Source organism: Eschscholzia californica, unplaced genomic scaffold (genome assembly GCF_041429995.1).
Source record: "Eschscholzia californica isolate CP2 unplaced genomic scaffold, dmEscCali1.0.p SCAF_4, whole genome shotgun sequence".
In the NCBI taxonomy this organism is placed as follows: Eukaryota; Viridiplantae; Streptophyta; class Magnoliopsida; order Ranunculales; family Papaveraceae; genus Eschscholzia; species Eschscholzia californica.
In genome coordinates this window covers 32,068,494-32,140,582 of record NW_028238461.1, presented here as the reverse complement: position 1 = coordinate 32,140,582, position 72,089 = coordinate 32,068,494, and the positions used below count along the sequence as shown (strand labels likewise).

At 37.5% G+C, this 72,089-nt stretch overlaps 2 protein-coding genes and 4 pseudogenes across 8 annotated transcripts; 3 read left to right on the top strand and 3 right to left on the bottom strand.

The window, feature by feature from the left end:
• Positions 1 to 11,308: 11,308 nt before the first annotated feature.
• Positions 11,309 to 16,790, bottom strand: LOC147544159 (putative E3 ubiquitin-protein ligase BAH1-like 1; annotated as a pseudogene).
• A 7,172-nt stretch (positions 16,791 to 23,962) lies between these two features.
• LOC147544158 (IAP-like protein 1) lies at positions 23,963 to 37,108 on the top strand. 3 transcript variants are annotated; one of them, XM_086633858.1, is made up of 8 exons: positions 23,963 to 24,296; positions 27,835 to 28,084; positions 28,795 to 28,918; positions 30,143 to 30,489; positions 30,612 to 32,382; positions 32,760 to 33,013; positions 34,737 to 34,820; positions 36,813 to 37,108. In XM_086633858.1, the coding sequence occupies exons 1-7, from the start codon at positions 24,202 to 24,204 to the stop codon at positions 34,806 to 34,808; spliced, it is 2,913 nt and encodes a 970-aa protein (XP_086489984.1). In that variant the 5' UTR covers positions 23,963 to 24,201; the 3' UTR covers positions 34,809 to 34,820; positions 36,813 to 37,108. The 3 variants fall into 3 exon arrangements, 2 of the variants coding, with proteins under 2 accessions (XP_086489984.1, XP_086489986.1); XM_086633860.1 differs by having other exon boundaries at positions 24,031 to 24,296; positions 34,737 to 34,815; XR_015223286.1 differs by having other exon boundaries at positions 24,042 to 24,296; positions 34,737 to 35,638; positions 35,877 to 37,108.
• Positions 37,109 to 41,143: 4,035 nt separating this feature from the next.
• Positions 41,144 to 43,845, top strand: LOC147544157 (glycerol-3-phosphate 2-O-acyltransferase 6-like; annotated as a pseudogene).
• Positions 43,846 to 44,333: 488 nt separating this feature from the next.
• Positions 44,334 to 45,262, top strand: LOC147544156 (glycerol-3-phosphate acyltransferase 1 pseudogene; annotated as a pseudogene). Its single transcript, XR_015223544.1, has one exon. The product of XR_015223544.1 is annotated as a glycerol-3-phosphate acyltransferase 1 pseudogene (transcript).
• Positions 45,247 to 52,921, bottom strand: LOC147544155 (S-adenosyl-L-methionine-dependent methyltransferases superfamily protein). Of its 4 annotated transcripts, none has more exons than XR_015223493.1 (10): positions 52,628 to 52,898; positions 52,344 to 52,491; positions 51,350 to 51,456; positions 50,451 to 50,653; positions 50,102 to 50,350; positions 49,571 to 49,702; positions 48,278 to 48,345; positions 48,076 to 48,137; positions 45,588 to 46,261; positions 45,247 to 45,514 (listed from the first exon to the last, which is right to left on the bottom strand). XR_015223493.1 is itself a non-coding variant. In XM_086635124.1 (10 exons), exons 1-9 carry the CDS (start codon positions 52,750 to 52,752, stop codon positions 46,128 to 46,130), a joined length of 1,212 nt encoding a protein of 403 aa, XP_086491250.1. In that variant the 5' UTR covers positions 52,753 to 52,920; the 3' UTR covers positions 45,247 to 45,549; positions 46,124 to 46,127. The 4 variants fall into 4 exon arrangements, 3 of the variants coding, with proteins under 3 accessions (XP_086491250.1, XP_086491253.1, XP_086491251.1); XM_086635124.1 differs by having other exon boundaries at positions 45,247 to 45,549; positions 46,124 to 46,261; positions 51,350 to 51,440; positions 52,628 to 52,920; XM_086635127.1 differs by having other exon boundaries at positions 45,247 to 45,549; positions 46,124 to 46,261; positions 52,628 to 52,877.
• Positions 52,922 to 65,152: 12,231 nt separating this feature from the next.
• LOC147544154 (uncharacterized) lies at positions 65,153 to 65,942 on the bottom strand (annotated as a pseudogene).
• Between the last annotated feature and the right edge of the window lie 6,147 nt (positions 65,943 to 72,089).

Genomic DNA, 72,089 nt, shown 5'->3' with positions numbered 1-72,089 from the left:
GGAACATGTTTTCTCGGTCCGGCCGGTGCTAAACACTTGTCCGAGCCAAGTTTTGGGTCAAACCGAGACTGGTCCGCGGGTGTTTGACCAAGTTTGACTTAAGTCTTTAGAGTTTGACACGGGCTTTTTGGGCCTTGACTTGATTGGGAGGTTTTGACTTTTCTTCTTCCAACTTCAACCATATTTTTTTTTTCCGAAAGCGACCCGGGCCAACCAAAAGCTTAAAACGGAGTTTTTCCAAAAACGATTTCAAAATCTTTTAGGATAAAACCAAAATGAACCATTAGTCAGAATTTTGAGAAAATTAGACTTAAGGCACGTTAGACATAGAGATGTCGGTAGTATCTCCCGAATAGCTATCTAGAACATAGCAAACCTAGATTCGACCTAAGGAAGCGAATCTCATACATACTTGGGTGTTTTATGAGTGTCATATTATTATGTATGTATGAATGTGAATGCGGGTTCTAGTATGGCCATAGAATTGTTCTATCTTGTTTTTAAGCACGGATGGGTGCCCGATGTAATTAATTTAATTTCAAGTTTTATACGATCTGCGAATTGTTGAGTCTTGTAATTAGAGTTAAGGGTCCAATAGAGTCCATTGAAGAACCAAAGGATGAGATCGTGGTTCGAGTGGGAGAATTCAATGGAGGTTCGAGGATGGAGATCCAGGCGAACGGAGGCAAAACAAGCAAGAACCTAAGAAGATTAGATCTTTTAGGTTAGGGGCCATACTAGGATCATGTCTGCTTGATTTATTTTCTCGCGCGCATTTACTTATTTACGTTTTATGTGGTGTATGATTATGTTAGAGTTCACAGTAATGCATGTAAACAAAAACGTAAAAGTCCCCAAAAAGAATTTTGAGTAATGCCTACCCAGATTAAGACACCTGTTGAGCCCTTGTTCATCGATGGTGGGTCATGCCAAAGCAGGGTGCCATCTTTTACCTCGGGACAATACGGGTAGACCTATGAAGAGGTCTACATGTCTAAATGGTTATTCTCAGCGAGTCAGCAAAAGAGTTTTGGATTTCGAGGCAAAAGGATGAATTGAACACATAAGTGTTATTCATCAACCAAGAGTCATAGGAGTATGATTAGTAAGGAGTTACTCACCCAGGAGGGTGGAGCTAAGGGCAGTGCCAAAGTACGCTTAACTTCACAGGAATGGGATCTTGGAATCATATTATTCAAAAGGGGACGGTTTTCATTGAATAATATGGCAAAAACTGTTTTTGCAATGATAATAAGTTTTAGGATTTTGTTTTATTTTTCTTTTAAAAATAGAGGATATATGACTATTAGAAAATAGTTTTCCAACCTTCGTTCATTCCTTCAGAAGGAATTAAACGAAAATTATTTTCATGATTGGAAAGGAATCCGAGAAACGTTCTCGAATTCGAAATAAAGAAAACGTCCGAGAATATCTCATTCCTAATGTTCATTATTTCTTCAGACGATTGAGGATATGATTATCCGAAGTCTTTTGTGAACATCCATAGAATTCTTCTCTCACGTAGGGATTAATGATATGGATGCATGCACAACCATTCGACAACTAAAGGAAGAGTTCCACTAGAAGTCGTGAATGGAGAGGATGGTGCCTCTAAGAAAGTCGTCTTGAAAAGAACATTGAGGAAAAGTGAATCTAAGAAACATTCTTAAGATTCAGAAACCAAAAGAATATAAGAAGAGTTCTTATGGTTCAAAAGGTTAAAGGGTTGACATAAAAGTTTGGCTAGGCCATTTAAGGATACTACCCTGAGTACCTGGAAGACAAAAGGAATTACGAATTCCGATTCTTATATCATTGTTAATTAAGTTAATCTAGCAAGTTTTGTAGATTCCCTTCGTGGAAATAACATACTTGACTAAAAGAAGAAAGGATCCAAGAGGGAGCAGAAGCAAAGAGTTGCTAAGGATGCTGAAAGGGATCAAAGTCTTCTTTTAGACACTAATCTAGGTAGAACTTAATAAGCGTTATTATGTTCTTCTAGAAACATCAGATGTTTTAAAATAGTGCTAAATTAACGAAAGGTTCTTAGAAAACCAAGAGCATTAACAATGATACGATAGGCTATAATCAACGGATCCAAAGAGGTCAACTCATGTTTTGTCATTGGTCAAATTGACATTTGACACATGAAGAAGATCCAGTGGTGTGGACTTCTAGGTCTAATGATATTGAATCATACGACACATGTGAATTTTGTTCAACGTGGCCATTTGACAAAGTCACCTTTTAGAAAGGGAGAAATGGCTAGTAAACTAATAATTTTTGTACATACAGATGTACGTAAAACTATTGGTACACTAACTAGAGTCAACCTGAATCCACTTGACGACAATATAAGTCATTCGATTGAATCGAGATGATAAATATTTGAATCAAAATTCGATGACCATTAAAGAAGTTGAGGAAAAGTTTCTCCACTTCCTCCACAAACACATCATACGGATGATGAGTCTAGTGGGAGTAATCGAACATGTGAGACATGAGTCGATCAATGATGGGTTTAAGCCAATCTTCCGAACACTTTCTAGGATATATTCTCAAACACGGTCGTTCATCCTAACTAACCAAATTCCGCCAAAACTGAAAAGACACCATAATAGTATGGGTTTGGAATGGTTCCAAAGTGGTCTTTTCTTAAAGGTCTAATGATATGAAATTAACGTAAATGGTTTTCGAGAACCAAGTTTATATATCAGACATAATATTTCTTTACGGGATAAAGAAATATTAGGGGATTCTTTCACAAGCAATCAGAGAACAAGGTGGTTGTTGCTCGTGATGGTGTCTTCCTTGAAATAAGAATTATTTCAAGAAGACAAGTGGGAAAAATATTAGATATCGAAGAAATTCGATCTGAGCAACAAAACTGACAGTGATGTACAAGTGTCAAAAATTGCGGTTCCTATCTATTCAGATCCAATAGATATAGAAAGAGAGGTAGAGATGGTAGATCTCGAAGATCCTCCCCGCACAAAGCGAATTAGATTCGCAGGAGAACTTTCAAAGAGTTGAGAGTGTCTCAAAGTTGCTCATACCCCTTATAGACCTTGAAAGCTCATAAATCTGTCTCAGAGGATGGAGATCCGGCTGAAGAAGAAAAGAGCTAGCTACACAAAAGTTGTGACGGAATCACTCCGAAACATGGCTTGGAGCCATATGATCAGAATGGAATCTATGTCTGAAATCAAGTTTGGAACTTGGTCTATTTTGCTTAAAGGAAGGGTTCCTGTTAAGTCCAAATAGATTTTTCAAAGTGAAAAACAGACAAGGATGGAAACATTGGTGTTTCCAGAGCATGACTAAAGGTCACAAAATTCATGGTATGGACCAGGAAAGACCAACCCTCGTGTCACAATGCTCAAGACCATAATGATTTATTACTAGCAAAGGAATGTTTACATGACACATTCAGGAGGAAGTTAACTCTTCTAAAGCTAGTGAAAATGCAAGCTTCAAAATCCATCGAGGGATTAAAGCGGGCAAATAGAAATTGGAATCTTTGATTCAGCAAAGTATACAAGAGTTGTTTTCTTTGGGAATGAAGAGAAATCTTGAATTTAGGAAGTTCAAGAAGGTTAGTGGGAGTGACCAAGTTTTCTTTGGTCCAGTATGTAGGCGACATACTAAAGATTGAGAACAACATTCTGATGTTGAAAACAGTTTAGAATTGACTCAATAAAAGGACCACATAAAGGTGAAATGCTTTTTGGGCACCAAAGATCTATGGAGATGGATCGAGAAGGTGATAAGACTTGTTCAAGAAAAGGTCTTGAAAAGTCCAATGTGAAACGGAGTATTTCTACCCAAGTCTCATGGCACACAGCTTAGCAAGATTTAGAATCTGAAGGATTCTGATGAGCAAGCACGCATGAGAAAGATGGTTATGCAAAAGGCATAAGATCGGTCATGTGGGACATGATTAGCATTCGCCTCGACGTCGCAAAGTACTTGGAGTATTTATGGTCGTCACCAATCAAATCCAGATGAGCTGATCTGGATCACACAATGTAATTGAGGAGAACTTGTGAGATCTCGGTATGAAAATAAAAGGTTGAAAAGTCATATGTTGCAAACTTCCAGAATAAGATGACAATCTTGACTTGGAAGAACAGTAATCTGGAAGGGTTCAAGGCAGAGACTGTTGCAAACTTTACAAATAAAAGAAAATAGTTAAAACTTGGGAAGTTTTAATTCAGTATGGCGATACTGGAGATTATCATCGGATGATAACAAGCAAAATCCATATAGATTTGATCTATTAACTAAACTGTCACCTTTGACTAAGTATGGAAGTAATACTAAGGTCATAGGCATTAAGCTTTAAAGCTTAGACTAGTAAACTTGAGGGTGTAAGGAGTTACACGGGAAGGCTCAAGATTTACAAACTCTTATTATCAGAAATAAGTTAATTATTTCGTCGTTAAATCATGGTTTAGTGTTTAATGACAGTCCAAAATAATGAGGAATTCCAGGTAGGTTTATCAGATACGTGATCTGGCAAATGGAACCCTACTAAGTGAACATGGAATAGATTCATTATTGAGTCCCTAGTCTAGGTCATTGCATGGACAACAATGACTCAAGAAGACTAGCATGGGAATTGACTGATAGCGCAGTTCCATGGGCTATAGGAATATGGTATTCAAGTCAATTACATGGGTGTATGATTGGGGAATATACACTGGATAACCCAAAGATGAGAGTTCTTCAAGGAGTTGAAAAATGTCACGAACTCTCATAGGCAAGATTGGAGAGATTCCTTAAACATGAGTACTCCACTCATCTTATGTAAGGAATGTCGAACTTTGGTACCGTCAAACGCCGCGCCGTAAAAGGAGGTTATAAAGGCGGGATACTGGGGGAAACAGGATAGACATGAAGTTAAGTGAGAGTACAAGACTGGATGATGTCCTCCTATTAAGTTAGGATAAAGTATCTCCGGGCCACTTGAGGAGAAGCAACTGGAAAATGTGTGGCCACACTCAAATGGATTAAGGGTTAATCATTTGTATTGACAGTTGTTCTCCAGATCAAGAAAGTCTGAAGGATATGACGTATCAGATGAGATACTAAGAGACATGGGAATCGAGCATTGCACTTGTTCTAAGTACAAGTGGGAGACTGAAGGATATATCCGTTCGGTCTGAAGGAGATGTCCTTCCGAAGGAGTGTCCTTCGACCAAGGTGGCAATGCGATCAATTTGTCAGTTAGGATAACGATGACCACACGTAAAGATCATCCAGTCCGGTCCAATTAGGGGTCGTAATGCTTTGCTAGAAGCCAACTACGATCGTCGGATCAAGGAGTTGATTCGCGGCTAACATAGACCGGATCCTACAACGGGTTACACATAAGAGTGGTAGCTTGATCGGAGAGACTTGACTAGATGGGAACAGGCTAAAGATGGATGGGATCCAACTGGAAAGGCCGAAAGGGTTCGAATGAAGATTCAGATCAAGATAGAAAGAACCGGGCCTTAAAAGGGGTGCCCCGGGGAAGGCTCATAAGGCCGGCCATGTGATGGCCGACCAAAGTAAGTGGGTCGGCCATAGAAAGCCCATGGTGGGCTGTTCTGGCCGGCCACACTAAAGGGACTTGTCAAAATACCCCAAAAGGGTATTTTGGTAATTATTTTTTCTGTGACCCGAAAATAGAAAGACCTAATCTGAATGGGATTCTAATTAGGGTTTGTCTATATATTGGGTCAGTTGAGAACAGAAAAGGTGTGGATTTTTCTCTAGTTGAAAATTATACAGCTCTCTCTCTCTCTCTCTCAATATACAGCTAGTGGGGAGAGAGGAATATAGAGAAAAAGCTCCCGTTCTATCAATCTAGTCAAGAAGAAGAGTTCTTCTCAACCTTCTAGTAAGTCCTAGCAGTCTGAAAGGAAGGGAGATCAAGTCTATTCACTCGGTGTCTCAAGTAGAGGAGCTACACTTGGAGCTCTCGATCTTTACATGCGATTGGAATGGTTCGAGGGAAAAACGCGTTAAGGTATTTATCCCTCTTTTAGTTCATTGATTAGTTTATGCATATGATCCTGGGAAATCTAGCGTTAACATATGATGTTTGAGATTCCGCTTAGAACACTAGATAGTGTATAGGATACACAAAACCCTACATACCTCCCTAGTGACTTGACACGGGTTGACTCGTTGGGTTCTTGGTGTTTCCTTGACTTATTGACCTAGTCAATTAATGACCAATTTTTGGATCATCACGTATCTCCTGAAGTACATTGTATTTTGGTAACCCTCTCTTTAGGACTATCCGGGTGAACTCCACGTCCTAGTGAGGGATTTAAACTATTTTGTCTCTAAGTCTCTGCCAAAAGTTCTACAATGATTCCTCCTTACTGCTCTTGAAGGCGGTACAAAAGAGAGAGGCAAGGTCTTCGAATGATTTTATAGAGCTGGATGAGAATGTGGCATACTAAGACCTAGAGGTGCCTTTTAAGATGGTAGGGAAAACTTGGCATGTAACTGATTTGTCTCTGGTGGCCAAACTCATAAGGATGACATAGTTTAGCAAGAAAATGTTTGGATTCCAGAACCGCCTTAAGTCTCCAAAGCGGGACACTTGAAGTCCTTGGGTCGTTCGGGCTCGAGTATGTCCAAGTTTAGGGGAAGTGGGGTGATCTTTCTAGCAATGGTGTTTCCTTTCCAGCTACTTTTTGTTTAATTCGGCATGATGGTATACGACCGAGGCACTCAAAGAAGACTTTCCCTTCTCCGCGTCGATTCCAGTGGGGTTGGGGGACTTTCTCTCTTTTCCTATTCGACATATGAGGCGGCTTCTTCATGCTTATTTTGACTTCTTCATGCTTCTTTTGAAGCCTTTCCGCCTATTTCACTATGGCAACTTGTTTTTTTTTTTTGGGATTTCTGCTTCTGCCATAGCCTGTTTATAGCTTCCAGATTTTTACCGTTCCGGGTAAAGGGGATTGAGGCCCCTACTTGGGTAGCAAACAAATTTCTAGACATGGGCTGCAGTGGTTCTCTCTTCTTGTCTACCTCTTTTGATCACCTCAGTTGTTTTATTTCTTCCCCGACTTTCAAGAGAGTGGAGTGCATAAGCACCGTGTTTACAGTTTCACGTTTGTTTTTCTTTCTTCAAGAATGCGGCCTCTGCTGCAAGTTCTTCTTCCGTAGACGTGGTGAATTTGAGGTGGTTCCAAACAGAAGGGATAAATTCCTTAAGGAATCGAAGTTTATGGTTCGAGACATCGAGTGTTGAGGATTTCCCAAGACTCACCCAACCAAACACTATTCTCACCTAATAACTCATAACCTAAGCTTTCTCTCGTTATCACATGGTTTACCCTCAAGATATTTTGAACGGGCGGAGAACAGAAATAGGATATAGACGACAAAGACAATCCCACAGAGGAAGAAGAGAAGCCATAAAAAAAGCTCGAGTAATGGAGATTTATTTATACTAGAATCAAGTCAACGCATTCCAAATGTTCAAAGCATTTAAAGCGAACTGTGGAAAAATGTTGTGCACTTCTTTCGTACTAAAAATGGACAATGATGTTAATTATGAAATTGAGAGAAGTACACTTATTTTCCCGCAAGTGCACGGTGTTTAGTTGTAGTACATTCAATGGCAAATCCGGGTATGTCGAACCCAAGGGAGCTATGGTCAAAATGATGAGAAAGTGAAAGAACTTTGTTAGTACAATTACAACTATATATGTATATATATATATATATATATTTATGTTAGGATACTTACTACTATAATATATAAAGGGATAAAGTTTATACTATAAAGCAATCAAATACAACATGGGTAATAAGCATACTCCACTTGCAATATTATTTAGGCGGTATAACCGACCATTTATAATAGATATAGATAAAGAGAGACAAGATTACACTAAAGAAAAATTAGTACGATGTGGGTAATTGCTATACTCCACTCGTAGGTGTTAGTAAATTAGTAGTCAGTAAGTTAGTAGTTAGCAAGTTAGTAGTTAGTAAGTTAGTAGTTAATCAGTTAGTAGTTAGTAAGTTAGTAGTCCTTCTTCAAATGGTCCAAGTCAATCTTCCTTCTTTGTCAATATTGTTTTGTAATCCAGGGAGAAAGTCTTTCATAGGCCTTAAAGGAGTGTGCAAAGAAGGGGTGTTGAAGTACTAAAGATCACAAGCTAACTTGAGTCCAAAGGAAATTTTTGAGATGTCTTTTTTTTGTTTTAGGAACTTACTCTAAATTAACAACTTCTAAAGGGAGATTTACCTTTCAATAATTTATATGATGTGGGTCTTGAGGGTATGGGGATCCTTCACCATTGCATGGAATAATTTTGTATCTCTTAGTATTTCAAATTTCATTTTCACAAACAAGTTAAAACGGTCTAGTTTTCTTGTTTTGAACAAACCTTAGTTAAATAAAATCTCTTGTTTCAAAAGAAATAATACGTTAGCGATTTTCGTACCACACGGCTCATAAGATACATCAAAATAAGGTTGCTCCACCGCACACTTTGACGGTTAAAAAGAGTGTCAATCAACTTTTATTTTAATTACTTTGACGGGTGGAAATTCACTAAAAGAGATGTTATTTGTATTGAGTTCAAAAGAGGGTTTGTGAAGCAAAAGATTTTGATGAAATGTGTTTCCAAAATGTTGTATGGAAAGTTGATATGATGCACCATAAAACAACTTTTCTTACATAAAATTTTTAAAACCAAAACATGGAAAAACAAAACAATTATAACAAAATCTTCACTTACTTGAAAATGTGATTCCAAAAGTATGAAAATTATTCCTTCATGGTATTATCACCCCACAACCTCATGTATGAAACTTAGCTTTCCATTAAATTGTAGAACACTTCATTAATTTGATTCATCTTGTAACAAACTAGAAAGTAGAGAAAGAAAAATAAATTTGGAAAGAACTACAATATATGATATTTTCTTCCAAACTTGTGTGTCTTCCAAATGAGATGGAGGAGGCTATTTATAGCCATTTTCTTACAACAAGTAGTAAATCACATTTACTTTTTACCCATCTTAATAGTGTTTAAAAATAATTGCTACTTGACTTATTTCCTTTATATAAGGATACATGTTTTTTACTAATAAAATTATTTTTACTATTAATTTCTACCAAGTTGATTAATTTTCACCATATCTTGTTTTTCCCACCAAATTAGTTGTAAAGTTACTACAACTATATTGTTTAAGTCAAACCACCACCATTTGTGATCATCTTCATTTGTTTATGATGAGTGTTTGGTGATATATTGCCTTCATCAAGTAGATTTTTGGTAGATTTAACACCTTAATGTGTCTTCCATTATTATCTGCAAAATATTAACTACAACAAAGCATTAAACAACTAACATGGACTAACAATAAGTATTTTTAGTTGTATTTTGTACACTTTTCAGTGTACAACAAAAAACTCTAATCTTTAACGTGAGGATCGTGCAGTTAAAATTCTAGATCGAAAATCGCTGGCCTATAAGCTTAAATGTAACCTTTTACGAAGGGAGAACGTTAGAGTATGGGTTTGACAAATTAATTTGGAGGTTACAATTATCCAGAGCCTCAGAGCTCGGTTCCTACTGGTTCAAAATATTCGAAGTATGGAAAGTAAAATCAACAAAGGGAAAACATTCATATGAACAAGCCGACCGCCAATATAGAAACACAAGAAATAAGGGTTAGCAACAAAAAAACAACCAAGGACCCCAAGTATCGCCAACACTAGTACCCTACTCATCATAAACCTCCTCATCCGCAACAACCACCTTCAGCTGCATTAAAATCATAATTAACCGTCTCTTTTCCATCATCCGAGCTTGAGTCTTTACTCATAAATTTCTTGGTGAGACGGAAGATCATTAACATAATGTCTCCCAGACTCGGGAGTTACCTTATTAGAAGGCATCGTGGTCTCCTGGGCCTAGACCTGGGCTAGCTCGTTCACCAATTTCCTCGATCACTTCAGAGACTTTGATGAAGCTTTAAAGGCTCTAATGAGGTAGCATGTACATATTTATTCTCACTCTGAGGCTTTGAAGATTTTCCTTTCTCTCATTTAATTTATTTCCGCTATTCTTCTTGACAAAATTTTATCTAATCAATTTTGGAAGCATTTCAAGAGGGACTGCATGAGATGACATGGTTGAGCATAATTTGATCAAGCATACACTTGAAAGGAGAGATGATGTGGTGCCTCTAGTCAATCTCTTTATGAAGTAAGAAGTCCAAACATGACGTGCTTATTTGATGGTGCCTTTAGAGATATGCTCCTTTAAAGATATGTGATTATAAGAGATTCACGCCTTACCCATGCAAAGAATATGATGTGTTGGTGTACATAAACCATGTTTTGTATACTTTTAGTGTACAATTACAACCTCTAAGTTTAACCCTCTAAGTTGGTTACTAGAGAAATTTGATGGGCATATGTGCATTTAAAGATATGCGAGTATAAGTAACTAAAAAAGTCAAAATAATATTGAAAATGAGTTGAAAAGCACAAAACATTTGAAAATTATTATTCAGGTCAAAAAGTATACAAAGACTAAATTACTCTTTTTTGTCTTTTTGTGTAACTAAATTCCTTTATTTTTCTTTAAACTTTAAATCGATATAACTTTTGTTTGAGATGTCGGATTTCAATAAAATTTATATATATATTTAGAAATGATTTATCATTAGCTTTCTAACAAGATCCACTTTCAATATTTTTTTTTCAAAAAAAAAAAAACCAGAAAAAAACGGTGTTTTTCCCCTTACGTTTTTCTGCAAACAACTGTTTGCAACAATCTGTTCTGCAAACAAACATTTGCAAACAAGTTCTGCAAACATGTGTTTGCATTTGCGATATCACAAACATGTGTTTGCATTTACGATAGTGCAAACTGAGTTTGCATTTGCGATTTTCCAAACTGTGTTTGCATGTGCGACAATGCAAACTGAGTTTGCATTTGCGACATTACAAACTCAGTTTGCACACGTTTACATCTTCACAAATTGCTTAAAGCCAACTTTTGGTTTCCAGCCAAGAACTTTCCTTTCTTTACTATCATTGATCCCTCCCTAATACGAAAATTTTCATTGTATTCATTAAATAAATAGTTTACATTTACAATAAATAGATACTCAAGAATAAAACATATTCATCCATTCTTTCATTAATAAATCATCACATTCATTCATCATAAGAGTTCAACACTCGATATTAACAAAGAGTATGTGTCTACGAAATCTTGAAGTAACACAGAGGAACACCACCTGAAACTAAAAAGCATATAGATTGTGAAGTATCAGAAACTAAAAAGCGAGCCACTTGGGAGGCATTCATTTGGATTAAGGCCGATAGCCGCTGTGTACAGGCAACTGGAAGACCCTTTAATAGCAGGGAACTGCAAAGTAAAATATACAGCTTAATAAGCGTTCTTAATTCTTCATCAGTAGTTGTTCATTTAGTCAAATGCTTAAATTGATCCTTAATGAGACCACAATTTGGACAGAGGCTTCATTAATACAATCAGAATCATTGGGTTTGATTCTTACAAATATCATTTGAGACAACAACAAAAAAAAGCCTTGCCTTTGCATTCCACCGAATATCCAGTCGTGAGAGCATCCCATTAAAGAATGTTCCTTTCAGGCATTTCGTCAAACACCTGATGAGCTATGTTGGTATGACTACGCTTCCCATACATAACATCAATTCCAAAAGCCATCTTCACCACAGTTACATGATCTCTAGTTATTTAGTAAGCCTGTCTTGTTTATTAAAACAAATCCTTCAATGTAATCAAATGTGTTTTCAGAAGAAATCAAATGCTTCTGGTCTTTGGTGAATACTGAGAAATCCGAATACAATATTATAATCCGAATACAATACTCGAATAACATCACCCATGCAGCAGAACAAACATATAATTTGCAAAAGATATGGCCACAGCTCAAAGCGTAAGGATTGAAAACTATCTCCTGATAATAGAAAACTAAAAGTGTGTGAGCAAATAAAGAAATGTACTACTAATCGTCTCCTGAGTAAACAAGATAGGAATAAAAAAGCATCTTACCAAGCAAATAGCACAAGTCAGACTATATTCAAGTTTTACTGTATCTGAAACCTTTAACGTCATTATAGGCTGATCGGATTCGAAATCACAAGAGAACTGATGGGCAAACTCCTCTGATAATCCATCATAACCATTGAAATTTATATAGAAAGCTCCAATCAATTAGCCATGGTGATTGGAGGAGTCCTATGTGTTCAGTTCTCATCTTAGATCTAAAGTTCTGGCCATTTTGAGAGCTATGAACCTGTAGAAAACGCAAGGAAACATCCTTCAGTCATGATGCAAGAAATTAACTTAAAATTCTCGAACAGAGTGGAGCTTATCGTCACCCAATTCTTACCTTATCATATTTCTTGAGTATTTTCCTTATGGCAGTCGCATTCATAGTGACATATTCAATCAACATTCGACCTTGTTGAATCATCATATCCTGTTCGTTTATGAAACAATTACCAAGGCGCAATACATATTTCTGCATACCAATGGAAACATGAAGATGCAGGAGACGTCTTACTCTCGACCTGAAACATCCAGCTATGTCCGATGCCACTTTCATCAGCTTAGAAGAAAATATTTTATCACACACTACATAACAAGCAGACTAACTTAATCGCTCAGTAATACAAGAAGACAAAGATGATCCGGGATCACGTGAAAGTTCATAAGAAAACAAAGAGGTGAAAGAATTGGTGATAAATCCCAACCACATTCTCGTTCTCTTGTATGGGTCACCCCAAAGACTAGTAATACAAGATCTTATGAAGGACCGTGAAACTCTGAAAGATGGGTTCATACGAGGCAAAGCATTGATTGAGAGTAAGAAACAAAATTGCTAAAAGTTACCTTCAAATAGAAGATGACCGTCGGTCTTCCAAATTCAGTAACATTAAAGACAACAATATTAACACACGATTTACTTAAGAAACATTAGCTTTAGGTTTAGAATGTTTTTTATAAGGTTGGTCTTGGTAATTCTTGGTTAGACGGTGGGAATGGGTAATTTCTTACACCTTTAACATAAAAAATCATAGATTTATAATGTAGCTTATCTTCTTTCGTCATGTACAAAAGAGTTAATCTTAAAAGCCCATATACAACTATCAAGGTCACTCGAGCTAGCTGCAAACTTCTCACAATCAAGGAATTAAATTTCATGATATATTTTGGACGAAATGATCGAAATATATCCATTTCCATGTCTTACCGAATTTTTTTCCTAAAACGAAATTTCATCACTTTCTCTTAACAATATCCGATCAAGGAATTACATTTCGAAAAATGGTTTTCTCGAATGTGTTCAAGACTTACCTAGATACATCTTAACATGCTAACAAGAAACCACATACCCATCTTTCCAATAAAAACAATAACAAACATCAATTAATGAATATGACTACTAACAGAATTCTAGGGTTGAAACTATTTTTGTAACTTTTGATCTTTACTCCTAGAACAATAATAGTCTTTAAAAGGGGGTAAAAACATGAACTGATCGATGTCATTATCCACATAATCATATAACCAGTTAACATGTCTAGCTAATTTAATCCATATTATTTTCCTAACAAACAAGTCATAAACAATTATGGCAAAATTAGCAGATCAAATATATTTTAACAACAACTAAGGATACGAGGAGCTCTACTTGCTGCTTGTCGAAACAATATAGATATAGAATTAGCAAAAGAGATCGCTGAAGAGATATTCTCTTTAGAACATGACAACACTGCATGCCACGTTCTTCTCTCTAACATGTATGCTCAAAGATGGAAAGATGTAGACAGAATGAGATCTCTTATGAAAATAAAAGGATTATAGAAGACAATTAGGTATATTTTGATCGATCTAAACAAAACTTCACAGATTTGCTAATGGAGATTAATCCCATGTCGAATTGAACATGATTTGACCATCTGCTCGTCTATTTCCCATACTCAACTTGCTTTTCATTACTGTTGATGTCGTGCAAAGGGTTCGTGAACGTCACATTGGTGAAGAAGACGATGGTGACGAAGATGATGGTGAAGAAGATCTGACAATGGTTATCAGTTATCACAAACTGAGAAGAAGAGGGAAGAAGAACAAACGGGAAAACCCTAAAAGCTAATGGGATTCTTGTGAGAAAGTGAAGTTTGATGTAAATGGTATTTTGGGAACCAGAAAATTAAAAAATGACCTTATTAATAATTTCTCATATTATTTTAAACCTTATCAATTAATGTCCATACTATTTTGACAACTTTTAGTTAGTACAAAACGTTACATGCTTTTTTAGTTATTATAAATAATATATTGACCTAAACAGCCATTTTCCCTTTTTTTTCTCGAGTACGATCTACGATGGTCTTTACAATGGAAACGATACATTAAAGATGTGATAACCGCCAAATTTGAACTCTTACATGAACGAACCTAAAACTCAACTAAACGATGGATTAAAACCCAACTACATTATTTATTCCTTAATAACTCAAGTTCAATAATCATGGAATTCCACTTCCCACGGAGGTGCCCTTGGATTAAAAATATCACTCCCTCATTAAAAAAATATTATCCATGGTTATTGAACTTGGATTATTATAAAATATAAATAATGTACTAATAAGTATGTCGGGCCTTAGGCCTCTTTGATGTTGTTGGGCTTTAGACTTCTTTCATGATAAGTTTGACTTTGATGGTTATCGTGCTTATCACATCTCTCGTGATGTATCAATGCCTTATAACGAGTCACGTACATCGTAGATGTTTAGTGATTAATATCAGTTTAGTTTAATTTTATTGTTAGTGATTCATTTCTGTTATAGTTCTTAGCCTTTGTTAGTTTTTTAGAGTAATTTTTAGACTTATCTTCTCCTAGCATCTCCTGTTTGTCTTATTATTCTCTCTTATCTTCTTCTTCTTCTTAGTCTAAACTGCTGCAACTCTTATCTCTTGTTGATCATATCTTCTCCTTTTCTATTAGTAGCCAGTTTTAATTAGTTTATACTACTTATCTTAAGGGTTTGGTGTCCTTGTGTCACGGCCTTTTTGTCCCGTTAGGTCGACCCGGCATATTATGCTCAAAAGACACGGGTCGATAGTGCGGAATATCAAATCCTAACGTACCGTGCGGCGCTATGTATTCCCTCCTAACACATAGCCAGCCTTCCCGAACATATTCGGAGCATCTCGACTATCAAGTCATCTTGGTTTCCAACCAACAATGCGGCATGACACCAACGTGTCCCAAACCTACGAGCATAGCTCGAGCCGTCCCGTATAACGCTTCCTTGAGTCATAGACTCTCGCCCACTATAAAGGATACCAACATATGTGTGGAGCACACCAAGCCGCATATGCAGATCTTGCCATCTAGTCTCAAGCATCCGGCACCTTATCATCTCGGCTTACCATCCGGACATTGGGCATAGGAGCATCCATCTCTAATAAGCTACCTCATGCCCAACATAGCACATCAAGGCTTAGCACCTTGAATAGCTCAATCCTCCTTATGGAATATGCTAGCATGACGCACGCCTCGCCATGGCATGAGAATATGCAACACACCTTCCAAAGGAACCCGCAGTAACCTATCTCCAGGTACTGTCTCGAGCCATTTCCTATGACAAGGGAACCCGTGCAATATGCTTCTCTCGCATACGCTAGGCCGGCCTCATGGGTTGCGCCACGAGGATGCTCACTTTCGTGCATACCATGCTAAGATGGGCGAGCTCCCATCCACGAGGTCTTGGCATATGCTGGATGCATATGAGGAAGGGAGACCACCCCCTCCTAAGGTGCAAACTTGTTGTTTTGCCTATTTCCACAAGGAAACATCAATCCTTTTAACCAGGCATACTCTCGTCCAAATGACCCTTCGTATCCTTGACAAAGTCTTGAATGCCACGGATGTCCCCGTGCATGGCCTAAGGAAGTTTGCTGGCACTCTTACCCTATCTCGACCTCGTATTCGGCCCTACGGCCTATATGCTCGTACGTGCTCTCCTAGCACTCGTCACGTCATATGCATGCTCAACAATATGCACGTGACATACTCCCCCACTTGTAATGTCGACGTCCTCGTCGACTAAGTTTGGAGTACTTCAATCTTCTGCCTCCACTCCGATGCTACCACTGCACCTTCATGTCTTCGGCAGACCGCACCTCCGTGCGAACTCAACTACGCAGTCTCGTCGCGCAGGTTCCCCCTCCGGGTTAACTCAATCTTCTGCAATGCATCCTCCGATGCGTTAGGATAATGGTCTTCTCTACCATTCATCCATGCTCAATGTCGCTTCTCTGTTGCAGCCTCCGCCGCTCCTCAAACTCCGGTACCTCACCTCCTCGGCTTCACCTCGAGTTAGCATCTCGACGCCACTGCGTCTTGCCATGTGCTCGCAATGTTACCATCGCGAAGCAACTCGTCTTCAATGTCACTCACCTCTGGATCAGACCCAACGTACCCATGTACTCCACGTTCTGACTCCTTGGTTTGCTTGTTCATTGAGACCCTCGCTACGTCCTCCGGCTTCTCACATCAAGTGCACTCTAGTACCTACGTATCCACTACTTGTACCCTTGAGTGTATACCACTTGAACTCTTCGCAATGTCGCCCCTCTCTCGACGACCCTTGCCTCGACTGTGCCTCTGCACCTGCACCTCTGTGCAACTCAAACAAGCCTCTGCTTGTGCGCCTCCGCGCTTGCGCCTCGTGCGCTCGGCATCCTCCATGCCATCCCTTCCTCGGGAAATTGTCGTGTTGCCTTCGATGTCCACTGAAACGAGCACGGTAGCTTCTCTCCGCGAGAACTACATGGTACCAAACCATCCACCACTGGCATACTCTTGGGAACGTCCTCTCTGACTACATCTAGACACACACTTGCCATTTAATCTTTGGCGATGCTCCTTAACCCGAGCATCTTGGTAGGCTCGTGTCCCTCTTGAACACATCCGAACGTACCACCGCATAAGTTCCAACACATCTCATGCAGCACCATACGGCTTACTACACACTGTCACACTCGACGTTGTCATATATCTCTGACGATCTGAACTTGGTTCCAACTATCACCAGAATTGGACGATGCTTAATGTCACCACGACACACCATCCTGAAATCCCATAACGTGAGCTGATCTCTTCTCAGTCACCACGTACTCATTGCACACTGTAGGCTTGAACTCGGTTCCAACTTACCTCCAATGCATAACTCAAACATGGGCCGATCCACTTCAGATACAACGACCCTCATATTACTTGACGGCTTGAACTCGGTTCCAACTACCATCAGTACTTCACTTGGTCTCGTGAATCTGTCTCCATAGACTTCACACCAATATGACCATAAGCTTCAATGTTGGTTTCGGCTTATAGCACTCATGCGACATACCACACACAAACGTGCTAGCATATCCATGTCTCATCTCAAGTGAGTCCATTCTCTTTGGAACTCAAATGCGCTTAGCATACACCGTGCCGAACTCTATCGTGCACCATCCCACATAAGCACAACTTGATCTAGCACCAACTTGCCCAACGATGTACTCTGTCCATCTATCTTACTCTTGACCCCTGTCTTCTGTAAGTAGCTTGAACTCACAACATCACAAGTCATTCGATGCTACCTTCGGCTTAAGCATAAGAGAGTATCCTTCAACACCTTGTTGCCATACCCTGCTCTAACGCTCAAGTACCACTCGGATCAACATAGCTCCACTTTTGGATGCCAATCCAACAAGCTTGCCCAGACTAGCTTCCCACAAGCTCTCAGCCTGACTCTACTTGCCATCTTGGTATACTTCATACCAAGCCTGTTGTCCACTTCAAAGGACGCTAACATATGATGTACCCAATGCGCACCAAATCGTACTGAGCATTACTGCACTAAGCTCGCACACGACTCACCGTGCCATTCTCGGTTCATCCCATCTCTGCACTTGTCCTTACCTCTAAAGGACTCAAGTATATATGGTACCTTCTTGCCAACCAAGTCACACTGAACTTTTACAGCTTGCACATGACTTCTTGTGCCAATACGGTTCCATCTCATATCTAGCATATGTCCTTCATCTCAAAGGAACATAGACCCAAGTATAGCTACCACCGTAGCATCCGTGCACACGGCCTATTCCTTCCATCGGAACTCTCGTCGCCTTATGCACCATGCGTCCCTTAACAAGGTCCCTTCTTAGCATCATAGCTTCAAAGACCATATCATCTTGAATGCATCTCACTCTGAAAGCCATATCTCTTGGAATCATGCTCTCAACGCAGCTCTTCATACACACTCCAGTATACCACATACCATAGTGGGAGAATCACTAAGCTCTTTGTCAACTCTTCGAGCATAGATACCATCTCTTTGAACCTGCCGTCCAGGCTCTGGAAGTATGCTTCCAAACATACCACATGTTCTTAGGCATATCTTCGTGCTTGTCACCTCAAGCTCCCAAAACACATCCATTTGCCACTATAACCAGGCTCTTGGAACATATCTTGTAGCTATCAAGCTCTGAGTCCATCCACCACAAGGACCAGAGCAACATACACGCTTGCCTATTGCATAGGCTACAATATCAATTGTCGAATGGGATCAAAGCATAATATTCTTCTTGCCTATCCCCGAGGCTCTGATCACAATTCTCATATGGGATCAGAGCACCATAATCTATAGCCTGATATCCAGGCTCTGATACCAATTGTCAAATAGGTATCAGAGTGTAGTATATGTCTAGCCTGCACCCCATCAGGCTCTGATACCAATTGTCACGGCCTTTTTGTCCCGTTAGGTCGACCCGGCATATTATGCTCAAAAGACACGGGTCGATAGTGCGGAATATCAAATCCTAACGTACCGTGCGGCGCTATGTATTCCCTCCTAACACATAGCCAGCCTTCCCGAACATATTCGGAGCATCTCGACTATCAAGTCATCTTGGTTTCCAACCAACAATGCGGCATGACACCAACGTGTCCCAAACCTACGAGCATAGCTCGAGCCGTCCCGTATAACGCTTCCTTGAGTCATAGACTCTCGCCCACTATAAAGGATACCAACATATGTGTGGAGCACACCAAGCCGCATATGCAGATCTTGCCATCTAGTCTCAAGCATCCGGCACCTTATCATCTCGGCTTACCATCCGGACATTGGGCATAGGAGCATCCATCTCTAATAAGCTACCTCATGCCCAACATAGCACATCAAGGCTTAGCACCTTGAATAGCTCAATCCTCCTTATGGAATATGCTAGCATGACGCACGCCTCGCCATGGCATGAGAATATGCAACACACCTTCCAAAGGAACCCGCAGTAACCTATCTCCAGGTACTGTCCCGAGCCATTTCCTATGACAAGGGAACCCGTGCAATATGTTTCTCTCGCATACGCTAGGCCGGCCTCATGGGTTGCGCCACGAGGATGCTCACTTTCGTGCATACCATGCTAAGATGGGCGAGCTCCCATCCACGAGGTCTTGGCATATGCTGGATGCATATGAGGAAGGGAGACCACCCCCTCCTAAGGTGCAAACTTGTTGTTTTGCCTATTTCCACAAGGAAACATCAATCCTTTTAACCAGGCATACTCTCGTCCAAATGACCCTTCGTATCCTTGACAAAGTCTTGAATGCCACGGATGTCCCCGTGCATGGCCTAAGGAAGTTTGCTGGCACTCTTGCCCTATCTCGACCTCGTATTCGGCCCTACGGCCTATATGCTCGTACGTGCTCTCCTAGCATTCGTCACGTCATATGCATGCTCAACAATATGCACGTGACACTTGGACCTGTTCCTCTACCTTCTTTTCCTTTAGTGGCGACTTTGAGAGGGCCTTTATATTGGGCTCTCCGAGTATTGGCCTGCCCTTAGATTTTATGATAAATTATTTACCCCCACTATGGAAAACCCATCCATATTAAGTTGGAACGTGAGGGGAGCTTCCACTTTCCTCACCAAAAAACCTTTGCTCAATCTTATTTTGAAAAATCAGCCTGACATTATATTCCTGTCAGAAACCAAGAATAAATCCATTAACATGAACAAAAACACCCCCTTCACAAAAACTACTCTAGTCACTACGTTGATCCCATTAACAAAGCTGGAGGCCTGGCACTTTACTGAAAGCATCATCTGGACATTAAGATTACTTACTCGGATAACAACATCATTCAAGCGGAGATGCATAATAACAATGTCCCCAATCCCATAAAACTTACAGGTTTTTATGGATCCCCCTACAACAAGAACAAGCTTAAACACCCTGGAAGACCCTTAGTCATCTTAATCAAGATAAAGACATCCTTTGGATTGTGATTGGAGATCTGAACTGCATCCTGGACCTCATGGAGAAAACTGGTGGATCAATGGATCTAACTCCCTCACCACTAAAATTCTAGAGATCATCAATAATCTTGGGCTATTGGACATGGGTTACCAGGGCAATCCCTACACCTGGAGTAACAAACAATTCGGAGAACACCTGATACAAGAGAGACTAGACAAAGCTTTAGCTAATCTACCTTGGCTTCAACAATTTCAATCTTCAGGTGTCACTCATCTGGAAGCGGTGGGGTCTGACCACCTGCCCATTCTTCTGGATAACAAAGCCCTTAGTCAGAGTAGCCCTAAACCTTTCAAGTTTCTCAGAACTTGGATGACACACCCACATTGCTTCAACTTCATAGCAGATAATTGGAATAGCATCAAGAGCAACCAATACTAGAATAACATCTAAACTGATCTTAAGAAGGTGAGCAAAAAGCTCACTAATTGGAACAAAAAAGTGTTTGGCAACATAGAGAATAACATTAAGAGGATCACCAAGAAGCTTCAAAATACCAAGACCAAAGAGGAATACAATAAACTTAATATGGAATTAGAAGAGCTCTAAAACCAACAAGAAAGTCTCTGGAAGGAAAAATCGAGAACCAATTTCATTACCTTGGGAGATAAGAATACCAGATACTTTCACTCCCAAGCCATTCAGCGTAATAGAAGCAACAAAATCAGTGCCATCAAAGATAATAACGGAGATGGGAAGGAAGACGTTAAAGACATTCAAGATACTTTCACCTCCCATCTTCTTAACATCAGCACATCTATCAACCCTCCGGAAGACCCTAATACCCATAACCTGTTCAACCAATCTATATCCCTTACCCAGAATCAAGATCTTTTGGCTATCCCAAACAAAGATGAGATTGACTAGGCTATCCAAAGTCTGAAAAAGGAAGTGGCCCCGGGCCCAGATGGATACCCACCTTTCTTCTTCCAGTCTAACTGGGATACGATTAGTTCGGACATTTATGACCTGGTTAAAAACTTCTTTCAGACAACTTACCTACCCCTAGAGATTAACCACACCCATATTTGCCTCATTCCCAAAACGCCCACACCTCAAACCCCAGCGGACTACCGTCCGATTAGCCTGTTAAATACTACCTACAAAATCATCACCAAGTTGCTGGCTGAGAAATTTTAAAAAACTTTAAACCCGATCATCTCTCCTTTCCAAACGGCTTATGTCCCGGGAAGGCAGATCACAGACAACATCATCATGGGTCAGGAAATCACCCACTCGTTCAAGAAAATGAAAGGTGTTGTTGGATATTTCGGTCTCAAGCTAGACATGTCAAAAGCCTTCAATAGACTTGAATGGAAATACATTACGGATATCATGAAAAGTTTAGGTTATGCCGAACACTGGATTCAGATGATCAATACTTGTATCTCTACATCTTCTATGTCAGTTCTCATTAATGGTCGTCCAGGACAGGTTTTCTACCCTACCAGAGGCATTAGACAAGGAGATCCTCTTTCGCCCTTTCTCTTCACGATTGCTATGGAAGGCCTTAGTCGGAAATTGAGGTCGAATAACAGCCAAGATAGGTTTCTGGGATTCCCGACTAATCACTCTGATCTTGAGATCCCACACCTCCTTTTCGCGGACGATTGCATCATCTTCGGCAAGAACACCATCGACAACATTCATAACCTGAAAAATATCATTCAAGACTTCTGTGATACCTCGGGTCAAATGATAAACTATGCGAAGTCCAACATTTTCTACTCCAAGAATTCGCACCCAAAATTCAAACGCCTCATTATGCGCACTCTCAAAGTCAGACATGCCTCCACATCAGAGAAATATTTGGGGGCGCAGTTATTCATTGGGGCCCAAAAGACTAAGGTTTTCAAAGACATCCTTGAGCACATTAAGAATAAGCTGAACAAATGGAATCACACATTTTTATCCCAAGTTGGGCGTACGGTGGTCATTTCGGCCATAGCTGCAGCCGTACCCCGATATCAGATGCAATGCTTTGTAATTCCTAAAGGGATAAGCAAAAGCATCAAGTCCGTTCAACGGAATATCTGGTGGGGTAGGTCGAAAGGTATATGCACTAAAGCATGGTCATATATTTGCCTCCCGAGCAATGGAGGTCTAGGGATTCATATGCCAGAGATAGACAACACCGCTTTACTTTCCAAGATGGCCTAGAGACTCAAAACTGAACCAGATGCGATGTGGGTTAAACTCCTCAAAGCTAAATATTACCCCCAATCCGATACCCCTGGCCCGGCGAAAGCTCATCACTCTTGAATCTGGAAAACCATAAGAAAGCACTTCAACTTCATCGAAGACCTTTCCACCTGGGAGGTGAACTTCGGAAATGAAATTAACATTTGGACCGATAATTGGATCCTAGAGATGAATGGAATGGTTCCAAATAACAACAACTCCAATCTAACAAAAGTAGCACAACTTATCACAAACAACACGTGGAATAATGAAGCCCTCAATGCTAACTTTGATACCAACACTCAGGAACTTATTAAAGCTATCCCAGTGAACAGTGAAGGAAAACATCAACTTAAATGGAATCTCACCAAAACGGGTAAATTTACGGTCGCCTCTATGTACCAACACATAATCACCAATACCATCCGCCAGAATCCTAACACTCATAACTGGAAGTTCATATGGTCGCTTCCGACCATTCCTAGAATCAAGAACTTTATCTGGAAAATCTGTACCAAAGCTCTCCCTGTTAGAGAGAGAATCGGAAAATACATAGACAACAACACTACTTGCCCGAACTGTATTAATATTGAATCCATCGAACATGCTCTTTTACACTGCGCTTTAGCTAAAAACATATGGTTCTATTTTAATATCATTTCAGAGAATATTACTTCCATATCGGACTGGATTTCTCGTGGAAAGAAAATGCTCATCTCTGTTATACGAATGAGAATATTCACTTTTCGAGTATTCTCTGGATTTTATGGAAAGCTAGATGCGACCACTGGTATCAACACGAAATCAATGATCTTAATAAAATCATCAAAATGATTGAAAACTTTCCGAGAATCAACAAAAAATCGGAAAAAAACTAACACAAAAAGAAAGATAAATGGCAACCCCCTTCAAATAATTTTATCAAAATTAACGTAGATGCATCGTTTATGAATATAAAATCTAATATGGGAATTAGCTTAATTACTCATAATCCAGAATCTAAATTTATCGAAGCTCAGGGGAAATCAGCTAGAGCAAGAAACAGTGAAGAAAGCGAGGCTATGGCAATCCTTCTCGGAATAGAATGGGCAATAAAAAGAAATCTTACGTCTATCATAATAGAAAGTGACAACATGAATCTCATCAAACACCTTCAGAACAATAAGCAAGCAGTGCAATGGCAATCACGAATCCACATCAAGAAAATTCAAAAATGCAGAAAAGTTTTCCAGACGATTACATTCAATTACACCAAAAGAGAATTCAACTCGAATGCAGACAAATTAGCGAAACGGGCGAAGAAAAAGAATTTAAGCAAGATGTGGAAGAATGTTCCTTGTATTTTTAATTGATAAATATAGTAATAACGTTTTCACTAATTAATGAATATCTAGTTCAAAAAAAAAAAAGAAAAAAAAAAGAAAGGAAAAAGAAAAAGATTATCCAATCCTAGCCCAAGGTTGAGCAGTCAGCGACAAAACCATTTGGCAATGACGCGTATTGCGCGCCAGGCGCATTTTAGAATCTGAAACCGAAATTTTTTTCTTCAGCTTTTCATATAAAAGATACCGAGTAGAGGGACGAGAGAACTTGAAAAAAAATTATAGAGAGAGAAGATGAGGGATGAGGTTATTAGCTCTGGAGGTACAAACACTGTTGATCCTCTGCTCCTCGCTAGGTCGTCTTCACCTCCACAAACTCCTGCTGCCAGGTATATGTCACTACATAAATCCTCTTCTTCAAACCCTAGATTTAGATTTTACTCTAGGGTTATTATTATACCAGAACTCTACATCGAATGATCTCTGATATGGCCTTGCCGTTTTAATTTTAGGGGTTTCTTTAAAATTCTCTTATTTTAGGTTAATTGTCAAATTTTTAGGTTAATTGGTTCTCTTATTGTTGATTGTTATCTCTAAAACTCTGACCTTGAAAAATTCAATGGGGGGAAAACGGTAAAGGTGCTATATTTTACATTTCTTGGAGGTCTGAAATGGAATTTGAGTTCTTACAACTGATAAGTAGCTTCTAAGTTGCAAACGTGATGTTTGTAATGTGGTTCTCGTTTCACGAGAGTAATTGGCAAGTGGACAAACGATATATATTAGGAGATTGATTAAATACGCTACGAACTTTGGGTATCACTCTTGATTGTGATCTTGATGAATTGTAAGTGAGTATAGAAACTGGGAAGGAAACATTACATTTTAGGGATGGACATGATAATTTAATGTTCGTCACAGATTTAATTATAGAAAATGGAACTTTAAATGTTGTGTCAGTTCTTACTGTTATTCTTATTGAAAAAGAAGTTGTAAATGCACTTTACGGGCTGGTATGAAGGTAAGATAATGTTCTGGTTGCCTTGCCTCAACTAGCAACTCATAATCTACCCCTTCCCTTTTAATAGAATTGACCGGCAAGCCAACAACTGGTTGCCCACTTGGTGGTGCATTTACCCTGCGCAATACGGAGGTCCCAGATCCCATGGAAGTGCAAATCCAGGATTAGTGAACTTGACTATAAATAAAGTAGTTAAATGGGATTTAGGCCAGTAGTTTCTGTAAGGTTTAAATTCGGTGGTTATTGTGCTTATCACATCGTATTGATGTATCAATGCCTTTATAATGACCATCGTTGTCAATATCCCAAAAGAAAGATTTGATCCGGCACTATCCTTTTGTGGTTGTGATTTAATTAGCTTTTCACTTATTATCAGGGCAATGGACATAAGCAATTGTTTTGTTTTGTTTTTTTTTATGTTCTCGTCTAGCTAGATCTCGATGAGATGGTGATTATCTTAATGTTTAATCTCTAGCGAAGTAGCAGCTGCAATATAAATTAGCTCCCGCAAAAAATAAAATAAATATGACATTAAGTTTACTGTTAATTCTTAATTGCATAGTTTAGCTTTTAATGTTATGGAAAGCTTTACATCTACCTATTCCACTAAAGGACTTTGCATTTAAACTTAAGGTTATTAAACCTTAAACTTAGAAGACAAAATCCTAACTTTGAACTGTTGTGGAAGGCGATAGAAAATTTCTATTAACAATATGATTGAATTAAAAAGGAAAGGTTACAAAATGCGTATCCTAAAAAGTCAGACACTGCATGACAAACTAAGCCTATCAAGAAACCCCAAAAATTATGCAGTCCATAAGCTCCCAGTTGGTAAGAAGGAAAAGTTCCTAGTTTAAGTGCACTGTCTTCACCAACGAAATAGGGCAATAGTAATTTCTCATTTTTGTAATATTAGTTGGCTACTACTATTATTATCATTATTATTATTAGGTTTATTTATAAGGCCAAAGAAATCTCTTTAAGGTGTGAAGTGGTTGTGGTTGTGATGGCGATATATGTTTTTGATGGCGGCGGTGGTTGTGACGGAAGTAGTGGAGTGGTGGTGAAGTTTCACCGGAGGTGATGGAGTTGCGGCAGAGGTGGTAAAGTGGTGGAGTGGTTGTGGTGGCAGAGGTGGTGGAGTGAAAGTGATGGAGGTGGTGAAGTGGTTGTGGTGAATGTTTATTGATGGTGACAAAAAAGACAATTATTTTATTTTATTTTCATAATCTAAAATTTTATAAAGTAATTATACAAAAGCTACAAAATTATGGCATCTGCTTTTTGTAGGACTAAGGCCACATTTGGGTTAGCTTAAAATGAGCTAAAATCTGCTTTTAGCTCATTTTTAAGTGTTTATTAACTTAATTTGTGTTGGTAAAATAAGCTAATGCTTTTTTTAAAGCCACAAAAGCCCAAATTATATAAAAAGCAGAAGCTATGAAACAACGGCTTCTGCGAATTGCTTTCTCGGAAAGCAATACGTTACTTTTTGTGGGACGTGTATCCTCAACACTTTTACAATATTACACTAATACCCTAAGTAATTAGGACATGTCAATTACCTCTTTGCACATGGGAGTGCAAAACCCTAGAGTGAGAAAGACATGTTTTCTACACAGCTTCCTCCATTAAAGTTTGAAGGACCAAATCTTGCACATGATTGGGTTCACACTAAAGTTTTGTATGCACAAGGAAAAGAAATTTAGATACAATTTACAATATTGATCAATCACATATCCCTTCCATGAAAGTACAAACTTTGGAAGATCAAATCCACATGGTTGGAATCATAAAATGAAAACCCTAAACCTAATCTCTCTTTTCTCTCGGCTTGATTACGAAGAAATCTCAACTTTCTGAACCAAATGACCTTGTGTCTTCAGTAAATCCTCACATCTCCAACAAAAAATAACTTTCCAGTTCATAAGCTTAATCTTTCTTTCTCTCGGTTTGGTCATGAAGACATTCTAAGATTTGATTCAAATATCTAAGTCTTCAGCATTAATTTAGTTCAGAATGTTATCTATTCAAAGCCAGATTTAGATTGTGCAATTTCCACACCCAAAAGTTTTCTGGTATAAGAAATATCAAATTAGATTATTTTTACCAAATGACGTACAATAGATTTTTAAGAGAGAAAAACACATGGAGTATGTTCTACCAAACAAAAACAGCTTACTGTAAAACGCTTCTATTGAAGTGCTGATAAAGAAGCTACACTAATGAGCTATTTGCTTATCCAAATGAGGCCTAAGCTTTTCTTGCTTAAAATCTGCAGCTTTTTCGAACCAAATGCATAAAGTTTTCAATAAGCACTTGAAACAAGCGGAACCAAACGGGGCCTTGATTTTGTAATTTGATCATTGAGTAATCCAAATTGTAGCTTCCGCCAATGGATTTACAGTTTTACATTACTTCCCTTGCAAAATAACGCTCCTACACATCTTTATCCTTACTTCCTCATTTTTTTTATTTAGGCGTCTATTAGTCTCTATTATTTAATAGTTGGACAAAATGGCTTTACAGCTGACGATTTGTTGAAAACACATCCTTTTGGAATATTCATTTAGTTATAGAATGAACTACTTCTCTCCTTGTGCACCAATAAGACGTGAAACCAAACACTGGATTAACCCAGAAAAACTAAACATCACGTGTCAAAATAAAAATAAGGTATGCAGAGAAGATTTAAGCAACGAGCAACCGGTTTCAGGGTATCCAACTAGCTGTTTTGGAAATTTCAATCTATATTTGTTGATTAAGATATTGTGCTCAGAGGGCTTTAAAAGATATTGTTGTTTTGGATTTTCAGATTGTATTACGATTCATGTGATATTCCTGCACAGTTGAACATTTTGGTTTATTTTCGTAAACTTAAGGTTCCTTTGCACATCTTCTATCAGTTCTGTAGGGGCATCATCACCTGCTGTTCCCACAAATATTGGAAGCATAGATTGGTTTGGTCATGGAAAAGGTTCCAAAGCAGGCTCTCTGTCATGTGGTGGGCCGCTGCCCCAGAGAACTTCCTTGAGCACTAGTGCTGGAGGTTCTGCTCTTGGATCATCACAACCTTCCTGCAGACCATGGGAAAGAGGAGATTTGCTTAGGCGTTTGGCTACGTTCAAGCCTTCAAACTGGTCTGGGAAGCCAAAGGTTTGGATCTCTGTGATGTATTTTCCACTGATGTCATTTATGAACCTGGAATCTGTATTTGTACAAATATTTCTACTTTTCCAAATAAGATATAAAGCGTAAATTTACTCTCAGTTTTATCCATGGTGTAGTTTAATTAAGTTGCTTATGGAATGCATTTTATCCTGCTGCTCCACATAAATGCAGAATATTCGAAAGATGTACTTTTGTTTTGAAACTTTTGAATGAAAAGAAATATACTTTTTTTTTCTCGGATGTACTTTGGAACAATAAAATATTTTCTTGAAATAGGAAACACATAGGTTAAAGTAATTCTAGGTCCTAAACCTTGTTATAAATGCTTTACTTTCTGTATTTTAGTTTGTGTGTTCTCTGCGTCAATTTGTAGCATATTTTGAAATAGGAGTGCTTTGTAATTGCCGTCTTCAACGTCATTCAGTGTTACATTAAAATATCCATGGTGGTCATTCATACCACAGACTTCGGCTTTGTGCATATATTACATATTTTGATATTAGCTCTTTCCATTATTTACTTACCTCTTTGTATAATTACTTACATATAGATGTCTCTGTTCTGTTTCTTTTCAGACATATATTACCAACCTAGTGCTTGCTCATATGCTCCCTTTCATAATTAGGTTAAGGTTTTATTGTTTTTATTTGTTTATTTTAATTATTTAAAATAAAATCCGGGTTTCATTAATGTAGGTTGCCAGTTCATTAGCTTGTGCTCGAAGAGGTTGGGTAAGCGTCGATGTTGATGAGATTGTATGCGAGTCTTGTGGTGCGAAGTTGATTTTTATGCCATCCACGTCTTGGACGTCTGTGGAAGGTGAATTGTTGAATTCAAATATGTTGGCTTCGTTTGTTAGTGACTTTTTCTTTGTGAATTTGTTTATCTGAACATGTTCCTGTTCGACGTCTTTGGTTCTGGTTTGCAGTTATAGGATGCAGTAATTTTTTTTAACATACTTTGCTGTTTCCCTATATTACTCAATTTCTTCGTTGCTTATAAATCTTCCACATCAGTAAATATCATTAAAATAACATTGCCTGTGCTTTGCAATTCTAGATCGGTTATTCTAAACTTATGATGCCTAGCTTTTTGATATCTTAGAGAATTAGAAAAAGCATGCTGGAGATAAATGGCGAATGCCGTGAATTGATGGTTGACTTCTATTCAATTTCATTTGTTATTCCATTACTTTATGTGCAAATGTCAGGCTTGATTGTTAACTAAATGTGCGGCTCAAATACACCCAGCTTTTAGTGTGTTATTTGCTTCTAATAAACTGTTTTACTTGCTTTTAGTTTGATTCTTGTGGACAAGTTTATGCATTAAATTAGAAAGTTTCCTAATTGATCTTTGTATTTTAGACAAGTTTTAGATGAGTCCTACTCCTACAGGCATAAGGCATGTCTTACCCTCATGAATACAAGGACCATCGCACTCGTTTAGATAGTTTAGGATAAGTTGGGTTTTGAGTATAGTTCATTTAATTATTTGTTTTCCGTAGAAATTTAATTTAGGCAAGGTTTATTCAAGTTCTCGTATTATTTCTTTGGGTTTAGCTGTTTTCGTCTGAAGATAGAAGCTTATTTCAGATTTTATGCGGGATATTTATGGTGTTTCATTGGTTTCTTTAAGTTATAGTTGAATAACTAAAAGATCATTTTCTAGTGGATATCTCCCTAGTTTTTACCCTACTGAATTACATCTCATTAGGACTTATCAGTTTAGCCTTTAAAATGGTCAGGACGTATTGATGTGCCTAGGCCCTAGAGATCTTTTTTTTTGAAACTTTGAATGAATATATCTTATCGATGTGCCCAGAGATCTGTTTCTGGTAATTGTGTTTATTGTGGTGTGTAGGCCCTATATCTTAATAAATGGCTCGTCTCTTGTGCGGTGGTCTTTTTCTTATTTGCGTATACACATTCCTTTGGCAGCTAATAAATTGGCCTCTTTCATTTTTGCTTTGTCCTGGAGCAGTAATTTTGATTGTTCCTCCATATGCTTGCTAACATGGGTCAGTTCTCGTTTATTTTGATGAAGTTGATAGTGCTGCTGAAGCCTTCTCTAAACAACTTGATGTTGGACACAAAGTCACGTGTCCTTGGAGAGGGAACAGTTGTGCAGAAAGCTTGGTTCAGTTTCCTCCAACACCTCAAGCTGCCCTGATTGGTGGTTATAAGGATCGATGTGATGGATTGTTGCAGTTCCCGTCTCTTCCTATTATATCTGCATCTGCTATTGAACAAATGCGGATTTCGCAGAGCTCACAAATTGACCGCTTTCTAGCCCAGTCACAAGTTGCATTAGTTGGCGAAATAGGCTTCAAGACGGAGACCGCACCAGGGGTGGAATCCTCACGAGAAGATGCTAGCTGTATTTATTATCATGTAAGAACTTACTGGCTAATACTTTTATTGTGAAGCTCACTTTGGTTAAACAGTGATATGTATCTCTTTTTATGGGAGAGATCAAGATTTGAATCTTATTAGTTCTGATATTTTATTTGCAGGCTCAAAAGCTGATTAGCCTTTGTGGTTGGGAAACAAGATGGCTTCCTAATGTTCAAGATTGTGAAGAACATTCTGCTCAATCGGCTAGGAATGAATCCTCTTTTGGCCATACAAGAGACAGAGCGAGCCCTTCTCAGGATGCTAGACTTGGCAAAAGAGCAACATCGGCTTCCACAAAAGCCACCGGAAAGAAAAAAGTTTCAGTTTCGGAATCTAGGTGTAACTCTATGTGCCCTATGTTAGATTGTAGCTTATGTGGTTCTACTGTCAGAATTTGGGAATTCAGTACTGTTCCTCGTCCTGCTTGTTTGGTTCCCAACACCATTGATACTCCTGAAATAAGCAAAAAGATGTCATTGGCGCGTGGAGCAAGTGCAGCAAGTGGAATTAGTGGATGGGTGGCAACTGATGGTTTGGAGAAAGAACAACGTGACGAAGCAGCAACAGATGAGGTCAAATCTCCATCTAATGCAGGTGTTGATTTGAATCTTACGATGGCTGGGGTTTCAGCATCAAATAAGTTGGTCATGATTCCTGCGACTGAGCGATATCAGGATGCAGCTATAGGAAGAGATCTAAGGATTGGCCAACCTTCAGGGAGCGAGGTTGGTGACCGTGCAGCTTCATATGAATCAAGAGGCCCAAGCACTCGGAAGCGGAACTTAGAGGGAGGTGGAAGCACAGTTGACAGGCCACACTTAAGGATGCATCAGGCAGACAGCTTAGAAGGAACTGTCATTGATCGTGATGGTGATGAAGTAAATGATGGTAGACAATATTCAGCTGGCCCCTCAAAGCGTGTCCGTGACTCAGATATTTTTGATACATACAATTCATCATACAGAATAGATTCATCTGGTGCTGGTCCTAGCCATTCACTAGGTTTTGGAGTAGACATGGATCTGAACAGAAGTGATCAACTCTATCAAAGGAGGGATCAAGTTATTGGCCACTCATCGGCGAGAGATTCAGCACGTGCATCTTCTGTTATTGCAATGGATATTATCTATGACAGTGCGGACGAAAATTCTATGGACAGCGTTGAAAATTATCCTGGTAATATTGATGATGTTCATTTTTCCTCTCCAGCTATATATAAGAACCTTGACATGAATGAGGCTTCTGAGGTGAACTATAGCATTCAAGCGCAACAAAGCACTTGTGTTCAACGAGCTGCTGGAAGAGTAGGCGTAGAAATTGGAGTCAGCAGCATTAATGATGGCGAAGAACTAGTAAATACGGAAACTGTGACCGCTAATGCCAGAGACCGATTTAGCTTTGGAATTAGTGCAGGAAGTGTTGGTATGGGTGCTAGCCATGAGGCAGAAATCCATGGAACTGATATTTCTATCCAGAGAGCAGAGAGTGTTGTTGGAGATGCTGAACCAATTGCAGAAGTCACTGAAAATCAAGGGCAAACAGGTGAATCGGTTCCAGGCCCTGGACTAATGGATGAATTTATTCCTGAAGAAGTGGATAGAGAGGATACTCACGGTGATAGTCAAGATATAATGTCTCGGTCCATTGGAAGGGAAGACAGTGGTTCAAAAATTGGTGGTTCGGCAAAGGCTGACTCTGTTGAAAGTGGTCAGAAGATAAGCCGAAGCCACAAATCGGCCCATAACAGTGCCCATCCCTCTGTATCTTGCGATGCAGTAGTATATTCTGCTTATGAAGCTTCCAAGGAAGAGGTGACTCAGGCTGCCAAGGCATCACTAACTGATGATTGTGCATTCCCTGAATCTGATTTTGTTGCGGCAAATGGTATAGGTAATCCAGGTTCATAGATACGCTGTTATTTTTGCGTTATTCAGTTACCTTTTAGACGACCGTTTTCATGGAAAATGCTTGATATGATAACTTCCATGAATGATATAATCAGACCTCAATTATAACTTTGTAAGTGATTCTTTAACTTCATACTTAATCAGGCACCAGTCATGAAGATATCTTCTGCAACTTCCTTAAAATGTTCTTCGATAGAGAAAACAATATCTTTATTACATCGCTTGTTGGCCCAATTAACTCCATGTTTTAATGTAGGACAATCGTTAATGGTGTTTTTTGCCCTGTTTCCTATTACATGCAACACATTTTCGTAGGGTACTTTCTCTTGTTGATGATATATTGTGGAACTACATTTTCAGGGCCGCCGAATGGGGAAAGCAACTATGAAGAAGCAACTAAATTCGACCCAATCAAGTATCACAATAGTTTCTGTCCTTGGGTGAATGGAAATGTTGCTGCAGCTGGCTGTAATAGTAGCAGCTCAAGTTCCAGCTCTGGTACTTTAGCTCTTTGCGGGTGGCAGTTGACATTGGATGCCCTGGATACCTTCCAATCTCTGGGTCATGTACCAAACCAAACAATGCAGTCTGAATCTGCAGCTTCTTTGTACAAGGTTTGTTGGATGATGTAATTCTGCCACTTCTAAAAAGCTTTTGTTCATTTATTGCCTTCTTCAGTAGTTGAATTAGTTGAAGTGTGGAACTCTAAAACTTGCTAAATGGGGGACTGCATGTTACCATTTTCCTTATCTATTCTACTTGAGTTTCGAAAAAATAGCAAACTATGTCGGACGGATTAGGTGCTATTCTAGTGTTCTCTGGACCAATTTGTTCTAGAACTGACCACAGTATGGACCAAGTCAATTTATCCATGAGGAGACATCTAGATGATCAAACATGTTTTATTAGAAGTATTAAGATATTTGATCCTATGTTATACGTTGTACCTATATATCTTAGTTTTCCATCTACTTTCTCTGTGTCTGTTTCTTATGGGTTACTTGCTCTTTTTCTCTTGTTATATCAGTTTGTTGTTTCGATTCTAAAATAGTATTAAGATGTGACTTCCATTTTTTCCGGAAGGGAATAAATGCATAGTAGAAACTACAGAATATATACCTCTAAATAAGAAGGCAAATCCCCAAATAGGTACTAGTTTATTACAAGTAGACCTTGTACCCTTTAGTTTGTCTAAGAGACTGTTTAGCTGCCTAGTTGGTCCAGTAGACGGTTCACCCTATTTTTTGATTTCATCCATTAACAATTAATTGCCTTTTTTACTTTCCGAAAATGCTCATGCTTTAATGTTTTTCTTTTCTCTCTCCCAAAATTCTATACGTGCTTCTTTCTCAATTCCTCTGTCCCACTTCAACTTCAATGGACCTCCATTGATGGAGGTCCACCAAAATAACGTTCTTTTATTTCGTTGATCTGAAGAGGGAGTTAGAGAGAGAAAGAACGTCGGATCTAGTTGGGCGAACTAGATCGACTTTCAATTTGATTTGCTAGATCCCCCCTCATCTTCTCCTCTCTATCCTCTTTATATCTATGCTGTTTGACGATAAGTACTCCATATTAGTGAACAAGTTTGAGAAAGAGTTTTGTGCTACTCAGAAATAGAAGAGCATCTTAACCATATTTGAGCATGTCAGAGTTGACCAAATTTAATGCTGGAAACCGTTACAGCGGATGGTAAACTTTGATTGTATTAAAAATCTGAACGGCATTTGAACATAGAGAGACAGGTCCTTTGGTCTCTTTTTGTTGATATCTTAGCTGGCGGTGAGGCTCGAACGGCCCTCTGTTGATGGACAGAGCTTTTACCTGTGGCTCTGTGCATTAGGCAGAGGGTCTGGACAGATGTGTTCCCCTCTGTTTGGTTTCTCTAAACTCTCTGTTACTCTCTGTCTGGCTATCACTTTCCCCATTGAAGAAATGAAAAGATGTCTTTGACCTCTGTTGAAGTAGAGAGAGAGAGAGAGAGAGAGAGAGGGAGAGGGAGAGAGGGAGGTTCATGGGATTTGTCATTTCGTATAAGCTGAACCTACTCTTCTGCTGGCTATATTTAGTATGCTTGTGTGGTTTCTTGGACTCCATTTTGCTAACAACGCGCATCGGTCATTTAATCTCACATTTGATTCGATTTAGTTAACGAATTATATCAAAGTTTTTTGTACATGAAGCATCTGTTGATACTGAGGTAGAGTTTCTTCTATATGACCTAGTTAGCCATCTTTTCCTTTTCGTATCCCATTTGTTTCTAAAATCTTAGCTAGTAATCTCTTATTTTCTATTCTATATCTCAGTGTTTAACGTTTGGTTTGATTCTTTTTGCAGGATGATCATCTTAGTCCAAGCCGAAAGCTATTGGCTAGCCGTTCAACTAGCAAAAGTCATGGACAACGTTGAGATGCGAGTAAGGTATTTAGACTATTATTTGGCAGCATATTAATAGTTGGTCTGAGTTTGGGGTACTCTATTTCTTTCAAACTGCTTGAGTGAGTAGATGTGAATTCGAAGCTCGGACTTGAAAAAAGAAGTGATTTGCTGATCAGATCTTCTCACGCTCTCGTAAAATTTCACTCCGTATCATTTCAGGTGAGACTCAGGATTGAGTCCCAAGCTGATCCGACACCAATTCCTTCACTGATCCTGGACAGAATTCCAAACCAATTCACTAATAAGACATGTGGATATAACCCTAATATATAAGACTTGTATAGAAAGCCATATTCTTGGGCCGACCAATTTGAGATACTCAATTGGGTCCGATCTTGGCTGAGCAGGGACTAAGTCAAGCCCAATAACTTTTAGGGCCTCATAGAATTCCTTTTGATGGAAAAAGAGATGGGTGTGTTATTTCAATGGTTGCCACACCTTCGGACCCTTGTAGTATACTCATAAGGTGACATAAATGACACATTACCTTCAACAACTGCAAAATTCGCTAATTCCTAGGAGCAAGATGCCCCTTCAACTATTCTGTCAAACTTGGACCCGAAGGCTGGTTAGGCAACAGGAGGGTAGTCGCTACTACCGAGTAATCGACACTACTCGGATAATTTATATAACCTATAAGCACTTTATTTTCATATATGATATGCCCCTTGAAATACATTATTACCACACTTTTGAAAAAAGAATTCCGAAATTCATGAGTATATATAGTAAATCTTGAACTTTGTGTTAACCATCAAAACTAATGATCCATAATCAAATAAATATAATTTAATACCCCAGTTAAATATTATCTGTAAACCAATACTTTCATGGAATTATATTATCTGTAAACCAATACTTTCATGGTCAGCTCGATTCACTCAGTTGCTTATTTGGGGACCTCTTTTAAAACTTGTAGGTCAACCTTGACTGACAACTAGCAAGTACTTAGCGAGCATGGTAGAGTACTTCGGGCAAAAGTAGCTTAACCATCAAAACTAATGATCCATAATCAAATAAATATAATTTAATACCCAGTTGAATATTATCTGTAAACCAATACTTTCATGGAATTAGATTATCACTTATATGCAAACTGGTGAGATGGTCAGCTCGATTCACTCAGTTGCTTATTTGGGGACCTCTTTTAAAACTCGTAGGTCAACCTTGACTGACAACTAGCAAGTACTTAGCGAGCATGGTAGAGTACTTCGGGCAAAAGTAGCATAACCTTTATGACACAATATGATCAAGTTTTAAAAAAGAGATACAATCAAGTTTTAAAGAAGATATATGATCAAAGTCTGTCAAACTCTTGATCTCTGTGACATCTGTACTAGTGGTTTAATTATCTTTGCAGTTAGTAGCGTAAGCCGTACTCCGTAGGTAGATCTACCTTCTTCCCGCGTTCCCGTTGCTCTAGAAATTCCAGAACCAACATAATCAACATATCATTTAAGTTTGTTATTTAGGCTACATAGCTTCTTTTCAACTCCGAATGGCTGCCCTTTCTTTTATTTGCTGACCTAGATACAGATTTGGGTTCATATAGAATGTGGAGGTTATCTTGTGGAAACATTGCTTGAAACATTAATTTAGCTTGGTTTGGGTGGTGGTGTGCAGAAATGAGTTTATACCCTCTCAATTTTCGCCAAAAGTCTCATTGTATTCCTTTGGTTTATCTTATATATTGGAGACTTAGAATGAGGAACACTCAAAGATTACACAGTAGACTATCTATCTCTTGGGAACTAAAAAGGGTATCATTTCTTTATTTTCTTCATTTCGAACCTAAAGAAATCATGGCACCTTGTCCCACATTGGCAACTCCAGATGCAAGTCCTGTTTCCTTTTAAAATTTGAACTGTCATGGTACTACTAATATTACATCTTTCCTGTCATTTTTGTTACTTGCTTCATACCTTTATTATCTGATAACAGCTCCATCTTGAATCCATATTTAATATCACACAGGGGTTCAACTTGCGGAGTGTACTACCTTAGCGGAAATTGGTGAATTAGAAGAAAGTTGAGGTGATAGATCTTATTTAAAGTTCATGACAAAAGATTCAAGAAATGTTATTAAGATTCCTGTACTCTTTTAAGTTTCTTTTTTATCAAGTAGAGAGCGAATATGTTAATGTCTTTGTTAAATTTAGCAACTTTTGAAACAAATGCATTGACAGGTACAATATGAGGTAGGTTTTGGAGTTTAAAATTGTATGGACTCTGGTGTATTGATGATGAATGAATAATTAGTCTTAAAAGTATATACATGATGTGGGACTATTCTCACACGTGTGGATTTCTTTTTTAGTCTAACACTTGTGGGCCTAATTTTGGTATCATATTAAATTGGGAAATCTGGTCAAAACTCCCTTAAAAAACTGAGTTTTGGTTGAAAAGGATTTATCAACTTTTTATAGGTTTCAGCTACTTATGGTATTTTTGTAAATTATCTAATATAGGGAAAAGGCGAAATTGACCTTATTCCAAACCAGATTGCAAACCAGTTTGCAAAGCTTTGAAAATCAGATTGTAAAGCTTCGCAAACCAGCTTGCAAAGCTCTGCAAACTAGGTTGCAAAGCTCTATAAAGTGTGTGCAAAGTTTTACAAAGTCATTGTAAAGAAGTGCAAATCAGTTTGCAAAGTTTTGCAAACTAAGATTCTAATGGTAATTTCGGGATCAGAAATGGGAGAACTTTGCAAACTAAGATTCTAATGGTAATTTCGGGATCAGAAATGGGAGTGCTTTTAGAATTGCCCTTCAAGACTATTTCCAAGCTATACATTGGACCTAGGACAAAAAGATAATGTCTTTTTGACAAAAAAAATAATGGCCCAATTTCCTGTATTAAATTTGTAGTCATCCTAACTCAAAACAAATGCAATGAGTTGGGAGGTCTTAGAGGGAAAGTAGAAATTTTTCGAGGAAGGCGGTGAAAATTTAAAAAATTCAAACTAAACACTCCTCCTCTCTCTTCTCCATTTCCGGCCGGAATGAAGGTGTCAGCCAGAATTTCTCGCTCTCTGATGCAGGGAGATTTTCATGAGATATTCCAAGTATCTTTGATATCATAAAATCTAGTTATTTTAGTAGTATAATATTTTTGTTCGTAGAGAATTATTACTTTTAGTAGTTTTATATTTTTTAGGAAACCTTTTAGGTTTTAGATTCTAGTATTTTATTTATTTAGAAGTTATTAGAATTTGATTAGGTTTAGGAAAGTAGTATTTTATTTATTAGAAATTGTTATTTGAGTTTGATGAGATTAAGGAAACCCTAAGTCTATATAAAGGGGGTCTAGGAGTTGTTTTATTCATTCAAGTTGATCAAAGTTCTAATTCTTTTTCGGAGATTTCCGCTGCGTCAGTTGGCATCAAGTGCGAGGATTTGCCTGTTCGATATCATCTACGCGAAGATCACTTTAGAACACATCGATGGATTTGCCAAAGATGCATCTAAAGTTGGTTTAAAAAAAAAAGAATCAGATTATTATTAGTATTCTCTATTTTGTTATCAAACACTCAATATGGAGAATTACTATCATGGTAACAGTTTTTCAGTTCAAGTGCACCCTCGTAGAGAGTATAATGAGTATAAAACCAACGAAGAAATACCAATTTTTGATGGGTATTCAACTATTGAAGAGTTTTTCGATTGCCTAGATAAGGTCGAACAACATGTCACTAGTAAGTGTGCTACTATTCTCAATGAGCAGATAGTTAAAATCATTGTTTATAGACTTAGAGGGAGTGTTGCAGATTGGTGGGATCAATTACAACTTCTAGGGAAGAGACAAGGAAGGGCTCCAATTCAGAGTTGGTCGTCTATGAAAGAGAACTTGAAGGAGTGGTTCTTACCTCCTGATTATCAACAACACTTGTTAAGGATATACCAAAACTGTAGACAAGGGTTGCGTTCAGTGAGTGAGTACTATGAGGAGTTTTCTAAACTGGGCTCAAAGAAACAATATGGAGAATATTATAGAATATGAAGATGTTGTAGCAAATCGATTTTTAAGCGGATTAAAATTTAGTTTGCGAGAAAAAGTGGGGATAATTACAGTATGGACAATTCAGGAGGCGTACAACTTGGCCCTAAAAATTGAAGCTGAGGAACATGAATATAGGAAGTTTGGATTTCAGAGGGAAGAACAACCTCACTTAACTATTAAAAAGGTAAAAACGACTCCCTTAGAGAATGTTGAACCACCACGAATTATCACCATAGACGATTCAAACAATATTATTCATGAAGCAAAATCCGACGTTATTGTGTTCAAGGATAAGTCTCCTAAAATCAATTTACACAATAAAATAATTATTTCTAAAGAAATTATTAAGAAAATTAAGTTAAAGGAAGTGGTTCAACCAATTGAGTCAAAGGAAGTTGTTCAAGAAATTGAGACAACGGACGTTGTTCAGAAAATTGAAACAAAGGACGTTGTTCAAGAAGTTGAATCAAAGGAAGGTGAAAAACTTCGGAAGTCAGACATTAGACCAATTGAAGTTCCTTCATACGAAGATCCGTTCTAAGAATTTTGCGAATCTCAAATTGTTTCACATGGATTGACAAGTAATTTTATTCGAAAGTCTTCATCGAAGTTCATAATTTTCAATCACTATACTCGTGATCTGTACAAGTTTATTTTCGGGGTGAAAAGAGAGCTTGAGTCAAATTACAAATATAGGCAGAAAATATTTTATGGCCTAGTAAAATCGTCAGTCAAATCTGAAAGTTTGGTGATTCCTATGCATAGTTCACGAGAAGGATATATCAAGGGAGTGTCAATCAAGATAACATTCAAGTCAATTAGTAAACTCGAGGCGAGTTTCTTTGAAGTGGAGGAGACTGATGCAGAGAGATTTTCATGAGATATTCCAAGTATCTTGGATATCTTAAAATCTAGTTATTTTAGTAATATAATATTTTTGTTCGTAGAGACTTATTATTTTTAGCAGTTTTATATTTTTTAGGAAACCTTTTAGGTTTTAGATTCTAGTATTTTATTTATTTAGAAGTTGTTATTAGAACTTGATTAGGTTTAGGAAAGTAGTATTTTATTTATTAGAAATTGTTATTTGAGTTTGATGAGATTAAGGAAACCCTAAGTCTATATAAAGGGGGTCTAGGAGTTGTTTTATTCATTCAAGTTGATCAATAAAAATTTAGTATTTTAGTATTACTTCTTATAATTTCGGTTCTATAGTCTTTAGACGGAGTTCTAAGGCTTTTTCTAGGTTTTAAAAGTTTTGGACGGAGTTCTAATTCTTTTGGGAATTTTTCCGCTGCGTCACTCTCTCTCTCTCTCCCCATCTCTTCTCTATATGCCTCTATTTGTTTTCTTTCCATGCCCCTTCTTCTCTTCTCTTTCTTTCTTTAATACAGTTCCGGCGAAGGGATTTTCCCTTCGCCGGAACCCTTCGTTTGATTTCTAGACGAAGGTGGGGTTCCTTCGTCTGGATCCGGTAGAACCAGATCCAGACGAGTTTTCGGCGAAGGGAGGTCCCCTTCGCCGAAACTTTCGTGAGAGAGGGATGAAGGATAAGAGGAGAGAGAGAAGAAAGAACTTTGTTGATGGTGATCGCCGACACTAATGGTGGAAGTCCCCGAAATCCGGTGGAGGTCGTCGGAGTTCTAGTTGAGGTGAGAGGAGAAGAAGAAAGAATAGAAAATTGAAAAGGTGATGTTTGGAAGAAATAAAAAAACATTTGTTTCCACCCAAAACTTATTGTCCCTGAAACTTTGCTTATTTCCCCCAAAAACCAACCTATATTATTGGTTACTGGATCACCTTTCTCTTATGTGGGACAATTCTCGCCATACTTGTATTAAGATCATTATATTAAGATTTATGTTGTTAAAAGGAAATGTTTTGAACTACATAGCTTGATTTTGAAGTAAAAAAAGTAAGACTGTTGTTTGGGTTATCATGCTTTTAGGGATCAAAGAGTTATTTTGATGAACTCGCCAAAGACGTCAGATTTTTGAAAAAAAATCCGAATGTTTTGAAAAATTCCCAAACTGAGCTGACGCCAGACTTTCGAAAAAACTTCAAATATTTCGCCGGATTTTTTAGGCATTTCAGTAAATACCGCAATTCAAAAGGTCGTTCTCGTCTTTTAAGTGTGAAACCTGACGCCATGGGCTTTTACGTAATTGTTGTTCATGGACCCATTTTGAGACTTTTGCTCAATCTCTTTTCTAAAAAAAGAGCCCACAACGTAACACTGGAATAAGGGGGGCGAAACAGCAAGTCAATTATAAATAAAGGTCCGAACAACAAATCTCCCAAATGTCAATAGCTTCTTCTCCTGTGGTAAGATGATAATGAAGAAGGAATATCTTAATGTTGCTTGTAAATTAGATGGAACTCTGATCATCTCAAAATCCCATTTCCCACATGTGAAGTGGGTGGCTTTTGAAGCAGGTAGTCCTTTAAGAGCATTCGTTTTGCTCCTCATCTGCCCATCTGCCCACACCTTCGGTTCCTGGAAAATATTTCTCTTCATCATATGATATTCATTTGGGGTTTTATTACTTGGTGGGTCTTCTGAGCGACCGATATATCATTCGTTGCTAAAGCCGTTCTTCCTCGGTTTTAATTGGAAAATGTTCAAGCCAGGGGCGGAGCCAGGATTTGGTTCTAGCTAGGGCTAGTTTAAAATTTGGATATTGAATTTGTATTCAAACGCATTAGTGCTTGCAAAAAATAATGACGTTTTTTTTTTATTCAATTACAATTTCTTTGTACACTTATTCATTTTATGATAATATTTTCTTATTTTTCTACTAATAGTCATACCTAGGATTTGAGAAGCGGAGAAAATTTTTTGAAGTTAGACTCGTCGAGATAAACAAAAAAATAGGATATAAAATATTCTGTTTTACTAAGTAAATGAAATAAAATATGATAAACATACTACGCTACTCGTTTACAAAGAGGAAAAAACTGAGAAAGGAGACTCTACATTTCGGCGTAGCAACTAAGAGAAAATAGGAAAGTGAAGGAAGACGAAGAAGAAGAGATAAAGACGAAGTATACGAGAGAGAAACATAAAGTATACGAGAGAGAAATATAAAGTATACGAGAGAGAAAGATAAGAGAAAATAAAAATGAAAGAAGAAAAAAAAATTAAATAAAAAAGAATAAGCACAAAAAGATATGGAGGCCAAAAAGGAAGTTTTTAACAAAATTGAGTGCCAAAATGGCAGTTACATACGAATTAAGGGCCAAATCAGAAGCCTGATATCAATTGGGGGCCAAAACTGAATTACTCCTTTCCAATAGCTGACAAAAAACATTTGAAAAAACCACCCTTTAGGTGGATTCGAACTAGGGGTGGGAAAACGGTCTGGGAACCCGGGATCCGGCCCGATCCGCCCGGACCGTTTAGACCCGCAACCCGCGTGCTATCCGAGCCGGGCTTACCCGACCCGATGGCTAGGGCTTATAGGGCCGGGACTCGGACAGGGACTCAAATCCGAGTCCCGGCCCGATGAACCCGCCCGAAACCCTATCCCGATGATGCCCGTTACCCGAGCCCGCGTGCATTATTATACATCTAACGGCTGAGATAGGGTTCTTCTCCAAATTATAACCCAGCCGTTGGATCTAGCCTACTTGGCTTTTTACCTATTATAAAAGCATCCACAAACAGAAACCCTAAGACTAAAACCTAATGCCTCTCTTTCCTCTTTCTCCGCCTCTCTCTGCCTCTCTCGCCGCCTCTCTCTCCGCCTCTTTCTCTTTAACTCAAACACCAACCTAAAATCAACCATGACCTAACCCTAAATCCTTAAGATCTTAAAGACCAAAAATCAACCATGAAGCAACCAAAAATCAACCAAGAAGCAACCAAAAATCAATCAAACTATGACAAAAGATCAATCTAATCTCTTCTTCTTCCAAGTCAAAGAGCTTCGTTTGTCTTCGACGTAGATATTCTTTACAAAATCGATCGAGAATGATTCGTATCCTTTTAGATTGAATTCGATTAGTTTTATTTCACTTCAATTTAGGGTTTGATTTATCCAATTTTGATTTGATAACTGATTTGGGGGTTTTGTTTTCTTATTAGGGTTTGATTTTGTTTTCTTATTAAGGTTTGATTTTGTTTGTGACGAATTTCAGAGATGCTAAGGCACTCCAGGAGTAAACAACAAAGAAAGCTCAAAAGGAATCTGGATCTGGATGAGCTGATTCAAGCAAAAAAACTATTAGGGTTTTGATTTTGTATTTTGTTTATTATTTGATATTAGTGTTGTAACTTTTAATGTAATCTTTTTTATTTTATTTTTATGATGATTTAGGGTTTCATTTGTTATTATGATGGTTAAAAAAAGTTAGTATTAAAAAAAGATTATAAATGAAATGGTATGGTATTTACTATATTTTAATAGAACAAAAAGAAATACTCAAAAAAATAAAAATAAATAAACCGAGTCCGTCCGGCCCGAGCCCGTTGGAACCCGTTCGGGCAGTCGGGCTCGGACGGGCTACGGACTACTATATTGCGTGTTTGGTCCGACCCGATCCGCCCGACTCCCTACCGCGGGTTCGGCTTATCCGAGCCCGATCCGCCCGTGTCCGGCTCATTGTTGCCCGAGCCCGTCCGCGCCCGCCCGATTCCCACCCCTAATTCGAACCCATGATGTTGGGTTTGTAAGAAACTGCCTTCAACCAGCAGGGCTAAATCCCACTAGTGTCAACCTTGTGGTCCGAAATATTAGTATAACCCAGGCTATAGCCTGGGTTAGTCCACATATAGCTCCGCCCCTGGTTCAAGCAAAGGCATATAAAATATTTTTGTGTTGCCAAGGAAAGAAATATGTCTTCACTCCGCTCTCTAGAGTTATGGTAGAGCCATTTCTTCGCGAATATTTGAATTCTAATGTTATTATCTTGACTGAATTGAAGACTAGGCGGGTATTGCCTTGGCCTAGTACCTCAGCCAGGGCTCATGTTTGGGATATATGATTACTTCAGGAGAACCATGTAGGACTTGGAAAATGACTTTGACATTCACAATTCATTTATGTTTCTCCATCGGGTACTATGCAATATATAAAAACAACTCAGTCGGTTATTTTGGACAAGACCGTCCATTTTTATTGGAAGTTTGATATAGATCACATCTGACGACACAAATCCCTCTTTATGTAAATAAACTCAAAAAGGAAGGGTAATAGTGTCATTAATTATTATTTTTTAAAATTCGGTTAGGATATCCCTCTAAAATTTTTTTTCTCTCTCTCTCTCTCTCTCTCTCTCTCTCTATTCTATTCAATTCTCTCTTCTCTAAAATTATTTTAATTTGTAGGAAGAATTTGAGAATGTTAAGGCGTTAGCCAAGAGGGATATGTCACGTCCGGCGGAAACTTAGTTTCTTTAGAGTAACAACTTTACACATTTTATTGGTCTAAGAACAATCATATATCAACCTAATTTTCACCTCATTAACATTTGCAGGAGGAATACATTGTACCTATGGAAGTGAATCCGTTGTATGCGGTACCTATGGAAGTCAATCCATCTTATCTACCAAGGAAAGACTACCCTAAGCCGATGATTTTTCACGATGGTCATGTCGCCTCTTCACCAACATTAGATTCCCTAGCAATTTTTCTACAGGTCCCCTAGGCGTTCTCCTCGCTATTTCTCAATAATGATCGGAATGTTACTTCTAGACAAGTACAGTTTTATGGTTGCAGTTATTACAGGACTGAATATTCGCAACAAATATTTCTCGACAGTGTCCAACCCGTACCAAACACTCATAGCAGAATCATGAAGCACTTGCGAGTCATGTACCTCGAGTGCACCTGGTGCATCATACAGTGTACTTTGTACGTGTGCTCTCATCATACTCTAGTTGATCCTATTATGTTATCGACGATATTGCAACAGCCGGCGAGCCGTTACTTACAGTCTAAGCAAAATCTCTGAGATCTTATCACCAATCAGAACCGTCCCGTTAAGCCATGATCGAGATACAGATGGAGAGACAATGACGAAGTTACTGAATAAAGGAGAGATGGTGGTTTGCCCAGAAGGAATGGTGTGTCGAGAACCATATCTTTCACGGTTTAGTCCATTATTTTCAGAAATAGCAGATAGAATTGTGCCAGTAGCTGTATCTGCAAAACATAGTATGCTTTACGGGTCAACAGTAAGGGGATATAAGTGTTCGGTATCATTCTTCTTCTTGATGAACCCTAACCCTTATTACCATCTTCAATTCTTAGAAAAAATAACAGAAGTTCAGAGGAGTGACTCTAGGGCAAGATCTCGTTACGAAATCACAAACGAGATCCGAAAGATGATTGGGCGGGGCACTTGGGATTGAATGTACAAACTTTACTCATAGAGATAAGTACCAAATGCTTGCCCGGGACGGTGGTTTTACTTCCAATTAATTGAATGGAATTGAAACAATGGGAATACGAACTTCAAACAAAGGCTTGAATTTGTCATTTACAATTTAGCAAACTAATTTATCACTTCAATTGATCTCAAAAACAAGCTTCTCATTCGATTTCCCCTTTCTTTAGTAGGAGAACATTTCTACCCGCGAAGTACTCGATGTACAAGAGAATTATTTCTCTGCTCCAATGGAATCAGTCAGCAGCTCAACAGATATGGATAACTCTAACGGCACCATCAAAATTCTGATAATGAAATACAAATCTTACTTGGTGAAGGCCTGTGAAAAACACACCAGTAGGTGCTGAAAAAACTTACCAACATAATGGGATTCATACAGGAACATCAGCAATTCAGCGAAGGAGGGAAAGCAAAATTGTAAAATGGGGGTCCAGGACCTGTCTATTTTTATCAGGCCGAGGTTTGGCATTATGTGTGGAATATAAGAGGGAAATAAAATTGGAGGTGAGATACATAAAGAATTATCCCACTCAAAAGTTAAAATATCCTATCTATAGAAATACATCTCACTCGATTGACTTGCACGGTTGCACCACTTGCAATACCTCATGGCACTCCGCCCATTTAATTCATCGGGCCATAACATTGCTAGGGAAAGCCTGCACTTTAGGTTTCATAACCAGCATATTACTATAGGTTTTCTTGTAAAGTTGTAGCAGATAATAACCCAAGTGCAAGTGATTATTCAGTTGTTCCAAGGAATAATTGGTTTAAAGCAAACTGTCGTATACAAAACAAATCTGCAGTTTCTTCACGGAATATTGGAACCGTGATTTATAAGTTCCCAAGCAAAGAGAAGAGCACAATTTTGCAATCAATATACAAAATCTTACCTTGCTAAGCTTTTAATTTTAAGAACTTCGCAACAAACAGTCCACTGGTTTTAGATGTCGAAGGATCAAATCTTAAGGTTTTTGGCACGGACCCACTTTTACAAGGCCAGTTTCTGGCACAGTCGATCTCCTGCAACTCTGGAATACCACAAAAATGTAATTAATGTAACAAACAAGAGTTGAAATAATCATCTCTACAGCCAAACTCTCTACCTTTTTAGCATAAGAACAAAATGTAAAAATGTAAGACATCTATCAAAAGCTTCAGGTTATCCGCAAGTGAAGTGTGCATGATCTTAAGACTTAATGATATAATGCACTTTATCACCGATATATTATCACAAATATGGACTAAATGTAAGAGATCCATGATCAGGGTACACTTACGAAAGAAGCCTTTTAGGGCTTTAGGCTTGTAACACTGGAGGCAAATAGCTAAATAGTAAATATATTTATCTTAACCACTACTTAAAGAGGTGGATTATTAGAAATGCCATTTAGTAATTTTAAAAAAAAATTGAATGAACGTATATTGAAAAAGAGATTTGTACAAAAGATGGTGAATATAAAAGAAGGGACTTGTTAATTGTTGCATTATCCAAGCATCCCAATTCACTACCATATCTATATAAGATATGTCTCTATATTCCTTGATAGCCCTTGACCACTTAAGAATAGATCCTTTAATACCTTCTGTATCTATTAGGCTATTCCTGTTAACTTCCTTGAGTATTTTGTTGTTCCTCTTATTCCATAAGTTCCAAATGATAGCAGCCGGAATGATAGTCCAAATGGTCTTTCTACTCTTTCTGATTTTGAACCCTAGCCATTGCTCCAAAACATCAGCAATATTACTTGGAGGGCACCAGCTAAATTTCAGAGTAGAAAGAAAATATGACCATAACTCCGGCTACTTGGGAGTGTTAGAACAGATGGTTAATTGATTCCTCAGCTCGTTTACATAGGATGCATCTGTTGAAGAGAATCACCCCTCTTCTTAAGCTGGTCTACCGTAGGAAGAAGAGTTGCTGCCCATAACGAAGTAAAGCTGATTCTTGGGGGAATTGGAATTTTCCATATCATCCTTAGGTGCCTGATCTCAATTGGTCTTCCTTCTGATTGCTTCTTCGATAAAAGTTCTGAACATTTAATGCCTCGTCTTCTCTTTCCAGACCCTGCTATCGACTTGGTTCGTGGGTTTCATTAGATCGATAGTTGCTAGCAGTGCTGATACGCTTTGGATCTCCCAATCATTTAAATTCCTGTGAAAATGAAGTTCCATGCTCCATGTGTGGTGTCGCACATTTGGTTCACTGCCGTGTCTCTGTTTGCTGCTAGAAGGAACAGATCTGGCAATCTATCACTGAGAGCTATGGTACTAATCCATATGTCTTTCCAAAACCTATCCTCCCATCCCCCAGTTTCCATTGGGTTAGCTCCATGTATCCTTCAGTTCTGTTCAATACCCCTCCAAACCCCACATTCGCACGTATTTTTATGTCAGCTAAGATTCCATGCTTGAATGTTATTGCCATTTAGTAATTGGGATGGATTATGCTTTATGTTAAGATGGAACATTCTATAACTAAGACGTCCAATATATTATGATTCAAGACTCTTAGTTCATAAAGAAAAAAATAATTTGTATACAAAAATTCTGAATCTTATAATGAGTGGATTACACTTAATCAGTGTTATATATTTCACCATAAAAGGTTAAAAACGCAAAAATAGTATTCCGAAACATGGTCATAAGATCATATTCAGACTCATGAGTACACATTTTCACAAAGAAAGAGGCTATCTTAGATTATATTGTTTACCCTCAAGTTTCTTCATTAAAATGTGATTGTATATCAAAATGCATTTAACTATAGTTCGGGAAGATACTAAGACAGCAGAAACTAAAAGAAAATTCATCAACTAAAACTTCATAGCACTACGTAACTTACCAGCTGAAGGATGCCGAGAAAGAAATTGTTCCACTACATCTTCATTCTGGGCAACGGTCAAACTGCTTGAAGACAAAGGCAAGATAATTGGTAAGAGATTTAAAGAACAATCAGTAATTGGATCCAAACTTTAAGTGAGTAAGAAGAACAAATGGCAGTTTGAAGAGAAAATGGGAACAATGATGGTACAATATAAGTGTACCTGCAAGTACTGTAGACAAGCGAGCCACCAACTTTTAGCAATCTGAAACCATTTATGAGAAGATGTAACTGCATGACAGAAGGGAAAATCTTTTATGACACATTCAAACCCACGAATAGGAAGAATCCTAGAACAAAATGAGAGGTAGCTAACCAACTTCTAGGAGAAACATAATTGACACGAAATCAAATAGCATGTAGATGGATATTAGTTTAGCCATCAAACAAAGTCTCAGCGAGAGTCGATGCCCGCATGAGCTTCAGAGCCGGACATATTACAAGCACGCGTTTCGAGTACAGTTCAAACAATTGGGTATCAAATTCCATTAGACTACAAATCTGAAAGAATAGTTTACTTATAGCAGTACAAGCAACAAACTCAATCGTCAAGTTAGAGATTTTGGTAAAAAGAACCTTCTATCAACTTACTCCAATCCCAAAAGTTCTATCAGTTCACTCCAATCTAAATAGTTCTTCTATCAGCACGCTAGCTTAGCTAGTTACGCCTAACACAGAAATAGGTTGATTGATAATAAAGCTTAACCAATTGTAACAAGTAATTGCATCATATATTTTTATACTTGGCGTAGATTAATCATTTAAAGCCCTAGTAATATGATCAAAATGCTACTATTTCTTATTATATCATCTTCATGTAAATACTTATTAACTTTTATATTCAATCACTATAGGACCTCTTCAATCAAACTATCGCTTCACGCCTCAAACAACATAGCGCTATACAAAGATTACTGGGTACAGTGTGGAGATTATCCCATGTCAGATGTTTAATTGTACATTATTGACAGCATTTGTAGATGTTGACACTAGATATGATGCATGTTGCATTTTCATGTTGGAATTCTAAAGTAGGATGCATGTTTGGAGTGGAAACACTTGGGGTAGGAAACTCGACAAGTTTTGGGTTTTGATAATGTTCTTTTTGATCATTTGGGTTAAATACCCACCATATCTTTTCCTTCCTTCATCTTATCAGTTATACAGATAAGGAAATTTCAACAAACGTTCACATCATTTAATTGGCATGTGTGAGTATCGTTTTTGAGGGGGAGCCAATATTCCAGAACCCAAATAAGGTTTGGAATAAAAAAGATGACCAAAACAAGGTTTGAAGAAAATAAGAGCTTAACTACTTAATAACACTCCACATGCACTAATAAGAAAGTACTAAATTAGCAATAACAAATAAGAAAGAAAAAAATCTGCAACCATTAAATACCACTAAAAATACAACCGCATAAAGAAATAGCTCTTTATAGATTAAATTATTTGCCTGTAGATGTGTCAAGTGGTCAGTTCTTTGTGCATCTAGAACTCGACGGTCAAGAGTTTTCCAGCCCCAATGCTCAAACTTTTGGATATGCTTAATTGACCCATCATGAGTACATTCTGCATCAACGAGCACCTGGTGAAATTTCCAACCAATCGTTCAACAATAACTTTTAAATCCAATTAACAAGTACACCAACTCCATATAAACAACTGAATGTCTTAGTTTGTGAGGGATCCCTTTGAGCTTTTTATGAAGTCAGCAACTAGATGAATTCTACAGGATTTACATTTGAACAAGTTGCGCCTCACTAAGGTGAGATTGATAGAAGAGAGTGTGATTACATAGTGAAATAAGTAAATGATCAACACCTCACACAGACATGTTTGTGAAAAGGATACAAGTTTCCTGCTGCAATTGTAAAGCAGAAAAATAAGCATCCGGTTAAATAGCTGCCAACAGGCAACTGATAAGAGGTGTGGTTTAGTTATGATGTTTAGTCTAATTCCTTTAAAGAGCAAAAAAGCTTAATACCTTATCATAACCACAAGGTGTAGAATCACTGCCATATGTAGCTCGAAATAATTCATTTTTACTAAGTCCTACTACTCCTGATTGTTGACCGTAAAATATAAGTTCTGGTTCTTGATCTCTGGGAACTATTTCTACGGCAGTGCCTTTCTTTTCTCTGCTTGCTCTTTTTCTTTCTTTCCAAGATCTCTTAGGTGACCATTCCTTAAATATGCCCACTGTCTCCTCAAATGCAATTGTATTTGTACCTCTCTACATAAAAGAAAGGAAAACTCAACACATTATGATGGATTTATAGTAATAAGCTGGTAAAAGACAAACTATATCTAAAACATTGGATCTAATTAATTACCAATTCCTTCTTCTTCGACTCATAAGTACTCGAAGGTAGGAGAGAAAATGATGTTCCATCCGCAACGAAGAGGCGACAACGATCACCGATTGCATATTTCTGTAGCATTGTCCGACAAGCAGCTAAACGATGTCTTGCAACATCAACACCAGTAAGGGTACCAGAGCTGCTAAGAAGGTCCAAGAGCATGCATAACTTTGCACCTGAAATAATACGAAGAACAAAGAACAAAGAACAGTCATGGACATATTGGAAACGAGTTACATGCTTAAAAGAACAGTCACATATTTTTCATCTCACTTTTAATACTTATTAATAATAATTAAAACTTGGGATCTTAAATTACTCATCCGCTTGTCACTGAAGTGCAGCAGAGCATGCAATTAAAAGCAACTGTAAGTAATTGTATGGTACACGACACTTGGAGTGTGAAGCTAAAAATTACCCTTTCCTGTTCTAGTTCTTCTGTTTCTCTTCACTTGCAAAATCTTACATTATAAGATTTATATGTTTTCAAGTTAGCACAGCACAGCAGACAGTGAAACCGTTTCTTCATCAAGTACTTTTGCGAAAAACAAAAAACCCACCGAATAAACGGTACAACCATCTCTCTTGTCGTAAAAGTTCTAACTATCTTCTACCTCAAATTTCTAAATCTTACGCGGCGGCTGATTAAAAAACTACTCTATATCCATACACATGGAAATGATGCTATTAAACTAAGCAGATGAACCGATTACACAATGTATACAACTCAAGACTTAAGATTGCTTATAAGTATAAATACAGAAATAACCACTTCAATTTGCCATTCTCAAAACTATAAAATCTTATCGTAGATTCAACAACCTAAAATACCAAAATAGTACCAGTATCAAAGTTACAAGTAATAGAATCACCTGGAGCAGCACAAAGATCAAGGACGTGGTCACCCGGTAAGACATTCAAAGCCAAAACAGCAGCTCCAGATGCCGCGTCTATCCCATAGATCTGAATGAATATTAACCTAATAGTCAATAGTAGATAGATAAAATCAGAAACTAAGAAGGTGTTCATTTTTCATTACTTATAGGCGACCTCAGTTTACAAGTGGTGACACTTACGTACTTAATAAGTGCTTTAACCTTCGCGTTTCGTAACTTATAAGTTTGTTTTTTTCCTTACATAATATTATAGAAAATTAAAATTGACTGTTTCACCCTTAATTTAAGATCCTAAAAAATTAATAGATCTTGAGCACTTGCTGATAAAATATAAACACTAGGTATATAGTTCGTGCCTATATCATTGTGAAAATCCGATTTGAAACAGGTAAGGACGTAAGGTAAGAAGATTCCGTCTAATTTTCTCTTTATATATACATCTAGTGAAGATAATCGTGTTAAAATTTTACTACAACATCATACGATCATAATGCAAATAAGTACAAATAATACCTATGACCGAGAGTAGTACACAGAAAAACATTAAACACCATTACTAGCTTGGAGCCTTGGACCGGAAGGAAAAGGAGATAAACTAGAAAAATAAATGCAAATCCTAAAGTTTAGACTTAAGAGGAGGTAGACATAGAGCAACGAGTCAACGACTCTCCATAGGATTGTGGAGAAATCATGTGGGTCTATTATAACTACTAGGAATATATGGGTAAATTTGTTAAACACCTAAGTGTCTTTCATAGTTTCATGACATAAAAAGTAAGTACAAAAAATAAGCTCAAGGTATGAACTCACTTTTGCAAAAAAAAAAAAAAAAAAAATCACGAAAATAGTCAAGTAAAATTAGGCTCCTTTTACTAGAGCAACACTAGATATTTCATTAAGAGATTTTACAGTTAAGCTAAAACAACTCAATTGCACATTCAAATATGAAAAAGTAGAATAACTCTCTTACTTTTCCTTGCTGATATGACTTGGTAGAAGCAATTTGAATATTTGGTGAGATAGAAAAGAAACACGGCAACCAATCAACCTTTTCAAGTTTACAATTGATTTCAGCTTCAACTTCTGCAACGTGATTTTCGCCACCATTAGGTTTTACTCTGTATAAGAATTACCCAGACAAAAGAAAAGGAACTACAAGTGAGGGATTCGTCTGTCATGTTTGTACAGTTTCAAGTTGAATCACAAAATAACCGAAAGTAATCAGTTATTACTACTCCAGACAGAATTTTATACCTGATATAACGTGGTATGGTGAGACTGGTTGCGCTAGAATAGATTGAAGGATCTAACCCATTCTGATTGAGGAATTCAAGAAAAGCTTCAGGCAATGGTGGATTAGGAAGAGTTGCTGGTTCCATATCTCTCTTTCTTTTCACTCTGCTAAATGATTGATAGTGAAACAAATCAAACCCTAGAAAGAGAATTCTGGTATTGAGAAGAGCCGACTGTTTAGCTCCGTGGAGAGATGATTTTAGGGTGGGGTGGTTTGCTGTTTGGACCCCTCCGCTATAATTGACTTGGTGTTTGGACCCCTTTGCTATAATCGACTTGCTATTTGAACTTCTTTTTTCAGTCTTGCACTTTGGACACTCTTTTGACGGAATATTTTGGAAATATTCTGTCTCGAAAGTTACACTTAAAAATATTCTGTCTCGACCCTCACATAATTAATATTGCATTTTAGACCTCTAACTTGATTGCAATTGTCATTCTTGGTGGCTCTCTCTCTCTAAATTTGGTACAATAGAACCACCCACAACTTCATTGCTTATCTTATCCACTCTTTGGACGTTGGTTTCGTTCAGTCATTCATCACATGATTTCGTTTCTGTGTTAGTGGTGGTGGTGATCTATGTTCACAACATAACGATGATCAAATTAAACCTAAAAATACCTGAAACTTTGATCATCAAAGTAGATCCTCGCGTTTCTGTGTTAGTGGTGGTGGTGATCTATGTTCACAACCTAAAAAGACGATGATTGATCCAATACCTAATCATTTTTTAATCAAGAATTGTGATGAAACTGGTGATCATGGAATTGGTTGTGAATGGAAGACCTCATCATGTTCTCTTGAATCTAAACTTGGGGATCGTAAAATAGCTGCTTCATTTGGTAGTGAAGCTTTACAAAGAATCAAAGAGAAATTTGTTGATGGATTATAATTAGATGGGTTTGGTGATGAATTAATTTTAGGGCCATGTTGTGAAATGCCTGTTGGATGTATTCAAACTCCTGTAGTGATTGCCAGTCCTTTATTGGTTAATGGTGTTGAACGTTGCGTTCCTATTGGTGACAATTGAGGGTTGTTTGGTGGGTAGACTAATTACTAATAGTGGATGCAAATCTTGGTAATCAACTCTCTCTAGATATCTTCTTTCTCTCTCTAGGTTGAACAATAATGTGTTCATGTTTCACGGGGAATACTTTGTTGGGACTAGGTGGGAAGGGTTGGTTTCCATTACTGAAACCATGAAGGAGAAGGAGAAGAAGGGTAAAATGGTCTAAAGTATTTTAGAACAATTATGTTTAACACTTTTTTTCGAGAAAGGGAGTCCAAAGTCAACTCTAGAAAAAGGGAGTCCAAACAACAAGTCAATTATAAGAAAGGGGGTCCAAACATCAAATCTCTTTTTAAGGTCTGTTATTCGTTAAAACCTTTTACTAGATCGTTTTTGTTCCGGCCCCCCCCAAAGATCTCAAAACTTTTAAGAGGGCTGGCCCTTAAATGTTTACGAATGGTTGAGATTAAAACGAAAGTATATTATTTTAAAGATTAGTAGTTGTTTACTCTTATGTAAATACAAGAAGATAGAAAAAGTGAAAGTGTAGTTTTTTTTTCTCTCTCTCTTTATATATATATCCTATGTAAAAATGAGACATAGAAAATAATCAGATCTACTTTTATATGTCACATTATTCTAAAGTAAACACGAGATGACATAGAAAAATAAAATCAAATATTTTGCGTTTTTAGTCCGTAAAATACGATAATAACTACTAAAATTCGACATAAGAAGTAAAAATAGTCATATATTCGACATAACTAGACGACTCTGTCGTTCCACTTCTTTCAGCAATATTATCTCTCCAATCACCAGCTTGTTGTTTTTGTTGCTCTTGAGTTTGCAATTCTTCATCATAATCTTCATTCAGGGCACACTCATCAGTTTCTTCTTCATCTTGAGCAATTCGTCTGAGCTACATTCTCTTCGAATAAAGTTGTGCAATCCTGCATATGCTAAAACTAATTGTGCTTGTGATTTAAATGAAAATGGCAGAGCATTGATGAAAATTTTGAATCTAGCTTTAAATATACCGAATATTCTTTCCACCGCAGTTCTTAACGAAAATGACGATGATTAAATAATTCTTCTTTAGTTTCTTTAGTTAAGATAGGCAATTGAATTTTTTATTGGTACCATAGATGGAGTATATGTACTGTCAATTGCTCCAACACAATCCTGTTTTTCATACATAAAATGATTAATGTAGTTGAATACAAATAAAATATAAAATTGAATTGAATTTAATCATAAAAAAAAAATTATATTACCAAAAAATAACGATTAAAGCGATCATCTGTTAGGATCTTCAATGAGGTGGTTGTTGGAGTTTTTTCCATTAACTCCGAAGCTATTAAAGTAACGATTTATAGGAAGTTCATGCTTGTACAAAATTTGGATCTATCAAGTCTTTCCCTAGTTATAAAGTAAGTATTATTCTGGCCAACCGTTACGAGAAACATACCAAGCATCTCTTCCATATTGAGATAGTGTGTGTGTGCTCTAATAATGACTTTTCCTTTAAAATACGACATAACTTGAGAAATGTATCTGGATACATCCTATAAATCTCACGAAATTTATCAAGCTGATCATCCAATTTGCTTTGCATGTAAATGAATACTTTACCAGTGATTGACTTTCTTAGAGCATTAAGTTTACGTACATGGATATTGTAACAAGTTTTGTTCCTTCCATCTTCATTGAGTAGTCCACATCAGGAATATCATAAAGTGATGACAATCATTTGCACTTTTTGTAGTCTGAACTAGTTCTTCAAGACTCAAAGCCATTCATTCGCTAACATCATCATGATGTGTCCTTGCTCGTTTCCGTTATGAGGTAGTTTTCTTCTATTTGGTTGTTGGGATCTACAAGTCTTGTCGTTCGCGGTTAGAGGGTCGTTAGGTTCGTCATAGTTAGTCTCACTGAAAAAGAGTCCAAGTCAACATCAAAATTGTCTACATTAATTCCTTGTAAACCTTCTGTTGATGCTTCACATGCTATCTCCAACAGCATAAGACCCATAAAAAGTTGTGCACCAATCGTTGTATTCTGAAATTTTTTCATTCTGGTAATCCCTAGCATCAGGGTGTTTCTGCAATAAACTACTCGAATTAATATTTAAATAGGTAATATTTTTTCTATTTATGAAGTTAATTTGTTGTTTACCTAAAAATAATCATCCCAAACTTCTTGTGGAGTGGTGATCTTACCCGTACTTTCATCCCAACCAAACCCGGAGCATGAAGCCATTAAGTCTCTAATTTGTTTATACTTGCTTTTCTATTTCTTAATTTTACTACTTACATGTTCCAATGTTTATTCCCATTGCACTTTTGATTTAGAGTTGGAATAAACTTGTTCATAGTAGTTCTTTGAAAGCGAACCATCTTTACCGCATTTACCACTATACACGGTTTCAACAACAAGTTGAAGTAGAAACTCATTCTCAGTTGAATTCCATTTCATAATTTTTTTTCTCTGAATTCATCTAATCAAAACAAATTGAAAGTGGACAACATTTATATCCACATTGATCATAAAAATATGATCATACTAAGTATGAAACAAATATCTCAAAAAAAAAAAAATATGAAACAAATATCAAGCGTTCAATTCGTACATAATATAACCTCTCCTTTTTACAATAGTAATTAAATACCTAACTTATGTTGTTTTTCGTAGACTTTACTCTTCCAGTAGTAAAATAATTCTAACATAACATAACATCATTAAATACCTACCTACTGTTTTACTATTCTTGTCAACAAAAAACAGTTGAAAAAAAAGTAACAGTGTTCACCCTTCACTATTAATTCCATGTCCACCTAACTTACTGTTGTACACAATATACAAAACTGTTTTACATAGAGAAAGAAGTAGGGCTTTAATGGGTGTGAGTTAATCATTATATCTCTAACTTACTTTATGCCTTTAGACTAACTTATTAAATATTGATGTCTCACCATAACAGATAAAGATATGTTATCTCTAGTCTAATCTAGACTATTCTAGGATGATGAACCTAACCTATTAAACATAAAAGAAAAAGTATAGAATACCTGGTTTGTAGCTTGAAGAGAGGGATAAAGAGATAGTGTTCTGATTAATTCGATCAATACTCAACAACCCTTTGAGAAGATGTAGTTTTCTTTTTATATCGAGAAATAGGGTCCTGGTTGTGGGTAGGGTCTTGGTTGTGGGTTTTGATTGTTTCAACCCTATAATTTCTATGAACATCCACATTAATTAGCACTTCAAAGTTTCACCTAAATAGGTGGATCTTTTAATTAGGCAAAAATACAAGTAAAAACGTCTCCAAAAGATCTAAGACAGATTTTTGACTAAAAGATCTGAATGACCCGTAAAAATCGAATAACACGTCCCATAAAAGTTCTTAAAAAAGGTTCTAAACCAATAACACTGACTTTTAAAGATCTTAAGAAAGGTTCTGAACAAATAACACGTCCCATAAAAGTTCTTAAAAAAGGTTCTAAACCAATAACACTGACTTTTAAAGATCTTAAGAAAGGTTCTGAACAAATAACACTAACTTTTAAAGTTCCTAAAAAAATGTTCTAAACCAATAACACCGATTTTTAATGTTCTTAAAAAAAAGCTCTAAACCAATAACAATGAACTTCAAAGATCTTAAGAACTTTGAAGATCTAATAAAAGGCCCGAACGAATAACCCCCACTAATAGACCAGTACGGCCGCACCGTTAGGGCGCCCGACATAATTTTTAAACACGCCATCCATGTAAGCTTCGCCAAACTAGGAGGCCCCGTCACCACGCCAGCCTCATTTCTCAAAGGAAAAATAAGTTGGAAGTCCAATTTTTGGGATAAATTCAAACTCAATCCAGCAAAGACAAAAATTAGGAAACATGTTCAAATGTCAGAGAAAGCACACCTTTTCTTTTTCTTCCCCTCTTGCCTTTGGACGGGACATTCAACATCTTCTCATCTTTTCTAACTAAAGGCTTGCTTCAAAATTAAATTCATGTCCAATCATGATATCCAAATCAGAGCATAACCCTAAAAAAAATTCTATTTTCCCGCTAAATCTGGAATATTTTCATTTTCTTTCTCTCTTTAAAACATTTCGATCGTATCTTCTTCATTTCTCTCTCAAATTTGGTTCTGTGGCGACATTATTTCCGAAAAATTGGCTGAAATATTTCGATCCAACCCATTATTCTGTTTTAATTCCTTCATCTTTCTTTTTTGGGTTAATTCCGTTTTGGCACCCAATTGTTGACCAACTCACCGTTTTGGCCCCCAATTATGTCCAATAGTTTGTTTTGGCCCCAATTTCCTGTTTACCCCCCAAACATTTTTCTAAACCTCCCAATTTTACCCTCATGGTAATTCTGTAATTTAAATCATTTGTTTTTCTCTTTGTCCACCTCACCTCAAATTTCCACATCAGAGTTCGCCGATAAATGTCGTCAGAGAAGGTCACTGACCAACGACTTTTTTCGGCGACCTTTAATTTTTTTTTTATCTTCTTCCCCAACCTCCTTTCTCTATCTATCTTTTACCGCCGACCACCACATAGCTGCTGGTCAACCAAATACCGCCGGAAAATTCCAGCCCAACCAAATCCCAATACTTACCAGTCAAACAAATCAATACCCAACAGATGCCCTTCAGCTTCATGTTGTAAGCTTGAAGCCTCTCAAAAGTGGTTTTGAGGTTAGGTATAAGGTTTTCGCGGACCTTGCTTTTTACAATCATGTCATCCACGTAGCACTCAACTGATGGGCCTAGAAGGTTACCCTAAATAGGTCTACACCCGCAAGTGCACGGGTGTCAAGTTGTAATAATTTCCGGTAAGACCGGTTCGTTCCTCAGAGACTAAGTGAAACCTATTCTAAGACTTGGAAGTAACTTGGTTTTTGGTTTTGATGAGGTTTTGGACATAAAATAAAATAAATAAAATATTAAAATAAAATTGCGAAAAGAAAATAATTACAAATGATACAAGGAACTCAAATGGGGGAGAGCCTAGGGTTTTCTGAATCCGTCTTCCTAACAATTCTAACGACAAATTAATTTGGTCTAATTCGATTGTTCTTTGTATAACTCAGGTTTTCAGTCCATGGATGGTCTAAAAACCCGGAAGATATTATCGTTAAAATAATAAAAACTGTAATAAATTAATCATTAGAATAATTATTGAAACTTCATCTAAAACCCTAGATAGAAAATTAGTTACTCATAAACATTAAATAAAAGAAATTGGAAAATAAAGTAAAGAGAGGGAGAAGAAAACTTAACTTTTTCGCTATTTCAGAACCAAACAGGGCCTTAGGGAAAGATTTTCCTTCTGTTTTCCCAAAATTCTGCCAAACAGACCCTTTAGGGAAAATTATTTTCTCATCTTCCCAGAAACGATTTCCAGGTGAGAAAATAATTTTCCTTCTCTGGTTTTTCTCTTTCCTTCTCTGTTTTCTCTTTCTTTCTCTTTCTAAACTTTCTCTTTCTCTCTCTAACCAAACAAGCAACACTCTCTTTCTCTCTCTAACAGTAATGATAAAGAAAGAAGAAGCAAAAGATGAAATTAATGGAGTTTATAAATAATTCAATCTCTTTCTCTCTCTACAAACAATAGCTTTCTCTCTCTCTTATTTCAATATAAACCTCTCTCTGTCACTAAGAGAAGAATAAAGAAGAAGAATTAAAAGAAAACAGAAAAGAAAACTCTTTCTCTCACTTTCTCTCTCTAGCTCTCGATTTCTCACTGTTAATGGCCGACTGCTCCCTTTCTTTCTAAACCTTCTTTTCTTCCTGTCTCTCTAGCCGTCTCTCTCTCTCTCTGATTTTTCTATAGGTCGAGCTTGAGAGGATCAATCCCCCAAAACCGAGATCCTCCATCAGTTGTTCTTCTCTGTTTTTTTATATTCCATGGTCGATTCCTGTTGTGAGTCATGAGAGCTTTCCAAAACCGAGCCCTTCTTTCCTTTCTCTCTTTCTCGAAAATCTGATCACCACGCAACAAATCGAGCTCACTTTCCATCTCTGTTTTCATTCTTCCTTTCTCTCTAACTCTTTCCTTCTCTATAATATCACATTCCCTCTCTCTCTCTTTATTCCTGTTTTTAGTTAGAAGATAAGAGAGGAAAGAGAAGATTGAAAGAGAAGATAAGAGAGAACGAGATTTTCTTAAATCCATACGCATGGTTGCTGATTGAAAATCGTGGGGATGATTCACTGTAACCGGGAGTACTGAACTACTCGCGCGCCTAAGAAGAAAAGCCGTCAGATCCGCCCTCTCGTGTTTTGTCCGTCGGATTATGCGGGCCTATATTAATATCATGTCTCGGGACACACGGTATGAGTACCTACGGTGGGTCCGGTTAATACCCATTGTGCCCACCAGGGTACCGAAAACATCCCTCAGCGTCAGACTGCGTGCCACTTGTCATCTGTATGATTGGTCAACCTTCTTTTAACTCCGGATCTTTGACCTAGTCTATCTTGCTCGTCCGGAATCCGATTTGACTTCCGCTTTCGCCTACGGGTCCGTCTTGAACTCTACTTTCACATGAGCACTAATATTGACCAGAATACCTTTGTCATTAAAATGACCAAAATGCCCCTCGAGTATGTCTTTATCACGATGTTTTCGCATCGAACTCCGTAAATGAGACCTAAGAAAGAAAATCAAACAAATCATCAGAGCAACCGCTCGAACTAGACTAACTAACCCGAGTTAAGAGACTCAAATGAGACATTTTCATGTCTCATCAAACATCCCCAAACTTAGATTTTGCTAGTCCTCGAGCAAAACAGAAAAATAAAACCAAGCCCAGTTCACCATTTTCGTAGGGAATCACGATTGCACTTAGCACGTGCAACAAGCCGTTAAACCTCTAGGTTGCCCTAGAGGACGAGTTTTGTCTCGTGAGGGTTTGCAGTGAATATACCCACAAAATTCAATGTTTCAAAATCCAAAAGGGTCTAAATATGACATGGACTAAAAATGTTAAGCCGATAGAAATTTTTGAAAGTTAATAGAAATGAAATCCAGGTCGGCAAACCATACAAACGCTAAAAATCCCTTCACTAGTAATCAAGATCTCAAGTGCACGTGACCAGCCAATATAAGTATCATTTCGGTTCTGAAAAGACAAGACCTTGATTACCGTCTCGATACATTTCGCCTCGACTACTGCCTCACGGTCATACACTCAAAAATTAAAGTCACTCAGAAATGTTTCACTCAATGTGAGAGTATGAGCATGAAGAAAAACTCAACACATTACAAAAGACGGACTAAATTTTTGGTAAACGACTGATCTCAAAGAAGGAAACAACCACTAATACGGAATGGGGAAGTTAACCAACTCTTCTCACCTAATCAACTATCTAACAATGTTCCCTAGAGGTCAATAGACTATAATGATGATGTGACTAGAACTCCTGAGAACTCGACGTCTTCAAATCTTCAAGAATTACTTCAAGGGATAAACACTTAAACAAAACCACATAAACACATTTTTTCTTTTTCTTTTTCTTTTTTTTCTTTTTTTCTCTTTTTTTTTTTTTTTTTTTTCATAGTACTTTTCTGGTAATCAAACTCAAATACATAAAGAACTTTCTTGACATTATTCTTTCCTTGGGTATAATTCTCTTCATTTTGCTTCATGCCTTATTCTCAGGGTTCTAACATATGGATTTCTATCTTCCTCTAGTTGACACTGTTTTCACGTTTCTCAGACTACAAGAGAAGGTTTGCTTCCTGAGGACATCCCTAGTGGTTGTAAAATTTTGAACTCAGGAGATCAAATGAGTTCTTCTTTCAATATTGCGAGGTTGAGTAGCTCTTCATTCTACTCAGAATTAGCTCAGAAGAGATCACTCAAAACAACAAGAAAGGCCCAGAATCTCACATGGGTTAAGTCTCCACTAATGATCGATTAAGTTCTCTCAGAAAAGTCTACTCTTTACCTATCTAACACTCACATGGCTAGTGCACAGACAACTTCAAGACTCGAAATTCGTGGAAAAACCTTTAGCAAAAGCATGGTACGACCAACTAGACTCTTAACTATTAACAAACAAAAACAACTAGACTCACTTTTTCAATCCAAAAATTAAAAATTTTGAAAAATTTTAAACCCTTTTGAATTTTTGAAATAAGGACTTAGCAAAAAATTCAATCCCCTATCCCCAAACTTAAACCGAACATTGTCCTCAATGTTCTGAAGACTATGCAAAAAAATAACAGGGTGAAGGGAGAGATATTACCCGGTTCAGCGTCCTCTGCATGGGTTGCCTCCCAGAAAGCGCTAAGTTTAACGTCTTCAGCCAGACGAAACAGATGATTCGAAAAATGGAAAAGATTATACCTACTGGATTACAGAAGCGTAACTAACTGTAAACCAATAATCGATACATCTGTGGGTCCACCCAAAACACAAAGTTTTCAGTGAACAATAGTCTCACATTTTTGTAAATTACTGATAGTGCATGTGAGACTATCAGAAAAGAAAGGCAATCCCCAAACTTAGACGACAATAAGGTCGTTAAGTTTGGCACCGCACTAGAGAGAGTACAGACCGGATAGAATGGGTCTTCATATGGATGATCGACAGAGGGAGTGAGTGTTTCAAAATCACTACATGGTTTCGAGGGACAAAATACAAAGCAATCTAGATGACTATCAATGCCACCCGGACTTAAACTAGGGTTCTCTAAAACAGGTATTTCGGGTTCCTTCAATGGAGAAACCCTACTATCAGACTCACAGCCCCTAGAAGTCGGTTTAGATAAACCTTCTATACTCTTTTTGATAGCGATGTACTCAGGGTCCTTAAAGAATTCTATATCCTCACCAAAGTCAAGCGAGACAATGGTCTCATTTAACACATTTATCAACCATGATTCATCGTCCTTAAGCGAGTCAGACGACTTCAAATCAACAACCTCTTCATGATGGGACCACGATCTATCCATCTCTCTTTCAAAATTTTGTTTTTTTTTTTTTTTTTTTTTTTTTTTTTTTTTTTTTTGAAATCGAAAACCGAGGAAGCACCACGAAGATCCTATAGAAAAGTACCCACTAACAGGGGATTCGTGGGTGATTAGAAAAATTACCTCCCGTTCAAGACGGGCGACGACCTTTGTAGACGACCCGGGCCACTCTTCCCTCAAGTGTTCGAACCCGAGGCTTCATTTGATTTTCGGTTACAATTTAAAAAAGCCCTCCAATTTAGGGTCAAAACAAAAGAAAGTACTAAAAAGTCTAAGTCTCTCTCTCACCAAAATAAATACAAAAAAAAATAAAAATAAAAACAGTAAATTTCTTCTTTTGAGGTCCTCCTCCTTGTTTGCGCCTTCTCTTCAGCTCCTTAGTGTTCTGCACACCAAAAACAGAGAAGCAAGTCAAAGTATCCAAAATTCAAAACTTACCAAAAATAAAAACTTTCCAAAATTAGAATAAATTTAAAACATAGTCCCCGGCAGCGGCGCCAAAAACTTGATGGGCCTAGAAGGTTACCCTAAATAGGTCTACACCCGCAAGTGCACGGGTGTCAAGTTGTAATAATTTCCGGTAAGACCGGTTCGTTCCTCAGAGACTAAGTGAAACCTATTCTAAGACTTGGAAGTAACTTGGTTTTTGGTTTTGATGAGGTTTTGGACATAAAATAAAATAAATAAAATATTAAAATAAAATTGCGAAAAGAAAATAATTACAAATGATACAAGGAACTCAAATGGGGGAGAGCCTAGGGTTTTCTGAATCCGTCTTCCTAACAATTCTAACGACAAATTAATTTGGTCTAATTCGATTGTTCTTTGTATAACTCAGGTTTTCAGTCCATGGATGGTCTAAAAACCCGGAAGATATTATCGTTAAAATAATAAAAACTGTAATAAATTAATCATTAGAATAATTATTGAAACTTCATCTAAAACCCTAGATAGAAAATTAGTTACTCATAAACATTAAATAAAAGAAATTGGAAAATAAAGTAAAGAGAGGGAGAAGAAAACTTAACTTTTTCGCTATTTCAGAACCAAACAGGGCCTTAGGGAAAGATTTTCCTTCTGTTTTCCCAAAATTCTGCCAAACAGACCCTTTAGGGAAAATTATTTTCTCATCTTCCCAGAAACGATTTCCAGGTGAGAAAATAATTTTCCTTCTCTGGTTTTTCTCTTTCCTTCTCTGTTTTCTCTTTCTTTCTCTTTCTAAACTTTCTCTTTCTCTCTCTAACCAAACAAGCAACACTCTCTTTCTCTCTCTAACAGTAATGATAAAGAAAGAAGAAGCAAAAGATGAAATTAATGGAGTTTATAAATAATTCAATCTCTTTCTCTCTCTACAAACAATAGCTTTCTCTCTCTCTTATTTCAATATAAACCTCTCTCTGTCACTAAGAGAAGAATAAAGAAGAAGAATTAAAAGAAAACAGAAAAGAAAACTCTTTCTCTCACTTTCTCTCTCTAGCTCTCGATTTCTCACTGTTAATGGCCGACTGCTCCCTTTCTTTCTAAACCTTCTTTTCTTCCTGTCTCTCTAGCCGTCTCTCTCTCTTTCTGATTTTTCTATAGGTCGAGCTTGAGAGGATCAATCCCCCAAAACCGAGATCCTCCATCAGTTGTTCTTCTCTGTTTTTTTATATTCCATGGTCGATTCCTGTTGTGAGTCATGAGAGCTTTCCAAAACCGAGCCCTTCTTTCCTTTCTCTCTCTCTCGAAAATCTGATCACCACGCAACAAATCGAGCTCACTTTCCATCTCTGTTTTCATTCTTCCTTTCTCTCTAACTCTTTCCTTCTCTATAATATCACATTCCCTCTCTCTCTCTTTATTCCTGTTTTTAGTTAGAAGATAAGAGAGGAAAGAGAAGATTGAAAGAGAAGATAAGAGAGAACGAGATTTTCTTAAATCCATACGCATGGTTGCTGATTGAAAATCGTGGGGATGATTCACTGTAACCGGGAGTACTGAACTACTCGCGCGCCTAAGAAGAAAAGCCGTCAGATCCGCCCTCTCGTGTTTTGTCCGTCGGATTATGCGGGCCTATATTAATATCATGTCTCGGGACACACGGTATGAGTACCTACGGTGGGTCCGGTTAATACCCATTGTGCCCACCAGGGTACCGAAAACATCCCTCAGCGTCAGACTGCGTGCCACTTGTCATCTGTATGATTGGTCAACCTTCTTTTAACTCCGGATCTTTGACCTAGTCTATCTTGCTCGTCCGGAATCCGATTTGACTTCCGCTTTCGCCTACGGGTCCGTCTTGAACTCTACTTTCACATGAGCACTAATATTGACCAGAATACCTTTGTCATTAAAATGACCAAAATGCCCCTCGAGTATGTCTTTATCACGATGTTTTCGCATCGAACTCCGTAAATGAGACCTAAGAAAGAAAATCAAACAAATCATCAGAGCAACCGCTCGAACTAGACTAACTAACCCGAGTTAAGAGACTCAAATGAGACATTTTCATGTCTCATCATCAACCGTTTTTTCCGAGCTGATTTCCGAATGTTTCATGTTAAAAAACTCTGCAGCAATGGTATGTGTGTGTCCTTCCCGCCAATCATTTAGATGATAGTGTTGACCTCTGTATGGGGCAAGAAATCCTTCACTATTAGGATATTCAACATCAACGAGGTAGTAACAACCTAATAAAAAAGTTACAAGTTATAATTTTTATTTAAGGTGAGAAAAAAGACACAAGAATAATGCGTGAAACCATATGGTTATACCATGAAGAACTTTCAATCCGTTTCTCCTAAGTAAGGCGTCCCTTAGAACTCGAGAATCCGCTGCTGATCCCTCCCAACCAGCTAAAATGTAAATGAATTGCATATCTTGAGAACACACTCCTAATACATTGGTAGCAATATCACTCTTTCTTGTACGTTATTGAAGTTTGTCATTTTCTGCCACATTAATTCTTGTGTACGTACCGTCTAGAGCTCACATACAATTCTACATCAATGTTAATTACTTATCCGATTAAGACGTATTTCTAACTTAATATAACCTAAAAGAACCTTATTACTCAAAACATAGATAATATGTATACCTTGAACCATTTACATTTTGAATCAGTTGAATTCTCAGAGACAGTTTGCGATTTTTTCAGCAAAACTGATTGCAACCGAATTACCCCATTTAACACAGCATTGAAACATCTACTAATTTATTCTCCACAACAAAAAAGTCTTATTTTTATTGTTCTATTCTTCACATGGTGGGCAAGTATATGCAAAAATATCGCAACCATCTCCTCACACAAACCTTACTTGTGTCATTTACTTTACCAATAATGCACAACATTTTACCCAAAATGGTAAAAGTTTTTCTGTCCATCCAAAATTGTTCTCTGTATACTAAATCACTATCTCAAACCATTCTATATATGTTCTATCTACGTAATTTATTCGTAAAAGTCGATGATGACTTTAATATGTAAGACCTATAGTAGTGTTCGATTTATGTGACAACCATTACAGACAATAACGTCAACATATTTAATAATAACCTCAAATTATCTAAAATAATCAAGACTTTTTATTTTCTCGAGGTGTTTAGATGAGCCATAACTGCATATGAAGACATCCTCCATTCACAAGATAGTACAATATCATGAAAAATTGAAGAACAAAGAAGAATTAGATCACTAACAATTTATTTTATTGCATCTAATTTAATGACATGCACTGATAATTAAATAAATAACTACAAACCATAAAAGGAAGAGGGTTGTTTAGAAACTTAACAAAAAAATCAGAGAAAAAAGAGAGTTATTTTCATGAATTAAAAGAAGAGAGTGGTGGGAGATGATGTTTGCCTATTGAGGTCACTGGAGTCAAAAAAACAAGTTACATGTAGATTTAACTAAATACCAAAAAAAGAACTACATAGGTAACAATTTGTCATATGCATGCTTGTTATGAAAAAAATCAGAAAGTAAAAGAGGTGGAACTTATGACACCACCCCCTAGACAGTGAAGCCATGTACTTGATATGGAATTGATTATTATAACTATTAAGTCAAACCTATGTGCCTACTTGATATAAAATTGATTATCATAACTATTAGGCCATGTACTTATGAATCCACCACCAACTACAATGATTACCCCATCCAATCAAATCCCATTCCCACCATCCAATTCTTTAGATTTTATGTCTACTTTGAACAATTTTGATACTACATTGGAACTAGGCAATTGCCATTGACATGATTGATATTTAAAAAAAACTAGAAAGAGAAGGCATGAACGTACCCGTGATGTTCTGGCCGAAAAAAAGAGCGAGCGAGACCTCGGGTGATGTATTCTGAAAACCCTAGTGTACTGTTTTATATCACACGTAATTTTAGAATAGGTAATTCTAATATTTTTTAAGGATATATTTGTCCATAAATATTAATACAAGTGATTTTGGGAGAATAGGAATCACAAACCCACCCCCACCCTTGAGTTTACTTTTACTCCTTTTGGGGGGAATACCATTCCCGAGAATAAGATTCCCACACCATCCCTGTAAGCCAAAAAATGATTTGGATTGTGATTCTCAAAAATCACATTGCATTCTCACGCCATTCCCGCACGCCAAATATGGCCCAACTGTGCAATATGTAAATATTAATTTTCAACACGCTTAAGAATTAACTACATCTCCTAATATTCACACGGATATTGATTTCATCAGTTCTTCGACGTTAAAAATGTTTCTTTGACTTCTCATTTTGGATGTTAATAATTTCGACAATGCTTCACCACCTGCCACTTTAGTAAGTCCTTTACCTATTAAACAACTCGATCACTTTCCTTTGATTCATTCTGTTTATAATTTTCAGATGTCCCGTAAGATGTGATGACTTCTTCATTCAACATGTCATGAACTAAACTACTTAACACTTATCCGACTGTTATATAGATATTGTAGGGATTTACACCCTTCTACTAGTGTTTATAGCGGAAATATGACATCTAATGTCTACACTAGTATTCCCAGGATCACATGCAAAACTAGTAATTAATCTAATGGAGATAGTGGATTACCTTAATCGCTTTTCCCTCGAACTAGTTGAATTGATTGAAGAAGACCAAGAGCTTCAAGTGTAGCTCCTCTACTTGGGACACGAGCAATCAATTTGATCTCCCACCTTGTTGTATAGCTAGCACACCAATGGTGGTTGGAAGAAGAACTCCTTTCTTCTTGACTAGATAGATAGTTAATGGGAATTAGCTCACTTTCTCTTCTCTACTTGATGTGGTAGAGTAAGAAAGCTTAGAGAGAAATTCCACACCTTATTCTCTGCCCTAAGAGTGTTTATATAGAACCCTAATAAGAATCCACCTCCTTTTAGGTTTTCTAAAACACCCTTTAGAATAAGATTTAGGGAAATAGTCGAAAATAGCAACTATTGGTATTTTCTCAATTCCCTAAGGAGATGACGTCCAAACCCAGCCAAAATTGGCAGATTTAATGTTCATAACATAAGGAAACGTCCCTCCAAAAATCAGCCCAATCCGAGCCCTAGAAGTGCCCGAATCGGCTAAGGCCCAAAAACCCTGTTTTTGGCCTTTTTGTACTATCTTTGCCTAATTCCTTTTTAGGCCTATGAGATATGTTTATGGGACACTCCCATGATTATATCTCACTCCCACTAGTCATATCCTAGATCAATTTGACACTCTTATGTGTAACCCGTTGTAGGATCCGATCGAAGTTAGCCGCGAATTACTTCGTAATTCGACGATCGTAGTTGGTCTCTAGCTACAACTCTACGATCCCTAAATCAATCGGACTTGATGATCTTCCACATCAATTGTCCTATCCGACAAATTGTTCGCATTGCCATCTTGGTCGAAGGACATCTCCTTCAACTCCTTCAGACTCCCACTTGGACTTAGAACAAGTGCAATGCCTCGATTCCCGTGTCAATTTAGTATCCCATCTGATACGTCACGTCATTCAGACTTTCTTGATATCCGAGTACAACTGTAAAAGACAAACCATTAACTTTTAATCCGTTTGAGCGCGGCCACGCATTTTCAGTTGCTACTCATCAAGTGGCCTTGAGACACTTTGTACCTAATGTGATTAGGGTGACACAATCCATTCTTGCACTCCCACTTAACTTCATGTCTATCCTGTCCTTCCCAGTATCCGCCTTTATAACCTCCTTTTACGGCGCGGCGTTTAACGGAACCAAAGTCGGGCATTCCTTACATAAGATGAGTGGAGCACTCATGTTTTGAGGAATCTCTCCAATTGTCTTTATGAGAAGTATTGACGTTCATCACGAGTGATGTACTTCTCATTTGAGGGTCATCCAGTGTATAAACCTTTTACACACCCACGTAGTCGAATAGAATATACTATTCCTATAGCCCATGAAACTGCGCTATCCCATCGACTCCCGTGCTAGTCTTCGTGAGTCATTGTTGTCCATGCAATGACCTGGACCAGGGATTCGATAATAAATATTCCAAGTTCACTTAATAGGGTTTCATTCATCAGATCACGTATCTGACAAACCTATTCGAAATGTTTTATCATCAATGGACTGTCGTTTAAATACTAAACCAAATTTAGACGACTTGTGAAATAACTCTATTATTTCTGATAACGAGAGTTGTAAATCTGAGCCTCTTCCGTAAAACTCCTTTTACCCACTCAGTTTTACTCGTCGAGGTTTAAAATTATACCTCATGCCTTAGACTGTGTATGAATCTCATACTATGTCTTAGGTGACAGTTTAGTTTGACTACCGTGGTAGTCGGTTTTAAACTTTGCTTATTATCAATTAATTTGAAGATTGCTAACTTCAACCTTGATAATATCTAGTAACTTTTACTAGAGTTAAGGCTTTTAATTCTTTATGTAGTATTTGCAACAGTTCCCGGCTTAAAACACTTTTAGCCTACTTTCCTTCCATGTCTGGAAGTTTGCTACGATGACATGTTCAATTTTGTACTACTTCATCCTTTAGCCTTCTAGGATGTTTCTAAGTAGTGTTTCGGTTTTCAAATCCGAATTCGGATGTTTAAATGCTAATCATGTCCAACATGATTGACTTTATGTTTTCGAACATAAATGTCTCTCTCATGCTTGTTTGCTACGTCGGTGTCTTTTCAAACTCCGATTTAGCAACGCTCTTAGTCATGAGTTTTGGGTCGAAATTCTTTTAGACTTTCCGAGTCTTAGATTTTCTGTTTCGGATCTCAAGCATCTCAGCGTACTGAGTCTCTCTAATCCAATCATCCTTTTGATCTATGTTTATAGATCTTCAGATGCCCAAAATGGCATTTTATCCTTTTATGTGTGGTCCTTTATTGAGTCAGTTCGTTACTGTTATACAACATCTTATGTCGTACTCAATCTTTTGTATGTACTCAGCATACGGACCCGGAAGGTTTGTTTCTCCCACTTACCTTCTTGAAACTCGTGATTCAAGATTTTCTTCATTCCTCAGGAATCAAACTTCTTTGATTTCCTTTTTGAATCGAAGATTCTAACTCTTGCGTGCTTTTAATCCGTTGATAGATTTCTGAAGCATGCTTATGGACATAACTTGATTGGAAGAATCTTATTCTTCTTGTCTAGTTTCGGGAAACATGAATGTTTCCATCCTTCTCAGTTTTCTATTTTGGAAAACCAATTTAGGTCTTCTGTTGACTTAAATTATCAAGCTTCATGTCTTGACGAGATATGGATTCCACGATGATTTTGGCTTCTTAGCAAAAATCTAGAGTCAGTTTCCGTTTCTGCGCAGGTCTTTTATCTCTTCAGAAATAACCTTTATTTTCTGAGTCTTTAAGATTTTATTTTGACCTTTCTAGGGCTTTTGAACAACAACTTGGAGTTATCTCAACTACTTTGAGATATTCCTTTAGAGACACTTTCACTCGCTTTGAGAGTTCTCCTGCGAATGACATTCGCTTTTGTGCGGTGGGTTTACAAGATCATATCTTTAACCTTTCCTTTTCCGAGGAGCCGCAGTTTGTTGCTCTTGGTCGAATTTAATCGTCTTGTACAAGTTTTCATGATTGTTCTTCATGACTCTTCATGATTTTTCTCATGATCGAATTAAATCGACTTGTACTTTTCTCCCACTTATTCTTGTAATAATTAGTGCTTTTCTCCCAGACTACTAGGTGTGCTAATTATTAGGAGAATACTATCATGAGCAACAAACACTTTGTTCTCTTGATTGCTTGTGGAAAAAGCCCAAATTTCTTCTAAAGAAATTGCGTCAGACTTTAGCTAATTTTGTAATGCTTTTACAAGCTTAGCTGTTAGACGGACTTTGGTAAGTGTGAAAACAATCGTTTATAGAATATGTCCCAAAATATTCGGAAGACTGGCTTAAACCCATCTTTGATCGAATTATGCATAGCAATGTTCGATTACTCCCACTGAATCCACCATCCCTCAGATGTGTTCCATGGAGCGAGTTGAGGAACGTTTTCTCAACTCCTTTGATGGTTATTTAGTATTTGACTCAAGTTTTTATCACTCCAATCTAATCGGATGACTTAAACTCTCTTGTCAAAATGATTCTTTTACTTCGGTTTGTACTTTGTTTGAACCTTTCAAACATTCCGACTTATACTTTATGATTTGTACGTTTCCATACTTCATGAAGTTGTCAGAGTACGTATTTGAAGTTTCTCTCGTTAGCTTCTGCAAGTAAACTTATAGGTCTGCATAACACTGTATGAGTCCTAATAGATTACCAGTCTCTATGCCTTTTGAAAAGGGTGACTTTGTCAATTCAGTCCTTAAGACCTAATTGACAATGCTGAAGTTTAATGAGTTTGAATCTCTTGATTTTAGCCATTATCAATGTTAACCTTCAGTTAATTTTACCACTGGTTTAAAACATCATATGTTTCTAGAAGAACAAAACAATCACTATTAAGTTCTAAGCTAGATCAGTGTCTAAAAGAAGACTTTGATCCCTTTCAGCATCCCTAGCATTACTGCTTCTGCTCCCTCTTGGATCTTTACTTCTTTTAGTCAAGTATGTAATTCCCTTAAGCTCCCACTGAGCCGCTCATCTGGTCTTAAATACCTGATGAAGGAATTTTACGATACTTGTTTTTAACTTTGTTAGCAAGGATAGGGAATCGGAATTCATAATTCCATTCCTTTTGTCCTCCAGGTGCTAAAGGTAGTTTCCTTTTAAATGGTATAGCCATTGTTTTAGAAACATTCACAGTAATGAGGAATACTCTTGATCATGTACTCGGCAACTGCTTTTCTTTGATCAAATGTTTGTCTCACTTGACTGATCCTTTTGCCCTTTTGAATCTCAAGATCTCTTTCTTAGATTCTTTGTACCAAATCTCAAGAACCTTTCTTAGACTGGATGTTCCCGTATGTTCTGCTCAGTTTGTTTGTAACAACCTGA

Excerpts from the sequence above, each read along its gene's own strand:
- LOC147544158 (XM_086633858.1), top strand. The coding sequence starts at position 24,202 with ATGAGGGATGAGGTTATTAGCTCTGGAGGTACAAACACTGTTGATCCT. Across the intron at positions 24,297-27,834 it reads CCACAAACTCCTGCTGCCAG|TTCTGTAGGGGCATCATCAC; the intron begins GTATATGTCACT and ends ATCTTCTATCAG. Across the intron at positions 30,490-30,611 it reads CTAGCTGTATTTATTATCAT|GCTCAAAAGCTGATTAGCCT; the intron begins GTAAGAACTTAC and ends TTTTATTTGCAG.
- LOC147544155 (XM_086635125.1), bottom strand. The coding sequence starts at position 52,752 with ATGGAACCAGCAACTCTTCCTAATCCACCATTGCCTGAAGCTTTTCTT. Across the intron at positions 52,492-52,627 it reads ACCATACCACGTTATATCAG|AGTAAAACCTAATGGTGGCG; the intron begins GTATAAAATTCT and ends ATTCTTATACAG. Across the intron at positions 46,262-48,075 it reads TTCTCGGCATCCTTCAGCTG|AGTTGCAGGAGATCGACTGT; the intron begins GTAAGTTACGTA and ends GTGGTATTCCAG.